A 72,089-nucleotide genomic window follows, 5' to 3' on the forward strand; every position below is an offset into this window, starting at 1 on the left:
TCTACCAGTAATTTGCTTTCTGTTGCCTGTTACCTGCCTGCACAGTGCTGGTCATTTCTTCTAATAAAGATGCTCCACTGCACCATCCCATTGCCTCCCATCCAAACTCTTAGCCACTTTATGACACTAGCATTGTAATCACTGACATATTTTAAAAAATTAATATAATGGCAGATATTTATTGTAATGGACTTCACTGGGCCAATGAAACATTTTTGCAAAGTTTGAACAGCTGAGTCAGCCATGAAGCACTGAGTCAGATTTTTTCCAGAAAAATGTAAACATATTCCTGTACAAATACTGAGAAGTTTGAGTCCCCAACAGCAGCTCAGCACCTCACAAATAATTGGTGCAGGACAAGGTTATGACATAATCGTGACATTTGTTGCTTTTTATAAGACATTTTACTGTTAGTTTTAACGATTTTATTCTACGAATCTCTGACTAGTATTTAACTTTTGATCGTTTTCTCTCTTTTCCTACTGATTCCGAGTACAACGGGTTGATTACCAACTTGTTTGTGCAGATTTCCACAAGCATCACCTCGTGTGTGGCTGAAGTTTATTTCAGTGTCACTGCTGTGCACATTTTTATTAAGGTTTCTACTTAAATTAGTTTTGTTCTTTTTCTCATGGTTTAATGTAATATTTAATTTAGTTTTAATTTTTTTTTAGCCTTATAGTGAATTAGTTTCTAACTTTAATTATATATTTTTTAATTTCCATGTCAGTTACTGGTATTAACCTATGCTGTGCAACATGCTGATGGTACATCCACTGTACATGCATAAGAAGTGCTACCATTTACAAGTTATTTGTTAAAGAATAGAATTGGAAGCAACACAGCTGACTGGACCAGGTTCTGAGGAGTCTTGGGCTAATACCATAAGGACCAGTTGCTTTTCTGTGCTTGTCCAGTTCTCTTTTCACCTGAAATGACTGGAATGTTATGGGTGAGCAGGTGGAGGGGTGGATAGAGGAGGGGTGCAATGAAGAGACTGAGCTGGTGGGGGTCAGTGTCAAGAGAAAGTGGTGAAAAGAAAGGACTCCGTTTTGCATTTTTGTTACGCACTACAGGCAGCTGACCGGAAGAGGAGGAGTTGTTGAATCTGATGAAAAAGGCACTCACGCCTTCTGCCTGGCTCTGGTCTCCAGCGGGCAGTGGGCCGCCTTTTCGATCCAGACCCATGATCTTTCTCATGCCGGACCAGACTTGCATCACTTCATCCTGCTGCAGCTGTTGTTCCAGTTTCTGCCGGTAGGCTTGCTTCCCCTCCTTAATCTTCACCTTCAGTTCTTTATGCAGTGCCCTTGCTCTGACCCTGTCTCCCTCCCTGTGAAACCTTTTTCTTTTGGTTTAACAAACCATTCAGACTGTAACTCATGGTTTGTTATTGGGGAAGCATAGAATAATCAGACATGCTGTCTGTGAATCCACATGAGATTCACAGAAAACATCCCAGTCTGTGAGCTCCACGCAGTCCTGCAGGGATTCTTCTGCTTCACGGTTACAACATTTTACAGTCCTGTTGGTGGCCGGGAATCTTTTATCAACAGAAGTGTAGCTGGAAAAAATGTGAACAAGAATGTGGTCAGATCCACCAAGCTGAGGTAGTGCTGTGGATTTGTATGCATCTCTCACATTACCACACAGAAGATCCAGGGTCTTATCTCCACTTGTAGGCCAGTCCACAAACTGTTTGAAGGTGGACAGTGTGCTGGAGAGGGAGACATGCCTCTTAAGGTATCAAACTGCAAAGCCAACCTGCCAAGTACAACAAACCTCTGTCTCCTCCTGCAGCTGAAGCAGTTGACAAACCAATCTTTGGTGACGGATTCGTATGCCGAGATTTTTGTGAGAAGTGCAAATTTCAGCAAGCCTTTGCTCAGTGTTCATCTGCTGCACACCCACCTGCTGGCTGAGGTCTTTGCCATCTCACTGTTTTGTAACATGTCCATGGTGCATTCACTGTCATGGTAACTGGGTAGACTGAACGTATTGTAATCTTTTATGACAACACATTAACAAATCAAACTGTAATTCAGTCATAACACAAAAAACATTAGATGACCTCATCTTCAGGTAATCTCAGGTAATCCACAGAGTTTTAACACTGTGCCTGAGTTGGTCAAGTTTGTTACCATGGTGATGCTTACTGGCTCATGCCGGCACTTGGCTGTGAACTCTGGACAAATGAATTTACAGTGATTTCAAATTATACTGTTTGTATTTTTCAGAAATGGGTTGATAAGGTGGTTCAGTTTTTACAGAACTGGTAAGAAATTATTTCAGGTCAATTAAGTGACATCTGACATTGAGGACAATTAGTGAGCATTTACCAGAAATCTTCTTTTTCTTAATATCATTTATATTTAAACCACCTGCCCCATAGTGACTAGGTCCCCCTTTTGCCACCAAAAACAGCCCTGAACCATCACGGCATGGACTCCACCAGATCTCTGAAGCAGAGCTTGACATTAACACCAGCCAAATGTGGGTAACACAGTCACTCCTGCTTTACACATTGGTTTGAATTTTCTACATAAACCCATCTGAAATAATGGCAATGCAACACTATGATGCTCCGTTTCCCATGAGCACTACCTGCACACATTGGTCCACTAATTGGTTTGCTAATTGGTCCACTGTCCATGGACCACAGGGTGAGTGGTTTCATTCCCGATCCCGACTGCATGTCAGTGTCCTTGGGCAAAACACTGTTGAACAAGTTGCTCCCAGTGGGTCAGGTGAGCAACTTGCATGGCGGCTCCTGCCATCGGTGTGAATGGGTGAATGAGAAGCAACATTGGAAAGCGCTTTAGGACATAACTACCAGTTTTTGCTGTCCTTCATGTTGCCATTGCGTCAAACTATGCTGAATGCTGTGACATTTCTGCTCTTCATGTTGTAACTGGACTGGATCATTTCCCCTTTGTGTGTGGGCTGTATTTAAAAACCACCAGCTTACCATCTTGAAGCTTAACACTCATGCACTGAACCATAACATGAGCTCATTGTGGTCTTGTTTGATCTTAAGAAACACTGAAAATGATTTATACCTGATATTTGCATTGTTTTATTATTTTAATTTCAATTGAATTTAAAATCTTACCTAACAGGTGTTTAATATTTATGAATGATATCAGCGACCAATGATGTCACAAACAAGGGAGAGCTATGGTAACTTCAGTAACTAAACACACACACACACTGTGCCTTTGCCATTTCTTTTCCGACCAGGACATTCAATTTAATTAAAACTGTGTTTTACATAAATTACTGACTTTTCAGTGCACAAAAATAACTTGCCTACTTTGGTGTAACAGAACAGAGAAATATACTGATCATTATAAAGTCTTCTTTTGTTCTTATTTGGAAATAATTTAACAAAACTTAAAATTAAAAACTCAGCAGGAATATTGCTTTAGGCAACATCCACATTTAGAAGATATTTTCCTTCCATATGTTGGAAGGTAAAAGTGAAAAAGCTACTCTGAAAAGACAAAAAAATAACCATCACAGAGTAAGTGACAAAGTCATCTGCAGGGAGCAGGGAGTGTTTGTGGTTCATGTGTGCCTCTGTCTCAGACTTGTTCATCATTGTCATGTTACTGTATGACAATTATTTTCTTTTCTTTATAGTGTGATGATAATCACACCAACTTGAAATTTTACATATTAGATTAATGATAAATGTCAGTAATTCTGACCTTTCAGTCATGTCAGTCACAAAATTAAAGGTCAGTTAAAAGGGCTCAATTGTCCTTAAATACCATTCACATCTCTGTGCATCGCACCAGTGACATTATCATTAGCTCTGAGGCAAAGCAAACCAAAACGCACAAAATGGGTTTTGTTGTTTTGAAATACTGACATTGATGAAATTATTGAAGATAAACATTGCTGCATTTAATTTTAGGGTTTTCACATATATTTTTACTTTACCCTTTTGTATGATTATCCATGTACAGAAATCCATTTAAATAATGCTTAAATGCTTATAATAATGCTTTCCCTAGCCACCTAACTGTCGTGGCAAAATATGACAATTACTGGTAACAAAAACCTCAAGTGTAATCACTAAAGAAGCTTCCACATCCAGGATGTCTTTTTTTTTTGTCCTTTCAGCTTATCCCGTGAGTTCAGGGTCGCCACAGCAGATCATTGTCCGCATGTTGATTTGGAACAGTTTTTACGGATGCCCTTCCTGACACAACCCTTCCCAATTTCTACTGGGCTTGGACCAGCACTGCACAGCTGGGGAGGGGAATGAGCTATTAGGGGTTCAGTGTCTTGCCCAGAGACCCTTTGACATATAGTCAGGATCGAGGACCGAACCACTGACCCTGTGGTCTGTGGACGACTGCCTTGCCAACTGAGCTACATCCAGGATGTCTGTAAGGGTTTTACTTTCTTTATCCCCCCCCACACATAAGAACTTGCTACATCCTGGAGATGTCTCCATTTGGTCAGACATCTCCATGTGTGGAGATGTGTCCACGTGCCCCACCCCCACCCACTCCAACCCAACCCCCCCAACCCAACCCCACCCCAGATAAAAGCCTTTATGCAACAGCTTGATGTGTAATAACGCATTGCACAATGTGCCATATACATCAATTTCAGCAGAAAACTAACTGAAACTTTGTGGGTGTAACTTTAAGTAAGTGAAGAACAAATCAGTAGCACCAGTAACTACAAACACATGTGTAACACAGTGCCAATGAAAATAAACTTTAGCCTGAGATGTTTTCTTGTTAGAAGAAAAGATAAGTGTTAAAGCAGACTTATTGACTTACATCTGGATTGATATTTTGGTGTGATCCCTCATTTGACCTGAATACTGTGATTTCTTCTGGTATAAAATAATGACAGCAAGTGTGGTTTGAGTGTGGTTTGTTTTACTTTATTTTTTTATTTCCTCATACTTGTAGATGAGAATGCAACCACAAGAGGACACAAGCCAGTCTCTTCTTGTGCCAGTCCCAGTACCTGTGGAAATCGGGGTACTGTTGGTCAAAAAAGGAGAGGAGGAAGGCGTGTTCATAGGCAGAGAGAGAAGAGGAAAGCCAAGAATTTAGGACTGACAGTAGGGATTTTGAATGTTGGGACTATGACAGGGAAGCCTAGATAGTTGGTTGACATGATGCAGAGAAGGAAGGTGGACATACTGTGTGTCCAGGGGTCCAGTTGGAAAGGTAGCAAGGCTAGAAGCTTAGGAACAGGGTTCGAGTTGTTTTACAATGGGTCGGACAGGAAGTTATCCTGAAAGAGGAGTTTCTGAGGAATGTTCTAGAGGTGAAAAGAGTTACTGATAGTCTAAAGCTGGAAAATGAAGGCGTGATGTTCAATGTTGTTAGATGTTATGCCCCAGAGGTAGGATGTGAGTTAGAAGAGAAGGAGACATTCACGTGTGAGTTAGTGGTAAGGGGTGAGACAGTGGTTATTGGTTCAGTGGACATGTTGGTGAAGGGAAGAGCGGTGATTAGAATGTAATGGGCATTATGGTCTTCAAGACAGGAACGCAGAAGGACAGATGGTGGTAGACTTTGCAAAGAGGATGGAAGTGGCTGTAGGGAACACTTTCTTTCAGAAGAGGCAAGAACATAGGACAACATAGAAGAGCTGAGGTAGATGTACTCAGGTGGACTACATCTTATGCCAGGAGTACAGGGAGTTGCAGCGTAAGGTGAAGGTAGAGGTGGCAAAGCCCAAACAAAGAACATATGAGGACCTGTATGCCAGGTTAGACAGTAAGGAGGGAGAGGTGGATTTGTACAGGTTGGCCAGACAAAGAGATAGCGATGGGAAGGATGTGCAGCAGTTTAGTGTGATTAAAGATAAGGATGGAAATATATTGACAGGTGCCAGGAGTGTGATGGGAAGATGGAAAAAGAACTTTGAAGAGATGATGAATGAAGAAAATAAAAGAGAACGAAGAGTAGAAGAGGACTTTGAGGACTTAAGATCAATGGTTCAGAGCAACGGAGAGTGTGGAAAAGAGGTGAATAGGCGAGTGCAGGCAGGTTGGAACGGGTGGAGAAAAGTGTCAGGTGTGTTGTGTGATAAAAGAGTATCAGCGAGAATGAAAGGAAAGGTGTTCAAGACGGTGGTGAGACCAGCGATGTTGTTCGGCTTAGAGACAGTGGCACTGAAGAAAATACAGGAGGCAGAGCTGAAAGTAGCAGAGCTTAAGATGTTGAGGTTCTCTTCCGAAGTGACGAGGCTGGACAAGGTCAGGAATGAGGACATAAAAGGGACAGCTCATGTTAGATGTTTTGGCCAGATTGAGGTGGTTTGTACATGTTCAGAGGACAGACTGTGAATATATCGGTAGAAGGATGCTGAGGTTGGAGCTGCCAGGCAAAAGGTCTAGAGGAAGATCAAAGAGAAGATTTATGGATTTAGTGAGAGAGGACATGAAGTTAGTTGGTGAGAGAAGAGGATGCAGAGGACAGGGTTAGATGGAGGCACATGATTCGCTGTGGCGACGCTTGAAAGGAAACAGCCTAAAGGAAAAGAAGAAAGAAGATACTTGTAGATGAGACTGTGTTGGTTTGACATGAGATTTGAATCATGTAGTATTTGTACTACTCCTACTATACATTTTGTTTTGTATTTTCTACATAAAGCCATCTGAAATAAATTCAATGCAACATTAAGACGCTACACTTCCCATGAGCATTACCTGCACACAGAGTTTGCTAATTGGTCCTGACAGACAGATAGCTTGTGTTCTTTATTACAATATGGCACAATGGAATCTTCACATTTAACCGTTTCAATAGTGTAACTATTGCAGTCGTATGTTGTCCTGACATGCAATACATTATTAATATTTTACAGATTGCTGAATACAATTTTTAATGATGTAATCCTACAATCCAATTCGGAGGTGTCACAATCATATTTTCCTTGAATCCACACTTGCTGTCATTATTTTAGAACACAGCAGAACTCAGAGTACTCAGGATAAATAAGGAATCAGTCCAAAGGTTCAATTTACACTTCTAACAATAGGACATCTAAACGCTGTAGTTTATTTTATTGGCACTGTGTCACAGACAAAGCAATGAGGCCACTGAGGGTCTGATCAGGTTTTACTGGAAACCTTGAACATTTGGGACCCATTCGTGATTCAGAAGTAAGCCCAATTCTTCATGCTCAGTTAGTCCGTATTCCTTTTACTAAATGAAATCAGATTTTTCTATCCTAACAAATGCAAAAAGTGGGTTTTGTTGTTTTGAAATACCCACATTGATGAAATTAATGAGAATGTCTGTGCAAACATTGTTGCGTTTAATTTCAGTTGACCTTGTGAAAGAACTCTAGACAAAGAAAGTCTATAAGCAACTAGGAAACCGCTTGATGCAATAACGCATTGCACCATGTGCCATAAACGTCCATTACAGCAGAAAGATCCCTCATTTGACTTTAATACCGTGAGCTATTCTGGTGTAAAGTAATGACAGCAAGTGTGATTTTAAGGAAAATATGATTGTGACACCTCTGAATCAGACTGTAGGATTGCATCAACAAAAATATATTTAGCAATCTGTAAAATAAATTGTTTTATTGCATGTCAGGATAAAATCTCACCACAATAATTCCACTCTGAAAACTATTAATTGTGACGATTCCTGTGTCCCATATTAATGGTAATAAAGAATTTGCATAAGTAAATATTTTAAATGTGATTCTGCATTTATTTTTAGCAATGTCTATAAGCTGACGGTGAAGTACACATGACACATTCACATGACATGACATGACATGTTTTCTTGTTATTTATAGGCTTTCAGTGTCTAAAGATGTTGTTTTCCAAGCAATGCAGCTGTAGGAGGAAAACCACATGGCCATGTGTAGTATGACGTTGCTTTTAGTGAGGTTCAGGTGCAGAGGATAACTACCTTTACCTCTTTTTGTTTGTTTTTCTATTCTTATAGATGAGACCTTGTTGGTTTAGCATCACATTTGAATTACAGTAGTATTTTTGAATGACTGGAGAAGAGGGTTTAACTTTATGTACTAAGATAGTACTGCCTCAAGGTCGTTTGTATTGCTACTGCTGATAGTACACACCCACATCAGCATGTGTGTATAAAAAGAGGAATCTGTGGTGACTGATTAAACTTGGAGAAAAATTCATCAAAGGAACCTTTTGAGCTTGAACAGAGGTGAGAAAGATTCTTTTTGAAATTATTTCAGTTGCAATTGAACTGTAACAAATTAATGATAGAAGACAAGTTTAAGGGCTTTGTGCATTCAGGTTCTTCTAGTGATTGTTAACTTAATTAATGCTGACAATAAATATTATTTCCCCACTAGGACTCTGAGTGAAAATGGTGAATTATGAAGTGACCGTATCAACTGGCAATCTCGTCAATGCGAACACTTTGAACAATGTCTACATTAAACTGGTGGGCACAGGTGGGGAGAGCGAACGCAAGTGGCTGATGCGCTTCAAAGGGCCTTCAGCTTTCATCAGAGGAGCAGTAAGTTTGCAATATCCCTCTCTCTGTTTGAATGCTTCTTAGAGCCAACCCAGCTAAAGAAATGTCTATCATGTGCACTGGATTTCGTTGTGCTTTGTGGTTGGTATGATGGTAGTGCTTTTTGTTTCAGCAATTTTAACTTTTAAATGAATGTTTTTGTTCTTTTAAATTTTTATGCTAAATATATATCCATTTCTCCACTATAATGGCAGCAATTCAAACATCCACAAGAATGTCACAGACATCATGACACAATGTCAAATACATGATGTTTGTTGAAGCCAATGCCACTTCCAGGGTAGATCGTACCATATCCTGGAATTCAGTGTAACAATTTGATATAAAGAGGTAAAAACTGAGGCCACACCATGAGATATGTTTCAAAAAGAGTTTTATTGACATAACGCAACAATGCCCCCTCTGTGACTCACCGTAACTTAAATAAATTTTTTATTTATTTATGATTGGTGCACACTAGAGGATGCTCAAATCTTATCCAACTTTAAAAACACAGGAGACCACATACATAAGAGATTTAACACGTTTTAAATTTAATTTAACCAGGAAAAACACCAGGGCATTTATTCAAAATTTCAAGGATTCAGGATCTCACCAAAAAAACCCCGTGATAAAACAGGACTTCGTAGCATAATGTTTCTGCCCTGTTTATTTCACACAACAAGATTTCAAGCATATGAGTTTGATATTGGATTCCTGGTCCCTGACTGGTGCAACTGGTGGTGTCACAACTCCCGTGTTACAACATACCCGGTTTCCTCTACACTTTGTTTCAATCACTTGTGTAAATGTCTTGCAAATCTTTCTGTCATTGTTTCAGGTGTCTACTTTTACTGTGTCCTGCCCCTTGTCTCTTGGAAGACTGGTTCTGATAGAGCTAGACAAACAGTCTCTCCTACTTTTCCCTGAGGACTCTTGGTTCCCTTCCAAGGTGGAAGTGAAATCCTCTGAGGGAGAGACCTACTACTTTCCTATCTATCGCTGGATTACTGACAGTTCGGTGCATTTTTTCAGAGAAGGAACAGGTTTGTTGAAACTTGCTTATCTGACTTATCTGTGCTGTTGATTTTTCACAAAAGGCATAAAAGACAGGCAGGTTTTGCAAGCTCGACTTTTATGATGCAAATTGATGCCAACATGTTTTTTTCAAACCTCACTGTGATTCTTTTGTCTTTTTAGCTCTGAAAGTCTTTGAGGACAACCATCATCTTGGAGCTTACAGCCGGGAGCAGGAGCTGAAGCAGCGAGCGAAAGAGTATTGGTAACAACTCAGAGCTTTTGTGCATTTTACCTTTGTGCACCTGTAAACACTTAAGTATTTATGCCGTTTCACATTCTTCATCACTATACTGTTCTGTCCTTCCCAGCTGGGATGTGTATGCAGAGGGAATACCTCACTGCATTAAGGCAGAAAACCCTCTTGCTCTGCCCTGTGAGGTTCGCTTCTCCTTCACCAAGTCTACAGAATTCCTTTACACTGCATCCACAGGGTGAAGTCCTCAAACTCTCTCAGACATTGCTGTACCTGCACATCTATATATGTACCTGCCTATTGAAACACACCAACTGCATAATGAAGTTAGTGTTTGCCTTTATTTTCTAGGTTGGCAGAGCTAAACCTGAAGCAACTGGCTAATTGCAAAGAGAAGTGGACTGATATAGATGCTATCAATCGGGTGTTTTGTTGCAAACAAACTGAAATATCAGGTACTTCAATGTAGCTCAATCATCTGTTGGTTTGTTTTTTGACCTTTTAAATTAAAAAACGTGAATGAAAGTATGAAAAAAGATGCAGAGGTGTCCAAACTCTAGGCTTTATGATAACTTGTAACTGTAGTAAGTTGCACATCGTCAAAAAAAAAACAAAAAAAAAAACTGTTTATCTCTCCTGTTTCACACACAGTGTACAATTAAGCTTTTAACTACGGCAGAGAAAATTTACTAGCTCAAAATGTGACATTCAATTTAAAATCCTCTCTGTCCTGTCTTCAGAATATGTCGAGCAACATTGGAAGGAGGATGCTTTTTTTGGCTACCAGTTTCTAAATGGAGTCAACCCCATGTTGGTCAAACGTTGTTCCGTCCTGCCTGGTAACTTTCCTGTCACTGACGACATGGTCTTCCCTGAAGGCCAGTGTAGCTTGGCAGATGAAATAAAGGTAACTGTCTCAGAAAATCTAATTTAGGAACTTGTTGGCAACAGTTAAGACATGTAAAAGAACTCATTCTTATAGCACTCAGTTAAAGCCATGTTTTGCCCCTTGATCAACATCTTGTATATGAAATATCCATACTCTATGCATTCGAGATTATTTCTCCTTGTCACTCATTGTCTGTCTGAAACAGAAAGGCAACATATTCCTGTGTGACTACAAGCGTTTGGATGGATTGAAACCAAACACCATCAATGGGAAGAAGCAGTACTTGATGGCTCCCCTTGTCCTGCTCCACAAAACACGTGATGATAACCTGATGCCTATTGCTATTCAGGTAGGATCAGCAGTCAGACATACTGTAGCTACACTAAAGCTGCAAGTTAGCCCACTGATAATGTTCAAAGTGTAAGACATAGGTTGCCCTGCAATAAAGCACTCGCCTTGCCTCAAGTGTTTAGCATTTCGTACCGTGCCCAAGCAGGTTTGACCCCCACAGACTATTTGGATGACTAGTGCAAGTGTTTCACACCACGGACCATCTGCGGAGAGAGAAAGTCCTGCTCAGATGTGATACAAGGCAACCATGTCTAGTGTGAATACTCTCTTAATTAATTTAATTTCTGGTTCTTTGCAAGTGCCAGCTACCATGTCTAGTATTTATGGCAGCTATGAATTCCCACTTTCAGGAAAAGCCGTTGATTTATTCCTGTCTGGGCCTAAGACACATAAAAGACTTCCACACCCCTATCCAGGTTTGGTAGACTAATAGATAAGTCTAAAGCACAAAAAAGGTTTATCCATGATGCCCAAAATCCCAAATTTGACATAAATGGCTTATGGCAAGGTAAGAAAAACAGAGAAGTCTTTTGCAACATATATCATACAGTATCTGTATAGAAAACATAACAATGTTTACATAAATTAGACCAATCAACCTCTGACAAACCTCTGTCTCCTCCTGCAGCTGAAGCAGACTCCAGCAGACGACAACCCGATCTTTTTGCCAACTGATTCTGAGTACGACTGGTTGATGGCCAAGATTTTTGTGAGAAGTGCAGATTTCAGCGAGCACCAACTCAATGTTCATCTTCTGCGCACCCACCTGCTGGCTGAGGTTTTTGCCGTCTCACTGCTGCGCAACATGCCTATGGTGCATCCACTGTACAAGGTAACCGGAGAGTTTGGCAATGTCAAGTGTCTGTAGTGAGTACAAGACGTGAAGCATTTATACCCAAAAAACTCTGTAAGGGCCGAGACGTACGTTGTAGATGTTAAGCAACCAACCTAAGATGTTTTTGTAATTAATCCCTGTGACTGTTTAGGGCAAAAAAATGTGTTTTAATAAACTGTCTGTGTGGTCACACAGTGACATATGACCTCTGTATATATAGGTTGGAGGTCTTGGGAACTGGGAACACACTGATTTTACTTTAGTTGTAATTCTTTTGTATGTTGATTAAGATATGTAAGTTAAAGAACAATAACATTTATATATCTGCCAATATTTCTCAGGGCTAAATTGTGTAGAGGCATCGATACAGACTTTTCTTACACAGCTCCTCTTTCCCCTTTAGCTCCTCATACCTCACACTCGCTACACTCTGCAAATCAACTACTTAGCTCGACTTCTTCTAATATCCAAGACGGGAGTTTTTACAACGGTAAGAAAAGAGCAACATTACATTGCTACACTGTTGCAAAAGAAATGTTTTTTTCCAATAGTGTGAATAATATTATTCTCTGGGTATATTCTGTACGTGTTTGTCTGTACCCTAGTTTGCAGCATCTGGTGGAGAGGCTATGTTCACAATTCTGAAGAGATCATTGTCATCGCTGACCTACAGCTCCCTCTGTATCCCAGAGGACATTGCTGAGCGTGGACTGGAAGATGTACCAAACTTCTTCTACAGGGATGATGGACTCAGACTTTGGGAAATCATTTACAGGTATTATAAGGCGTTTTTGAATGTCATATGTTATGTGGTTGGTATGATGGTAGTGCTGCTCCTCATATGTTATGTTATATGTCCTTTAATCAATATTATATTTGTAAGTCATACATGTTGTCACGATGTGTAGTACAGTACTGTAGATAATATAATATAATAGAATGGTTATTATATTACCTTTTACTACTACAGTTTGAATAGGTTTTACATATCTACATTTCTCATAGGTTTGTGGACGGAATACTCAGCTACTATTACAAGAAGGACACTGAGGTCCAACAAGACACTGAGCTGCAGAAATGGATTGGGGACATTTTTAAACATGGCTTTCTTTCCCAAGCAGGCACAGGTGAGCACTACAGAAAGACACACATTTTTATGATGTTTGAAATGGTATGTACATTTGTGTACTGTTGTAATACCACAGCAAATCCAACTTTAACTCAATCGTCTAAATTACATGACAGCATCGTTAAGTATTGCAGTTTATTCTCTCTGATTCTCAGGAATTCCACAGAGATTTGACACTGTGCCTGAGTTGGTCAAGTTTGTCACCATGGTGATCTTCACTGGCTCATGCCAGCACTCAGCTGTGAACTCTGGACAGGTGAATTTACAGGGATCATCATTCATAGTGATGTTATTTTTAGGAAATAGGTTGATGAGTTGATGCAATTTTCTATGTGCTTTTGTGTTGCTGTTGCGAGGCAACATTGTAAAGCAGTTTTGGACAAAAGCACTATATAAGTGTCCATTTACCATTTATCATTCTCAGAGCTCGAGAAAAGTAGAAAACTCCAGTCTGACATTCAGAAATGTTAGTGAGCCTTTAGCAAAAGTCCAAATGATGAATGTATGGAATAAATTTCATGGCAGTCCATTCAATAGGTTAAATATCAAACTGATACCGACTAAATCAAAGTAGGATTTTACTGTTTGGCCTTAACATCATTTTATCAGCAACTGAAAAGTATGAAATTCTTCATGTATCTATTTATTGTAGTACGACTATGGTGGCTGGATGCCCAACACTCCCATCACCCTACAGCAGCCTCCACCCACCACAAAGGGGACAACAAGTGAGGAAACGATGCTGCAGACGTTTCCTGACGTCAACTCAACAGTGCAGGGCATGGCTACCATGTGGCTACTCAGCAAGCAGTCCTCTGACTTTGTAAGTAATTTAGACTTGATGAAACTTTACTTAAGTCACATCTGATGATATTCGACTTGTAAAAAAGTAGATTCATACTATATATTATTAGAGCAAAGCCACATTGTTTAAGCTATTGAAAAAACCCGTCTGCATCTCTATCTGCACCTTTACACTATATTGCAAAAATTATTTCACTTATTTTAGAATTATTTTATTTTGAAATGTATCATTGATTTCATCAGGTTCCCCTTGGCTGCTACCCAGAAGAGCATTTTAGTGACAAGATTCCCTGCCAGCTGATAAAAGATTTTCAAGGAGAGCTTCAAATGATAAGTGCAGACATCAAAGCCAGAAACAGCACTATGAACGTGCCGTACACATACATGGATCCACCTTTGGTAGAAAATAGTGTGGCCATTTGAATATTGTATTAATATGTTTGACAGTTTGTTTTTTTTACTGATACTACAGTGGAAAGAAACTACTGTGAAGCCATTGTATTCTGATTTGTGTCTTTATACTGCTTCAGTGGTGGTGATGATGGAAATTTAAAGACACAAGATATACACAGGCCAGATTATCAAAAACCAAAAGAAAAGCCTAAAAAAACGTTGTGAAAAAGGGACAAAATACAATAACAAACTGTCACTGATAATAATAGTTCCAATAATGAGAATTTCCTCCAGATTGGTTCACTTTGTGCCTGTTGTCTTTGACACTGTTAGATGAGATAGGGAGCCTGCGGACATATATAAAACACCACACACATCAGATTCTTGTAACCCTCCTCACCCACATCTTATGATTTTTTTTCTTTCGTACCTCATCACCTGTAAGCATTCTTCTTCTTTCATTTTGGTACATATTTTACCCACTTGCTTGTGTATTTGTTACACGTGACTCTTTTCAATTGTTTGCTGTCAGTGGATGATTCTTTGAGGCAATAGCCTGATCTCTGTGTGAGTCCACCTGTTCTGAGGCGTTTTATATACAATATAAACAAGAAACCACTAAAATCATTTCTTACCTAAAATTTGTATTGTTTTATTATATATATATATGGTTTATATGGTTGCTTAAATAACTTTTCTAAAAATGGTTCTTTGAGGAACCAAACTTAAGAAACCTTTCAAAATAAAATATCATGAATTGATGTGTCAGGTAAAATAAGTATAAGAATGTTGATGTAAATAGTTTAATGACAATACTTAGCATACGCAGAAACAATAAAACCATTTCCACCCTCAGCACAGCTATTAACATATTGGTAGTCAAAGCTGTCTTATACAGGGAATTCATAAATTCACGGTAAAACATGACAGAACACATTTCCAACTTTGGCTTGCACTGTTTTTTTATATGCAAACCCTTTACATATATATTTTTAAAATTTACCACATACAAAAAATGTAAGACCTCATGAGTATAATATAAAACTTATTTAGTACTACAACAACCAAGAATGATATTTTAGGTTCATCTGTCTAGCACCTTTTAACAATAAATAAATTAGCAATGTAGTTAATAAAACATTCTGTTATTTAAAAATACATCCTGGAACCTAATGTGGCCTCCACAAATATCTTCTTTTTTTTTTTAAACAAAACAGTTTAAGAAACAGCAAAATATAAAATTTCATTTTACAAGCCAATTTAAACAACATCAACTTTAATATGAAGATTAAAACAGTTGCAGAATTATTATCCAACAATGGACTTACCAATCAATTAATTATTTATCACAGCTTTATCACGGCTTCAACCAGCTTCAAGTCTCCGCACATGGACTCTTTTATGTGGACAATTTCAATCTTTTCTGGGATCGTCCTCAGTACTTCAAACAAAATGGACTGCATCCGAATTTTTCTGAGATCACAGATGTTGACTGAGAACATTGTCCACAGCATCTCAGTCTCCGGAGAATTTTTCACCCAGGGAATTCTATTATTTTGTTGAATGTTAGGATCTTAACCACACTGCTATTTGCCCCATAGAGACTATGTCTGTTCCATCACCTAAACTTTTTAAACCAAAAATGAACACAAGTGGAGTTAATCATAAAAACCTAATACAAGTTAAGACTACTGCTCATACTGAACCAAAACCCAAAACTATTAAATGTGGATTATTAAATATCAGATCTCTCTCTTCTAAATCTCAGTTAGTAATTGACTTGATAAATGATCATCAATTTGATTTATTTTGTCTTATTGAAACTTGGTTGCAGCAGGAAGAATATCTCAGTCTAAATGAGTAAACCCCCCCAAGTCATATTAATTATCATGTTCCTATAAGCACAGGCCGAGGTGGAGGAGTAGAAGCAATCTTCCATTCTAGCTTATCAATTAACCCCAGACGTAACATAGTTATAACTCTTTTGAGAGCCTTACTCTTAGCCTTTCACACCCAAACTGGAAAACTCAAAAAACACTATTATTTGTTATCGTGTACCGTCCCCCAGCCCCTTATTCAGAGTTTTTGATTGAATGTTCTGATTTTCTATCTGATTTAGTGCTTAGTACAGATAAAGTCATTATAGTGGGTGACTTTAACATTCATGTAGATGCTGACAGTAACTACCTGAGCACTGCATTTAATTCATTATTAGATTCAATTGGTTTTTCCCAAAATGTAAATAAACCCACTCACTGTTTTAGTCACACGTTAGACCTTGTCCTTACATATGGCATTGAAACTGATAATTTAATAGTATTTTCTCATAATTCTCTTCTGTCTGACCATTTTCTAATAACATTTGAATTTCAAATAACGGACTATACAGCGGACAAAAAATTCCACTACAGCAGATGTTTATCTGAAAATGCTGTGAATAAATTTAAAGAAATTATTTCTTCATCTTTTTCACCACCATGTGTCAATACTATGGTGAGTAGCCATCTTACTCCTGTACAAATTGATTATTTAGTTGACGATTCTGCAGCCTCACTGCGTATGATACTAGATACAATTGCCCCTCTGAAAAAGAAGGCAGTGAATCAGAGGAGCCGACCTCCATGGTACAATTCACAAATGCACAGCTTAAAACAGGCGTCAAGAAAGTAAGAAAGGAAGTGGCGTTCCACTAATTTAGAAGAATCACGGTTAGCCTGGAAAAACAGTTTAAAAATGTACAAAAAAGCGCTCTACGATGCCAGAACAGCATATTATTCCGCACTAATAGAGGAAAACAAGAACAACCCCCAGTTTCTCTACAGTACTGTAGCCAGGCTGACAAAGAGCCATAGTTCTGTTGAACCTAGTATTCACTTAACTCTGAGCAGCAATGACTTCATGACTTTCTTTACTAATAAAATTGTAGCTATTAGGGAAAAAAAATCACCAGATCCTCCCTACAAATATTACAGATAGATCTTCATGTACAACAGCTCTAGAATCCTCAGTAAGGCCCCAATCCATCTTAGACTGCTTTTCACCTATAGATCTCACTGAGCTAAGTTCAACTATCGCTTCCTCAAAACTAACAACATGTCTTTTAGACCGTGTTCCAACCAAATTGCTTAAAGACGTTCTACCTTTAATAGACAAGTTCATATTAAATTTGATCAACCTATATTTAGAAGCTGGCTATGTACCAAAGCCCTATAAATTCGCTGTAATCAAACCATTACTTAAAAAACCTTGTCTTGATCCAGGTGATTTAGCCAACTATAGACCAATATCAAATCTCCCATTTATTTCTAAAATCCTTGAAAAAGTAGTTGCAAGACAATTATGTAACCACCTGTACAGGAATAATTTGTATGAACACTTTCAGTCACGATTTAGAGTTCATCATAGTTCAGAAACAGCACTGGTAAAAGTCTCCAATGATCTTCTCCTGGCTTCAGATAATGGACTTGTGTCAGTACTCGTCTTACTAGACCTTAGTGCCGCATTTGACACCATTGACCACAACATTTTACTACAGAGACTAGAACACGGATTTGGGATTAAAGAAACCTCACTGCATTGGTTCAAATCTTATCTGTCAGACAGATTCCAACTTGTTCATGTTAATGATGAATCCTCTTTCTGCACAAAGGTTAGTTATGGAGTTCCACAGGGCTCTATGTTAGGACCAATACTTTTCAATCTGTATATGTCACCTTTAGGCAAAATTATTATGAAACATTCCATAAACTTCCACTGCTATGCAGATGATACCCAGCTCTATTTAGCTGTGAAACCAGAAGATACTAACCAAAAATTAGAATCATCCTGTCTCAAAGTGATGCCGAAAAACTAGTCCATGCATTTGTTACTTCTAGGTTGGACTACTGTAATTCCCTACTTTTGCGGGTCCTAATAACTCTCTAAAAAGAGTGCTAACTGGATTAGGAAAGAGAGATCATATTTCACCTTCACTAGCTTCTCTCCATTGGCTTCCCATAAAATCTAGAATAGAAATCAAAACCCTCCTACTTACAAACAAAGCTCTTAATGGTCAAGCTCCATCATATTTAAAAGATCTCATAGTTCTGTATCGCCCGATTAGACCACTTCGATCCCAGAATACAGGCCTACTTGTGGTTCCCAGAGTTTGCAAAAGTAGAATGGGAGGCAGAGCCTTTAGGTATCAAGCTCGTTCTCCTGTGGAACCAGCTTCCAATCCAAATTCAGGGGGCAGAAACCCTCACTACTTTTAAGACTAGGCTTAAAACATTCGTTTTTGATAAAGCTTATAGTTAAAACTGCTCACTCAACCTGAACTAGCTCCTACTTAAGATGCTATAGGTTTAGAGTGTTGACTCCCGTAAGTGCAATGAGCTCCCCTCCTCTTTTTCTTTATACATTTGTCACCACTGTGTGCTATTAATTTTGTGTCCTACCAACCTGTATAATGTTTTGTTGTTGCTTTTTGTTGTTGTTTTGTTGTTGCTTTTTGTCGCTCTTTTCTTTTCTCCATTCACTTTCCACTCACCCCAACCGGTCAAGGCAGATGGCGCCCACCCTGAGCCTGGTTCTGTTGGAGGTTTCTTCCATTAAAGGGAGTTTTTCCTCTCCACTGTTGCCTAGGGCTTGCTCAAGGGGGATTTGTTGGGTTGCTTCTACATACTTGTGTAGTCTGGACTTTATTCTGTAAAGTGGCTTGAGATGACTTTGTTGTAAATTGACGCTATATTAATAAAGTTGAATTGAATTGAATTGAATTGAATTTTCAGTATCAATACTTTCATGTTTGAATTATTGTTCGAGGTTAGTCCATTTTAGGACAATGCAACACTCTTCTTACAATTTGCTGGCACTAGGAGACTAGGACACATTAAGGGCATTTGCCACTCTTTGCACAGCTATTGGTGCAGTTGTTTTAAGTTTCAGAACAAATACTTCCAAAAAGTATTTTTCAGCGGACCTGGATAGGCAACATTGTAGATATAGTAAAGGGACAACGCAATACTCAGAGCCAGAGAAATGTTTACTTCCCCAATGTCCAATATCATTTGGTGTCCATCCATCTGGACATTGACCTCAGTGCAGTCATTCTGGGGCTTGCCATCACTGGTGCTCAGGACAATTGTGGGCACTGGGCTGAGTGGATCCTGAAATAATAAATGACAAATCACAGTCTTAGCTCCATATAATTAAATTTTCTAAAAATCATATTATTTATTAGTAATTTTTGTAATTATTAAAAATCACCATCTGACATAAAAATTAACCAATGTAGAGATCATAGGGCAGGAGAAGTGCCTTTACACAATTTTGGATACTGTATACAGTTGTGAATTAAAGTTTACATACACTCATCATTGGCATGACTGTCATGACAACATTAGGATTTAAATTATTTCTTTGAAGAGTTATGCTATTAAGATGAGTTATACAACAAACATGTTTAATATGTAGCCATAACCAAGCTTGTGGTAGAACTCTGGTTAGATATTTGACAACTCTTCTTTTGGTAGAGCTAAATAAAATGTGTTGCTTTTGTGGCACAGACCTGATTTTTAAGCATGGTCAACATTATTTCAATAGGTTTAAAGTCACGAATTTGGGAAAGCCAATCCAAAAGCTTAATGTTACCCTGTCAACTTTCTGTTAGAGATCATGATTAAGAGGCCTTGGGCATGGCAAATTAAAAGACATTTCCTATCAGATGTTCATGTCAGAGCCGTAAAAAGTGGCATTTGGGATGAAGCTGAAAAATAATTCTAGGACGTTATTGACATATGTGCTTACCATTTCTTCCTGTGTCTGTTTGGCTGTTGTTAACTGACTGTAGGCAGAGACTTTTGAGTTCATTGTTTGGAGCTATGGACTCAAGCTTGTTTGCCAGCTTACTGAATCCACTGATGACTGCTTTGTCCGCAGCCATTTTAGGCAAAGTTGATGCCTCTTCAAGAACCTAAAATAAAAATAATATATTAGGATTCTAATATAATATCATGCAGTAGCAAAATTGTACCAAAAATACAAAAAATACATAATTTCAAACATCAATTATTATTTATACAAAAACTCAATCATGTAATGCCTTTGTGTTTGTTGACCCTAGTACTGTCTGACCACAGGGTCAGTGATTTGATCCCCGGCCCCAGCTATATGTCGAAGTGTCTCTGGCCAAGACACTAAACCCCTGACAGCCCCTTACCCTCCCCAGCTGTGGAGTGCCAGTCCAAGTACGGAAGAAATTGGGAGGGTTGCGTCAGGAAGTGCATTCGGCGTAAAAACTGTGCCAAATCAACATGCGGACAATGATCCGCTGTGGCGACCCTGAACTCACGGGATAAGGCGAAAGGACAAAAAATTAATAAATTAAATACCGTGGACACTTGTTTAACATTTCCATTAAAATGTTCACCTACAAAGTCTTGCTGATAACCTGCCAATTTATTTTCCACAAGCCAAACATATACTTCTCCAACACTCCACTGCTGAGCCATAGTCTGTTAAAGAAAAGCAAAACACAGATTATATTGTATGTTCTGTGACATGATTATATATTAATGCTGCATCAATTTTCTATATTTATAAATACATAAAGTATTTTCAGTAATTATTAAATAAAAAAATAGATCAAATGTCTATCAGTGCTTTCCATTTTGCCTATATGCTTTGTAGTTCATATATTAGAGAAATGGGCACGAATTCTTAAAACTAAAAGTCAAACCCGAAAAAGTTTTGTCTTTTTTATTTAACAAATGACTTCAATTCAAAATACTTCTAAAAAGCACACACAATCTGCTGTACTCAATGCATTGTTGTATTCCAGTATTCAAAACCTGCTCTACTGAATTTTCTTATTAATCACCTGAATAAAAACAACGCGGCCGCGTTCTCTGTAGTAACGTTACTAATTAACTAATTTCTTGCGTGCGCACCCTTGGTAGCTGTGGCAGCATTGGTATGACGTATATCCCTCTCTCTCTGGCAATACACTTAATAATGAATTAGTGGCTAGTGAGGCTCTTAGATCATTTATTTTAGTAAAAGTAGCAATACCACAGTATATAAATAATATAAGGAAAAGTCCTGCATTCAAAATACTACTAAAGTAAAAGTACAATATTATTAGCTCAAACCACTTTTGTGATATTAGACATCACATAAATGAATGTTATTTTATTGGAATAACATTATTGATTCATTAATGTGTCAGCTGGTAATGATGGAGATAAGATGAGGAATTACTTTAAATACTGCTGGATGGCCTATGAATTTCCAAGGATTTTTACGAGTTTTATTTTTTTGTGTGTGTGTGTGTGTGTGTTAAATTTTACTTTTAGGTAGCTGGCTAGAGTATTAAACGTTCAAGGAATGTTTATACCATTGTCCGCCATCAAATAACTCAAATAGCTAAGAATGAAGAGCGTTTACTTTACTCAAAGAACCTTGCCAATATTTAATGAAAGTCATTTCCATCATCTTTGCAAATAAATGGCTGACATGTACAGGGTTCTGGCTTGGTCTACGCCCACTCAATAGCAGGCTGTGCCCCTCAAATCAGAGCACTGACCCGAAACCCAAGACCAGACTGAAGAGGTGTGTCAAGAAGCAATACAGCTGACTGGAGCAGGTTCTGAGGAGTCTTGGGCTAATACCATGAGGACCAGTTGCTTGTCTGTGCTTGTCCAGTTCTCTATTCACCTGAAAAACACAACATATTGAAAGGGTCAGATTACAGTGGGCCTCTGGTCTATTACCAATTTAGTTTTCTCTGTTTTGTCTATGAAACCAATTCAGGTTTAAAGATTGATGTCATCCGACCTGTCTGTCTTGTCCATATGCGAGAGGATGGACATTCCTTAGTTCTCAGAACATTCCCTAATAATTACCTTCTTCATTTTTCTTCTCTTACTACATTTGTCTATAGGCCATCAGAATGTATAGATGTCTTGTTTCTATGGAACAGGTCTAACAGAGACCAGGAAGCTCTAATGAGGTCATTTAGCCAGAGGCTTTTTCTATATGATCTGAAAAAGCGTTTTAATATTTCCTTTTCTATTGTGTGCTCTATCACTTGTGTGTGTGCAGCTGATGGATGTACGAATTTCCTCTTTTTTCCCAGCTGCCATGATTCCTGCCCTGGTCCTTTTCATATTGCCTGTGCTGATACTCTGTCAGTTTCAAGCACATTGTCACATTCTCAGCCCTCTGCATCCTTAAGTAACTTTCTATCTGGTCCCCATACTGTACATTATCTCCAGTTCCCATCACCTGACATTCACACATGTATTTCCAGTTTTCCTATCAGTCTCTATACCAGTCAGTTTCGCGCTGCTCCTCGTCAGATTGTCAAGTTTCTGGGTGTCTCCCTTCATGCTGTTACCTTGCCTGTTACCAGTAATTTGCTTTCTGTTGCCTGTTACCTGCCTGCACAGTGCTGGTCATTTCTTCTAATAAAGCTGTTCCACTGCACCATCCCATTGCCCCCCATCCAAACCCTTAGCCACTTTATAATAATAGCATTGTAATCACTGACATATTTAAAAAATGAATATATATCTAACATGAGCTGGCCACATAATGGCAGATATTTATTGTAATGGACTTCAGTGGGCCAATGAAATGTTTTTGCAAAGTTTGAACAGCTGAGTCAGCCATGAAGCACCGAGTCAGTCAGACTGTGAACTACAGCCTTTTGAATTTTTTTAAGTCCTTCATGCCAAATTTTCCAGATAACTTTAAATATATTCCTGTACAAAGAGAAGTTTGAGTCCCCAACAGCAGCTCAGCACTTCACAAATAATTGGTCGTCTTTCTTGATTTTTAATTTTTGCTTTTGATTTTGCTTTTTAAAAAGGGAAAAACTGCATAACGAGGTTATGACATAATAGTGATATTTGTTGCTTTTTATAAGACATTTTATTCTTAGTTTTAACGATTTTATTCTATGAATCTCTGAGCAGTAATTAACTTTTTTTTAACCTCTCCTTTCCTACTGATTCCGAGTACAACTGGTTGATTACCAACCTGTTTGTGCAGATTCCAACAAGCATCAGCTCGCGTGTGGCTGAAGTTTATTTCCGTGTCACTGCGGTGCACATTTTTATTAAGGTTTCCACTTAAATTAGTGTTGTGCTTTTTTGAGATGTTTTTTTATTTGAAGAAAAGATAAGAGTTATAGCAGAATTGTTGTCTTACATGTGGATTAAACTTTTGGTGTGATCCCTCATTTGACCTAAATACCGTGAGCTCTTCTTGTATAAAATAATGACAGCAAGTGTGGTTTCAAGTGCAGCAGAGAAGTATGTTGGAGTGGTGCAGGATATGTATGAGAGCTCTAAGACTGTGGTGAGGTGTGCTGTAGTTGTGACAAAGGAGTTCAAGGATCGGCTCTGAGCCGGATGGACAGGATGGAATGGACAGGATGACAGATGATGTTAGATAGGAATCTCCATGGACTATGTTGTTTGCAGATGACATTGTGATTTATAGTGAGATCAGGGGGCAGGTGGAGGAAAATATAGAGAGATGGAGGTTTGCTCTGGAAAGTAAAGGAATGAAGCTTAGTTGCAGTAAGACAGAATACATGTGTGTCAATGAGAGGGACCCAGGGGGAACGGTGAGGTTACAGGGAGCAGAGGTGAAGAAGGTGCAGGACTTTAAGTACTTAGGGTAAACGATTCAGAGCAACAGAGAGTGTGGAAAAGAGGTGAAGAAGCGAGTGCAGGCAGGTTGGAACGGGTGAAGAAAAGTGTCAGGTGTGTTGTGTATAAAAGAGTATCAGCAAGAATGAAAGGAAAAATGTTCAAGACGGTGGTGAGACCAGAGATGTTGTTCGGCTTAGAGACAGTGGCACTGAAGAAAAGACAGGAGGCAGAGCTGGAGGTAGCGGAGCCTCAGATATTGAGGTTCTCTTTGGGAGTGGACAGTATAAGGAATGAGGACATCAGAGGGACAGCTCATGTTAGATGTTTGGAGATAAAGTCAGAGAGGATAGATTGAGGTGTTTTGGACATGTTCAGAGGAGAGACTGAGTATATCAGTAGAAGGATGCTGAGGTTGGAGCAGCCAGGCAGGAGGCCAATGCCACTTCCAGGGTAGATCGTACCATATCCTGGAATTAAGTGTAACAATTTGATAAAAGAGGTAAAAACTGAGGCCACACCATGAGATATGTTTCAAAACGTGTTTTATTGACATAACGTAACAATGCCCCCCTCTGTGACTCATCGTAACTTAAATAAATTTTGTGTTTATTTATGATTGGTGCACACTAGAGGATGCTCAAATCTTATCCAACTTTAAAACCACAGGAGACAACATACATAAGAGATTTAATAGGTTTTAAATTTTATTTAACCAGGAAAAACACAAGGGCATTTATTCAAAATTTCAAGGATTCAGGATCTCACCAAAAAAACCCCGTGATAAAACAGGACTTCGTAGCATAATCTCCCTGCCATGTTTCTTTCGCACAACAGGATTAGAAGCATATGAGTTTAATATTGGATCCCTGGTCCCTGACTGGTGCAACTGGCTAGAGGAAGATCAAAAAGGAGATTTCTGGATGTAGTAAGAGAGGACAGGGTTAGATGGAGGCACATGATTCGCTGTGGCGACGCCTTAAAGGAAACAGCTAAAAGGAAAAGAATAAAGAAGATACTTGTACATGAGACTGTGTTGATTTAACATGAGATTTGAATCATGTAGTATTTGTAATACTCCTACTATACACTTTCGTTTGAATTTTCTACATAAAGCCATCTGAAATAATTTCAATGCAACACTAAGACGCTACACTTCCCATGAGCATTACCTGCACACAGAGTTTGCTAATTGGTCCTGACAGACAGATAACTTGTGTTCTTTATTACAATATGGCACAATGGAATCTTCACATTTAACCGTTTCAATAGTGTAACTATTACAATCGTATGTTGTCCTGACATGCAATCCATTATTTATATTTTACAGATTGCTGAATACAATTTTTAATGATGTAATCCTACAATCCAATTTGGAGGTGTCACAATCATATTTTCCTTGAATCCACACTTGCTGTCATTATTTTAGAACACAGCAGAGCTCAGAGTACTCAGGACAAATGAAGAATCAGTCCAAACGTTTAATCTATATGTAAGATAATTATTCTGCTTTTTCCTACAAATGCAAAATGCCTGTTTATGGTGACCAAATGCTACATTCGTACCTTGGACTTTAGACCAGGTCTTCATCAGGAAGCTGTCCCAGCAGGGAACACATAGGAGATGAGTAGTCTCAGATACTTGTTAATTAGATTCCTGACCATTGCTTGAATCTTCTGTAAGGTTGATTTGCATTCAGTTTTTTGCCACGATACTCTTATCTTTTCTTCTAACAATAGAACATCTAAACGCTGTACTTTAGTTTTACTACTTTGTCTGTGTTACAGACAAAGCAATGAGGCCACTGAGGGTGTGATCAGGTTTTACTGGAAACCTTGAATATTTGAGACCCATTATGGTTCAGCATTGCACCATTGCACCATGTGCCATACACGTCAATTGCAGCAGAAAGATCCCTCAATTGACCTTCGTGAGCTCTCCTGGTATAAAATAATGACAGCAAGTGTGGTTTCAAGGAAAATACGATTGTGTTACCTCTGAATCAGACTGTAGGATTGCATCAACAAAAATGTATTTAAACCACGTGGCCATATGTGATATGACATTGCTTCAAGTGAGGTTCAGGTGCAGAGGATAACTAGTTTTTCCTCTTTTTGTTTTTTTTTCTTCTATTTCCTTATACATGAGACATTGTTGGTTTAGCATCACAGGTATAGTGACAGGTATAGGTATAGTGGGCTCAAGGTCGTTTGTATTGCTACTGCTGATAGTACACACCCACATCATTGTGTGTATAAAAAGAGGAATCTGTGGTGACTGATTAAACCTGGAGAAAAATTCATCAACGGAACCTTTTGAGCTTTAACAGAGGTGAGAAAGATTCTTTTTGAAATTATTTCAGTTGCAATTGAACTGTAACAAATTAATGATAGAAGACAAGTTTGAGGGCTTTGTGCATTCAGGTTCTTCTTGTGATTGTTAACTTAATTAATGCTGACAATAAATATTATTTCCCCACTAGGACTCTGAGTGAAAATGGAGAATTATGAAGTGACCGTATCAACTGGCAATCTCATCAATGCGGACACTTTGAACAATGTCTACATTAAACTGGTGGGCACAGATGGGGAGAGCGAACGCAAGTGGCTGATGGGCTTCAAAGGACCTTCAGCTTTCATCAGAGGAGCAGTAAGTTTGCAATATCCCTCTCTCTGTTTGAATGCTTCTTAGAGCCAACCCAGCTAAAGAAATGTCTATCATGTGCACTGGCTTTCGTTGTGCTTTGTGGTTGGTATAATGGTAGTGTTTTTGCTTCAGCAATTTTAACTCACTGAATGTTTTTGGTCTTTTAAAATTTTATGCTAAATATATATCCATTTCTCCACTATAATGGCAGCAATTCAAACATCCACAAGAATGTCACAGATATCATGGCACAATGTCTAATACATGATGTTTGTTGAAGCCAGTGCCACTTCCAGGGTAGATCGTACCATATCCTGGAATTCAGTGTAAAAATTTGAAAAAAGAGGTAAAAACTGAGGCTACACCATGAGATATGTTTCAAAAAGAGTTTTATTGACATAACGTAACAATGCCCCCCTCTGTGACTCACCGTAACTTAAATAAATTTTTTATTTATTTATGATTGGTGCACACTAGAGGATCCTCAAATCTTATCCAACTCTAAAAACACAGGAGACCACATACATAAGAGATTTAACACATTTTAAATTTAATTTAACCAGGAAAAACACCAGGGCATTTATTCAAAATTTCAAGGATTCAGGATCTCACCAAAAAAATCCAGTGATAAAACAGGACTTCGTAGCATAATATTCCTGCACTGTTTCTTTCACACAACAGGATTTCAAGCATATGAGTTTAATATTGGATCCCTGGTCTCTGACTGGTGGTGTAACAACAACAACTCCCGTGTTACAACATACCCGTGTTCCTCTACACTTTGTTTTAATCACTTGTCTTGCAAATTTTTCTGTCATTGTTCCAGGTATCTACTTTTACTGTGTCCTGCCCCTTGTCTCTTGGAAGACTGCTTCTGATAGAGCTAGACAAACAACATCTAATTTTCCCTAAGGACTCTTGGTTCCCTTCCAAGGTGGAAGTGAAATCCCCTGAGGGAAACATCTACTGCTTTCCTATCTACCGCTGGATTTCTGACAGTGAGGTGCATTTTTTCAGAGAAGGAACAGGTTTGTTGAAGCTTTCTTATCTGACTTATCTGTGCTGTTGATTTTTCACAAAAGGCATAAAAGACAGGCAGATTTTGCAAGCTTGACTTTTATGATGCAAATTGATGTCAACATGGTTTTTATTTTAAACCTGATTGTGGTTCTTTTGTCTTTTTAGCTGTGAGAGTCTTTGAGGAAAACCATCATCTTGGAGCTTACAGCCGGGAGCAGGAGCTGAACCAGCGAGCGAATGAGTATTGGTAACAACTCAGAGCTTTTGTGCATTTTACCTTTGTGCACCTGTATACACTTAAGTATTTATGCTGTTTCACATTCTTCACCACTATACTGTTCTGTCCTTCCCAGCTGGGATGTGTATGCAGAGGGAATACCTCACTGCATGAAGGTAGAAAACTCAAATGATCTTCCCTGGGAGGTTCAATTCTCCTTCACCAAGTCTACAGAATTCCTTTACACTGCATCCACAGGGTGAAGTCCTCAAACTCTCTCAGACATTGCTGTACCTGCACATCTATATATGTACCTGTCTATTGAAACACACCAACTGCATAATGAAGTTAGTTTTTGCCTTTTTTTTCTAGGTTGCTAGAGCTGGACCCTAAGCTACTGGCTAATTGCACAGAGAAGTGGACTGATATAGATGCTATCAATCGGGTGTTTTGTTGCAAACAAACTGAAATATCAGGTACTTTAATGTAGCTCAATCATCTGCTGGTTTGTTTTTTGAACCTTTAAATAAATAATTGTGACAGAAAATTTAAAAAAGATGCAGAGGTGTCCAAACTCTAAGCTTTATGATAACTCGTAACTGTAGTAAGTTGCACATCGTCAAAAAAAAAAACTGTTCATCTCTCTTGTTTCACACACAGTGCTTTTAACTACAGCAGAGAAGATTTTCTACCTCAAAATTTGACATTCAATTTAAAATCCTCTCTGTCCTGTCTCCAGAATATGTCGAGAAACATTGGAAGGAGGATGCTTTTTTCGGCTACCAGTTTCTAAATGGAGTCAACCCCATGTTGGTCAAACGTTGTTCCGTCCTGCCTGGTAACTTTCCTGTCACTGACGACATGGTCTTCCCTAAAGGCCAGTGTAGCTTGGCAAATGAAATAAAGGTAACTGTCTCAGAAAATCTAATTTAGCAACTTGTTGGCAACTGTTAAGACATGTAAAAGAACTCATTCTTATAGCACTCAGTTAAAGCCATGTTTTGCCCCTTGATCAACATCTTGTATATGAAATATCCATACTCTATGCATTTGAGATTATTTCTCCTTGTCATTCATTGTCTGTCTGAAACAGAAAGGCAAAATATTCCTGTGTGACTACAAGCGTTTGGATGGATTGAAACCAAACATCGTCAATGGGAAGAAGCAGTACTTGATGGCTCCCCTTGTCCTGCTCCACAAAACACGTGATGATAACCTGATGCCTATTGCTATTCAGGTAAGATCAGCAGTCAGACATACTGTAGCTACACTAAAGCTGCAAGTTAGCCCACTGATAATGTTCAAACTGTAAGACATAGGTTGCCCTGCAATAAAGCACTCGCCTTGCCTCAATTGTTTAGCATTTCCGTAACGTGCCCAAGCAGGTTTGACCCACAAAGACTATTTTGTTGACTAGTGCGAGTGCTTCACGCCACTGACCATCTGGGGAGAGAGAAAGTCCTGCTCAGATGTGATACAAGGCAACCATGTCTAGTGTGAATACTCTCTTAATTAATTTAATTTCTGGTTCTTTGCAAGTGCCAGCTACCATGTCTGGCATTTAGTATGAATTCCCACTGTCAGGAAAAGCCTTTGATTTATCCCTGTCTGGGCCCAAGACACATAAAAGACTTCCTTCAACACCCTTGTCCAGGTTTGGTAGACTAATAGATAAGTCTAAAGCACAAAACAGGTTTATTGATGATGCCCAAAATCCCAAATTTGTCATAAACGGCTTAGGACAAGGTAAGAAGAACAGAGAAGTCCTTTGCAACATATATCATACAGTATCTGTATAGAAAACATAACAATGTTTACATAAATTAGACCAATCAACCTCTGACAAACCTCTGTCTCCTCCTGCAGCTGAAGCAGACTCCAGCAGACGACAACCCGATCTTTTTGCCAACTGATTCTGAGTACGACTGGTTGATGGCCAAGATTTTTGTGAGAAGTGCAGATTTCAGCGAGCACCAACTCAATGTTCATCTTCTGCGCACCCACCTGCTGGCTGAGGTTTTTGCCGTCTCACTGCTGCGCAACATGCCTATGGTGCATCCACTGTACAAGGTAACCGGAGATTTTGGCAATGTCAAGTGTCTGTAGTGAGTACAAGACGTGAAGCATTTATACCCAAAAACTCTGTAAGGTCGGAGACGTACGTTGTAGATGTTAAGCAAAGCAGTGTTTTTTAAGGCCAACTCTAATTTTTAAACCTAAGATGGTTTTGTAATTAATCCCTGTGACTGTTTAGAGCAAAAAAATGTGTTTTAATAAACTGTCTGTGTGGTCACACAGTAAGTGGCTGTAGTGACATATGACCTCTGTACTGTAGGTGTAAAGGTTGTAGGTCTTGTTGTAACTGGGAACACACTGATTTTACTTTAGTAGTAATTTTTTTGTATGTTGATTAAATTATGTAAGTTAAAGAAAAATAACGTTTATATATCTGCCAATATTTCTCAGGGCTAAATTGTGTAGAGGCATCGATACAGACTTTTCTTACACAGCTCCTCTTTCCCCTTTAGCTCCTCATACCTCACACTCGCTACACTCTGCAAATCAACTACTTAGCTCGACAATATCTAATATCCAAGACGGGATTTTTTACAACGGTAAGAAAAGAGCAACATTACATTACTACACTGTTGCAAAAGAAATGTCTTTTTCCAATAGTGTGAATAACATTATTCTCTGGGTATATTCTGTACGTGTTTGTCTGTACCCTAGTTTGCAGCATCTGGTGGAGAGGCTATGTTCACAATTCTGAATAGATCATTGTCATCGCTGACCTACAGCTCCCTCTGTATCCCAGAGGACATTGCTGAGCGTGGACTGAAAGATGTACCAAACTTCTTCTACAGGGATGATGGACTCAAACTTTGGAAAATCATTAAAAAGTATTATAAGGAGTTTTTTTCTGTTATATGTCGTTTAATTAATATTATATTTGTAAATCATACATGTTGTGACGATGTGTAGTACAGTACTGTAGATAATATAATATAATAGAATGGTTATTATATTACCTTTTACTACTACAGTTTGAATAGGTTTTACATATCTACATTTCTCATAGGTTTGTGGACGGAATACTCCGCTACTATTACAAGAAGGACACCGAGGTCCAACAAGACACTGAGCTGCAGAAATGGATTGGGGACATTTTTGAACATGGCTTCCTTTCCCAAGCAGGCACAGGTGAGCACTACAGAAAGACACACATTTTTATGATGTTTGCAATGGTGTGCACATTTGTGTACTGTTGTAATACCACAGCAAATCCAACTTTAACTCAATCGTCTAAATTACATGACAGCATCTTTAAGTAATGCAGTTTATTCTCTCTGATTTTCAGGAATTCCACAGAGATTTGACACTGTGGCTCAGTTGGTCAAGTTTGTCACCATGGTGATCTTCACTGGCTCATGCCAGCACTCAGCTGTGAACTCTGGACAGGTGAATTTACAGGGATCATCATTCATAGTGATGTTATTTTTAGGAAATAGGTTGATTAGTTGTTGCAATTTTCTATGTGTTGTTGTGTCCTGGGGAAAGACACTGTTGCTCCCGGTGGGTCAGATGCATCCTGCCTGGCAGCCACCGCCATCAGTGTGTGTGTGAGTGTGGTTGTCAATGGGTGAATGAGAGGCAACATTGTAAAGCAGTTTTGGACAAAAGCACTATATAAGCGTCCATTTACCATTTATCATTCTCAGAGCTCGAGAAAAGTTGAAAAATCCAGTCTGACTTTCAGAACTGTTAGTGAGCCTTTAGCAAAGGTCCAAATGATGAATGTATGGAATAAATTTCATGGCAGTCCATTCAATAGGTTAAATATCAAACTGATACTGACTAAATCAAAGTAGGATTTTACTGTTTGGCCTGAACATCATTTTATCAGCAACTGAAAAGTATGAAATTCTTCATGTATCTATTTATTGTAGTACGACTATGGTGGCTGGATGCCCAACACTCCCATCACCCTACAGCGGCCTCCACCCACCACAAAGGGGACAACAAGTGAGGAAACGATGCTGCAGACGTTTCCTGACGTCAACTCAACGGTGCAGGGCATGGCTACCATGTGGCTACTCAGCAAGCAGTCCTCTGACTTTGTAAGTAATTTAGACTTGATGAAACTTTACTTAAGTCACATCTGATGATATTCGGCTTGTAAAAAAGTAGATTAATACTATATATTATTAGAGCAAAGCCACATTGCTTAAGCTATTGAAAAAAAAACCTGTATCTGCACTATTTACACTATATTGAAAAAAGAATATCTTTATTTTGAAATATATCATTGATCTCATCAGGTTCCCCTTGGCTGCTACCCAGAAGAGCATTTTAGTGACAAGATTCCCTGCCAGCTGATAAAAGATTTTCAAGGAGAGCTTCAAAGTTTAAGTGCAGCCATCAAAGCCAGAAACAGCACTATGAACGTGCCGTACACATACATGGATCCAGCTTTGCTAGAAAATAGTGTGGCCAATTGAATATTATTATTATATATTGCATAAATATGTTTGACAGTTTTTTTTTTTTACTGATACTACAGTGGAAAGAAACTACTGTGAAGCCATTGTGTTCTGATTTGTGTTTTTATACTGCTTCAGTGGTGGTGATGATGGAAATTTAAACACACAAGACATAAACAGGCGAGATTATCAAAAACCAAAAGAAAACCCCAAAAAACGTTGCAAAAAGTGACAAAATACAATAACAAACTGTCACTGATAATAATAGTTCCAATAATGAGAATTTCCTCCAGATTGGTTCACTTTGTGCCTGTTGTCTTTGACACTGTTAGATGAGATAGGGAGCCTGCGGACATATATAAAACACCACACACATCAGATTCTTGTAACCCTCCTCACCCACATCATCACTCACCCACATCTTATGATTTTTTTTCTTTCGTACCTCATCACCTGTAAGCATTCTTCTTCTTTCATTTTGGTACATATTTTACCCACTTGCTTGTGTATTTGTTACACGTGACTCTTTTCAATTTTTTGCTGTAAGTGGATGATTCTTTGAGGCAATAGCCTGATCTAAGTGTGAGCCCACCTATAATGAGGTGTTTTATATATAAATATATATATATATTAAATATAAACAAGAAACCATTAAAATCATTTCTTACCTAAAATTTGTATTGTTTTATTATTGTTTTAATTTCTTTAAAATGTTACTGAAAACTTTAAACAAGGGGTAGAGAACATTTCCTCATGTACAGGTCTGCAGCATCATCGTTTTAATCGTGTGCCATTTCAAAAATATTAATTTTCCGTGAAACTCGGGACTCTGTGGGGCTATTTATAATAATAAACAATAAACAAATAAATAATAATACTAATAAATAATGAAAGCAAGATAAAAATTAATTTTACATTCAACTGAGAATTCTAAATAATATAATTATAAATAAATGATACTCCCATAATTTGGTGGGTAATTTTTGTCGAATGAAATTTTGTGCTTTGTTTTATTGCGGCGTTTCAACCACTCCCACTGTTTCAGAGCAGATGAGACACAGAAGTTTTGAGCGCTCTGCCTATTAGTGACCCCTTAAAACAAGCATTATGCTCTACAGAACTAAAAACAAACACGGTGGCAAACCATATGGCTGATTTGTTTCCACGGCAATTAAAAATTTGTTAAGTTTAAACTTGTTAAGTTGTTGTCTACAGGATTTTCATACTAAATGTTTCCTTATCTTTTTGTAGGGTGTAGATTAATGTAGTCATTTAATGGAAGAGGGATCTTTAGTCTTGCTGAAGACAAATGTAAGACACTAAGATGGATTTTTAAAGGGGAGCTTTTAAGTGGAAATTTGAGACAGTGCTTCTTTTAAATTAATACCAAAAGACAAAAATTCAGGCAAACATAAGAATATATAAGATCATATAAAACTATTATACAGATGTAGGCATGGACAGTAGGGGCATTTGCCTACCAATAATTTGAGAGACGAGAGATGTCTTTGCCAATATTTGATGAAAGTCATTTGCATCATCTTTCCAAATAAATGGCTGGCATGTACAGGGTTGCTGGCTCGGTCTACGTCCACTCAATAGCAGGCTGTGCCCCTCAAATCAGAGCACTGACCTAAAAACTATCTGCACTGTGGAGAAAACAAAAACAACCCTCTGCATATTGTTCTTCTGTGCTGGGAAATATGAAGAAAAAAGATAACAGTTATCAAAATCTTAGTAATCAAAGTAAAATTGATAAATATCACAATACAATTCATGTCATTATTCTTTACTTAAAGATGCTGACAAACCTTTCTGAATCTAAAGAGTTGTTACTGTTGTTGCTCCAACATCTGCCATTACCTCTTCTGGTGCCTGGTGTTTCTGTTTGAGCGGGTGAAAATACTTTCGTTCGGTTTACACCCTCTGCTGGTTCGGCTGTCTGATACAATTTACAAATAATGCATGTTTGATTTACACGGTTATATTTTACCCTGGGATATCAAACTAGAAAGTAAATATTCCTGTGGGACTACAGACATTTTGATGGAGTGAAACCAAACACCACGACTGAGACCAAGCAGTCCTTGAGGCCTTCCCCTGGCCTGTTTCACAAAATGCTTGGTGATAAGCTGTTGCCAATTGTAATTCAGGTGGGACTTTGTTAACTTTGAGGGAAGGTCAGTTTTGAGCTACATAAAAGACAGTTGAAGTGTTATATTTAATAAGTGTGGATTTATGGCAATATATGAAATGTTTGAACTTTTCTTTATAGCACCCTCATGTGGACTCCTGCATTAAAATTCCGTTTGGGACTTAACCATATTTTGATTTACATCAAGAAGACTACTACACATTTGCAGCTTTAGTGAGTTTTGTGGAAATGCTTTGTTTCCCTGTAGTATTTTACAAAACTTCTATTGGTAGTGGATGAAAGCTAAATGAGTCACTAACATTTCAATGAAAGGCCATGTGGAGTCTGACTCATGCCCTGATTGCATAGTAATCATGCAGCTTAACAGGTTTGTTGTTATAAAGCTGATGATATTTGTGCAGCTGATGGATGTATGAATTTCCTCTTTTTTCCCAGCTGCCCTAGTCCTTTTCATATTGCCTGTTCTGATACTCTGTCAATTTCAGGGACATTCTCACATCCTCAGCCCTCTGCATCCTTAAGTAACTTTCTATCTGGTCCCCATACTGTACATTATCTCCAGTTCCCATTACCTGACATTCACACATGTATTTCCAGTTTTCCTATCAGTCTCTATACCAGTCAGTTTCTCCCTGCTCCTCCTCAGATTGTCAAGTTTCTGGGAGTCTCCCTTCATGCTGTTAACTTGCCTGCTACCAGTAATTGGCTTTCTGTTGCCTGTTACCTGCCTGCACAGTGCTGGTCATTTCTTCTAATAAAGATGCTCCACTGCACCATCCCATTGCCTCCCATCCAAACCCTTAGCCACTTTATGACACTAGCATTGTAATCACTGACATATTTTAAAAAATGAATATAATGGCAGATTATTGTAAGGGACTTCACTGGGCCAATGAAACGGTTTTGCAAAGTTTGAACAGCTGTGTCAGCCATGAAGCACTAAGCCAGTCAGACTGTGAACTACAGCCTTTTGAATTTTTTTAAAGTCCTTCATGCCAAATTTTCTAGACAAATTTAAATATATTCCTGTACAAATACTGAGAACCCAACAGCAGCTCAGCACCTCACAAATAATTGGTCGACTTTCTTGTTTTTTAATTTCTGCTTTTGATTTTTCAAAAGAAAAAAAGGGAAACAAAAAAGGGAAAAACTGCAAGATGAGCTTATGACATAATAGTGACATTGTTGCTTTTTATAAGACATTTTACTGTTAGTTTTAACGATTTTATTCTACGAATCTCTGAGTAGTAATTAACTTTTGATTGTTTTCTCTCTTTTCCTACTGATTCTGAGTACAACTGTATGATTACCAGCTTGTTTGTGCAGATTTCAAACAGCATCACCTCGTGTGTGGCTGAAGTTTATTTCAGTGTCACTGTTATGCACATTTTTATTAAGGTTTCCACTTAAATTAATTTTGTGCCTTTTCACACTGTTTAATGTATTATTCAATTTAGTTTTAATCTGTTTTTAGCCTTTATAGTGAATTAGTTTCTAAGTTTAATTATATATTTATAAATAATTAAAATATAATTATATAATTATATATTTCCATGGTAGTTACTGATATTAACCTATGCTGTGCAACATACTGATGGTACATCCACTGTACATGGATAAGTAGTGCCACCATTTACAAGTTATTTGTTAAAGAGTAGAATAGGAAGCAATACAGCTGACTGGAGCAGGTTCTGAGGAGTCTCGGGGGGGTCAGTGTCAAGAGAGGGTGCTGAAAAGAAAGGACTCCCTTTTGCATGTTTGTTCAGAACTACAGGCAGCTGACCGGAAGAGGAGGAGTTGTCGAATCTGTTGAAAAAGGCACTCACGTCTTCTGCCTGGCTCTGGTCCTCAATCTTCACCTTCAGTTCCTTATGCAGTGCCTTTGCTCTGACAAGACCCTGTCTCTCTCTCTGTGAAACCTTTTTCTTTTGCTTCAACAAACCATTCAGACTGTAACTCATGGTTTGTTATTGGGGAAGCATAGAATAATCAGACATGCTGTCTGTGAATCCACATGAGATTCACAGAAAACATCCCAGTCTGTGAGCTCCACGCAGTCCTGCAGGGATTCTTCTGCTTCACGGTTACAACATTTTACAGTCCTGGTGGTGGCCGGGAATCTTTTATCAACAGAAGTGTAGCTGGAAAAAATGTGAACAAGACTGTGGTCAGATCCACCAAGCCGAGGTAGTGCCGTGGATTTGTAGGCATTACCACACAGAAGATCCAGGGTCTTATCTCCTCTTGTAGGCCGGTCCACAAACTGTTTGAAGGTGGACAGTGTGCTGGAGAGGGAGACATGGTCGAAATATCCTCCGGATAGGAGGATAAATGAGTACAGGTACCTTGTTTGTAGTCTTGCGATACAGTAGCTGCGTGAACTACATCACAGACAGTTTCATGGTTTGCAGGTGAAATGTAAACAACAATAGCGACGACCACAGAGAAATCCCACTGCAAGATGCTTTGGCATCCGTTCATTCCATCAGCTGCTCATATCTGAAGGAACTGCCTTCACCTTTCTGGAAACAAACAATTGTTCTAAAGTCTCTATAGAGAAATGGAGAGTGATAAGCAGCACAATAAACAAGCTTCCTTAATTAAATATAAATAAATGATGTGAAAGAAACAATATTTTTATAATATTTATAGTCTAGACTTCTTACATTGTATCCCTCATGTTTCTATGTATTTCATGCTGATGAGGTTGTATTGCAGCAGCAGCGAGCACCTCTGAAAGTGGATTCCAACTCAAACTGTATTACTTTTTTCAATTGCTATGTGACGAGAGCCTTCCTGACAGACGTCAGAGTAATTATATAACTCGGTAAAAAAAGAAAGAGCCCTTCATAAACCCTTTAAGGTTTGTGAAGTGTGTGCTTGGCTGCAAAGACACTGAGGTTTGTCACGACCCTGAACTATAGAAGTGGATTCAGGACATTTTTTGTCTCATGAACCCTCTTCCCAGTCAGATATAGAAATTATATGAATTATATATTAACATTGGTCTGTAAAACACATTTTTTCACTAGTGTTCTTGTTGTTAACATTCACCATATTTCTGCACTGTGTCTGAGTTGGTCAGATTTGTCACCAAAGGCCACGTGGCCTTTGTCAGGGTGGTTTGTAGCTTCTATTTCAACACCATAATCATGTGACCACTACGACACATTCAAATAATTTCTTGTTACTATTATAAAGAATATTACAAATTCAAAATCACTTTCAATTAATACAAATTATTAGATACCGAAAATAGTATAATTGCATCATACATTAATGCAGAACATTAACATGATAAATATATTATTCTTGTTTAGAATAAAGTTTTCTATAAATACAATCACATAAAGACATCAGTATTACCATCTAATTGATATATTCTTCAAGAGAGTAAACACAAATACAGTTCCAGTTGCAGTCTGAATACATGTTTGAGAAAAGATGAAAAATCAAATCAAAATCATTTAAACTGGGACTTAAAGTGCTCGGTTTATATATCTAAATTTCCCTCTTTCGAAGAACAGATTTCCAAATCTCCTTCTGTTTCTCTCTCATATACTTGGATGATTCATTTCCACAGAATGTGCTGGTACAGGATGGGTCACTTTTTTACATCTTATCGTAGTCTTATACTCTGCTATTGTTTGTTTTAATTCCCTGTGGACGTCATGTATCAGTTTTAACATTAGCGTCACATTGTGTATTTATTTCAAACACTTTTAGTAAAATATGTTCCATAAGTTACCTTAATGTGGAGAGGGGCTGTTGATGCCTCCCATGACACAGATTCACAGAACAGCACTGGCATTAGAGATTTTCTCTTCCAATGGTTGAGTGAGGCTCACCCTTCTAACTGCAATGTGAAAATGAAAATGAATTATAATTACTAGTTATGACTTTACTAAAATTTTATTCTTGTATTTATTCTCATGTCGATGTTATATTTGTTGTGTGTTGTTAATGTAAATAATTTAATAATTCACCTATGAAAGTCTGATTATTTATGGTCAACAATTAACAAAATATTTGTTTCCTTTTGGTTTGAAACATAACACTTATTGTAGTGCACTTAACTTTTAAATTACAAATACTGTTTATAACAATATCGTCTTATCTCATGGTTTGTACATGATGGGGTTTTTTTTATGTTAATCTTTCTCAATGACTTTTTCAACTGAAGCCCAGCACTCTGATCCTTAATGCATTTCGGTTCCCTGCTAGTTGATAAGAAATACTTGAAATACAATGATCATAATCTGAAACAAGAGTCTGGAAGTCCTTCACAAACACACACAAACACACACACACATGCGCGCACACGCACACACACACACACACACATGCGCACACACACACACACACACACACACACACACATACACACAGAAAGACCCTTTGCTGGTGGAAAACAGTGACTGAAGACATAACCCTCTTCTTTACTTGGACTAATGATACGTAGTTTGCTGATTGAGCATCTCTTTCCCCCACAGGGTTGGTGTCCTCTTGAGAGAATCTCTAATTAACCTAATTAGTCTTTAAACTTCCCAGTGATGACTTTAGAAACTGTCCTTATACTGTGATTGTCTTAAGTTCATTTTAAATCTTATCATGGAAACATGATAAGCCACTGGGCAAACTCAATACTTTCCTATGCAATACACATCTGCCCAAAGCAACTGTGTTAGCATTGAGCAAAAGCTGCAAGCTCAGCCAAGTTGGATATTTGTGTCCCAGAATGTATAAATAGATCAGCCACTGAAGTTAAAAATCGTACAATGGTTCAGTGTTGACATGATTCTTGACATTAGTCTTAATTAATCTACTCACATCTGCACTAATAATGTACCTTTATCACTCATAGGGTTATAATCGGTTACCTATTACCTAGAGTCTTTACGCCACATCATCTAGCAGGTTTGTCTAACAACTTCCCCAAAGTGGTCTTACCTTTCAACTTTCTCCCCCGTTGATTTCTGCAGGCCTCTTCTTTGACAACATCCAGCGGTCACGTGCTTTGACCTGCCACTGTGTTTTCGCTAAGTCCGCCAAGCACGACATTGAATGAAGCTGTGAAAATACAGTACAACAAAATGGAAGGCTATTCATGGAACATTATAAGAGGGTGGAGAGTGAGGATGGGCACATTAAAATAATCAAAATGGGGTATCACAAAACTTCCGGCAGAAATCAGTCTAAAGTTCTACATGTTGTACTGTGAGTTCACAGTACATATTTCATTGTATCTGATAAAGATATGTTGGATTCATGTGTTAAATGAGGAGCTATTTGTAAAGTGAAATGATCTTTTGCCTTATTATTTTTGATCACAGATTCTCATGACTTTCCTTTCTTTCTACTTTCATGTCGAGAGCAGCTGTAACAAGGCAACACAATATCCCCTTGGAATTAATAAAGTTGTTGAATCTTGAATCTTGAACTTTACCAATAAACACAACATATTGAAAGGGTCAGAATCAAGTAGTAATACAGTGGGCCTCTGGTCTATTTCCAATTCAGTCTCCTCTCTTTGTCTCCTCTCATTCTTCTTCTCTTACTACATTTGTCTATAGGCCGTCAGCATGTATAGATTTCTTGTTTCTATGGAACAGGTCTAACAGAAACCAGGAAGCTCTAATGAGGTCATTTAGCCAGAGGCTTTTTCTATATGATCTGAAAAAGCGTTTTAATATTTCCTTCTCCTATTGTGTGCTCTATCACTTTGTGTGTGTGTGTGTTTGTGTGAGAAAAGAGAGGAAATGCCTGACTTTGCTGTTCTTCTAGAAATGATTGGGAAACCACAGAGAGTAAAACCTACACAAACACACAGACACAGGGAAATACACACACTTATGTTATCTAGTGCTTTTGGCCTCTGGATTTCTTTCAGCTGTGGTGGTTTATCTTAATAAACAGGCAGTTTGCTTGCCCTTTTTGTCCCAAATAAGCTGCCCCAAGGCAAAATGAAGATTTTTTAGGTATTTCATCACAGGTCAGTGACAGGACTTTGGAGAATCATCTGTCTGGAGACTGATCTAATATCAAAAGTGCAGCCCTTATTTGAGCAAACAAAAACTTGATTTATTTTCAGTTTTTGCTGTGTGTGAGCTAGAGAGTGTGAGAGAGAGGACAGCTACAGTATGATAGCTGACTCTTTAGAGGTCAGCAAACTCTATCTAACTCTAATGGCCAACAGCATGAATTCACACTTCAGATTTCACCAAAGCTGAAATTGTGAAAACTTTGACGGTTTAATTCACTGCTCTGAGCACATCCACCAATTTAAAAGCTGCTGCTTTTGTGATACATAATGAGGTATCCTGAATCAAGAAAATTGACAAGGTGAATGTGAACAACTCCTACACTCACTGCGTTATTGCACGTATAAAGAACTGTACAAGTGCCACCTATCACAGAAAATGCAGCAAGGATTTAATATCAAAGTAGTTGAACCCACTTAGATTAGATGTCAGAGCTAACTGGGGATGTACTCTAGTGTGCAGGCTATATTATGTTTGCTTCTCATTTGAAATTAATGACTGGAATTAAATGTTTGATGCTTCCTGCATGTCAAAAACAAAAAGCATGCTTCTAAATCAATGGGGGAAAAAAAAGAAATCATTTTAAATGTCTTTGAGGAAAATGAAACGTGAAATGAAAGCATGTGTCCTTCTGCCTTTTAACAGTCGAAGCAGTTTGCCCTCCATCGGGTTCTCTGCCATCTAAAATGTACATCTTCTTTCTTTCTTTGAACAGATAAAAAAAAAAAAACCATCATGTACTGTACCAACTACCCATGGCAAATTTTCCTTTAATAATGATCCAACAGCTTCAAATAAATTCAGAAGCCCTCATCCTTTAATATTTCAGTTGGTATCAAATCCACCTGGTGCATACACCATCTTGAATAAAGATTTGTTGGCTATATGTCTATCTCAGAATCTGAATGAATTAAGTATTCACGTTTCATAAAAGGAATCTTGAATCTCGAACTTTTATTTTATTTCTATACTTTATTTTCTAATATTAAATTGTGCCAAATAAACCACCCTAGCCTGTAAAGAGTAAACAAACTGATTAGAGAAGAATGTTTGTGAACTGCAGCAGTAATTGGATTTTGTTATGAAACTGGTTCTGTATAACTTCTACCACAATAACACAGACATAAATAAGGGAAACGTTATGGTTTGATGCTTTGATCATTTTACTCAGCCCCAGCAATTTGAGGTTTTGGGGCACCATTATATAGTAGTATATCTATACTGTTTTGTTTGTTCCTTACCAAAATACACTGAGTGTAACTCTGGGATTTACGTAACATAACAAATCCACTTCCAACCTTTAGTAGGGAAAACCTCGACAGAATACCTTTAAAATAAGTTTTTCCAATAGCAATAGCAACAACTGTGTTGCCGCCAGCTACTAGGAAAAGAAATCATGCTGTGTTGCATTACGTATAAGCTAAATGTATTTTATTTACACACTGATCGTGATAAATCTGAATTTGGTGAATGCACCCATGCATACAGAAAACCTTTAAATTCCAGCAGATGCCCTTCATTAATCACACCATACAATGTGCAACTATGTGCTTTGCAAATATTATAGCATACTACATGAACATACACAATCTTGTGCACTTGCACAGACTAGCCACACACTATGCTAGGTTTCCATCTGTATACACACTCTCCTGAATTAAAGAGTTGAAACACCAATTCTTTCAAAGGCCATTCATGAATGAATTTACATAACGTATAAACCACACAACAAATGGGATTGTAGATTTTGAGTATGTACACAGAAATACATTTACAATAATACAATCAGTGAAAGTCTAAAAAGTTGTTATTGTCTTTATAACAAACTGCACTGAAAATAACAAATCACATACTGTATATTAGAAGGTAACTGTTGATTTACTGTTGAAGTGTCCGAAATCTTTCTGTTCAACACGTTTCAAGTATCTAAAACAAAAAGATGGTGGCGTATTTAAACTTTAGGTGACTTCAAGGACAGATCAGAATTGAAAAAATGAAAAACTCGTATGCTAAACAGATCTTTGAAATACTGAGACAAAATCTATGCTGTTTCATTCAAAACTGTAGAGCAGTTCACAGTACCAAATACTCCGATTAGACAACAAAAGCAGGGATAGACTGACTCTCTAGCTGGACTCTGAGTCCTACTTTACATTTACAGTTACATTTGGATTACTCTGGATTTGAACGAAATCATGACAAATACAATTTGTCTTTTACACAATCTATTTTTTTCTCTGCTCCCAAATGTATTTTGCTGCTCCAAACGGTCACAAAGCACAACGTTGGCCATACGTTTTAACATCAACCAAATAAGAAAAGCAATGGGCTCGTACTTTAAAAGGATCAAAGCAAAGAACAAGCAGACTCCTAAGTGAGGGAACGATCCTCTCTCCAGGAAAAAATAAAGTCAATTTGGATCTTTCAGTGGCATAGCTGTAAGGCTGCCACAGACGTGTTAAGTGAAGGACATTTCCATGGTAAGTTAAGTACATGCAGGCTTCAGAGTTACAAGGTGATGGAGTGAGGGTGTGCTGCTGAGATCGGTCCATGAGGTTTGGTTCAGCCTTTTTATTCATGGACAGTTGGGAAAGAGAAACCCACTGTTCTGCAGATGCATAATTTTTCAGCTATTGTTCACAGGATGGCTGGGGGAGTCGGGGAGGGATCGGCAAGAGCCCAGGCAGAGCGAGGGGGGCGTCAAAACAGAGTCAGTTCTCTATGAGAGGATTTTCCCTCTCTTTCTGCCTTTCTCTTTCTCTGTTCTGTCAGTCAGAGTCTTCTCAGATTGTACTCCTCTGTGCAGGAGCCTTTCCTTAGGGTGATGTCGTCCACAGCCATCTCTCCGCTCCTGCCTCGCCCCCTCTCCCCCTTCAGGATCACCTGGTGAAAGACAGCACATTGCACACTAAGGTACTACCACAGAGGAACAATCATCACATCCTAGCTAATAATAAAAAGGTATTTGCTGCTTCAATCTTAAATTTACTTACACTCTCCAGCCCTGTGCCCCATAATGTGATTTGGGTGTGTCTCCAGCCGTTTCCACCTGTTCGGCCCCAGACTGCTGGACTGTACTGCTTTCCCTTCTTCACAAACACTTGCAGCATGCCGACGTGGTGGCCTGCCAGCTTGTGCCGAAATGACAGACACAGATTGCCGTCATTCCAGGGAGGCGTGAGTGGGAGGACCAGCCGTGCCCCTCGCCCAGTTCGCTTGTTTCCCACATCAGGAATGGTGAGGTACCGTCCACCTGGAGAAAATGACAGAGTGACAGAACATTACGGTCATTTTATGAACATAAACAACATTAAGCTGTATTTCTGAAAAAGCAGGAGTAATGTGTCCTTTCATGTCGTGCTGCAATTGCTAGTACACCCTACTATGTGTGACATTATAAATACCTTAATAATATAGCTGCATCAACAACTCAGCTTTCCAAAAACAATGTCCTGCTTTACCTCAAGTCGAACAGTTGTTCAACTTTAGAAACAGTTGCCAGAGTTTTCTTAAATGCATTTTTAATGCTTTGAAAAGTGCAAATGTAGTTTCATTCCATTCACTGTATTTGGGTTGTTTTTTGATACTTTTAAAAGTAGGTACGTATTTAAGCAGGTCTTTCAGTCTGCCACAATACAGGGTATATTTTAGCCTTGGCATCCACCTGTTAAAGTGATGCAATAAGAAAGAAGGAGAAATAGACTTGACCCACTTATGATACTTCACCTCAAAATACAGCCAGTTTGCCAGTGGCAAATTGATTTGGATTTTCTTTTTTTAATTAATTAATGCAGTAGTTAGCATTATAAGAGTTATATCGTTTTAAAAATTTAAAGATGAAAGTGCTTCTGGGTAAAAGCTGATTAATGTTGATGCATTTTGCTTATAAAGCAGATCTGTGTGTGACTGCTGTTAACCACAGGGGAGCAATAAGTATCTGCAGGCCATAAAGGCTTTCGGCATAAGATATATGCAGCTCTCTCCAAATCAGTGCCAACACTTTAAGAGCGTTTGTCAGTGAGGAGCAATGAGTGCTTGTTAGTGACAGTCAAATGAAAAGCATAAATCGATAAACAACAGGTTACATGCTACAAAACACACAGATGTATAAAGACGCATATATATTGAAAAATTCTATTAAATGTTCTGAGCACCTACTGCTGCAAACTAAATTACTTATTGCTGTAAATGATTCTGCAGGTCTGGGTTGAAAATCTTTATTTGCACTTATGTTTGAGCGCAGACTTGGCTGAAGGCCTCGGTCTGAATGTCTGGAAACGCACAGAGAACAAAGCCAGCTGGCGGTGCAAGCCAGATGTAGTTGGTGTCCCTTAAACAGTGCCATTAGACTACGCTGTTAATTCTTCACACAGCCTCTGCTGAGTACACTCAGTGTAATTCCTCCTCATTTAAACCCCATGGAAAACCGTGTTGTGTTCCCATTTAATGTGAGACACACGTTTCACTGATGGGTCGCGTAATCCACTTCTCGTTTGCATCACTTTGTAGAGCAAAGCACTAATCTGCAGAAAAGACAAGCTACTTCCCACAAGTAATTTTCATCTTGACCTGTAATTGAGCAGGAAAAAAAAACAAAAACCAAGACGCTGAGATTGCCTGACTGTGTGTGCGTGCGAGCGTGTGCGTGTCTGTAAAAGCAAACAGCTATACTCATTTTTATTTACCGACTATAAAGTAAACAGTTTTCCTTATTTGAGCCTGTGCAAAATAATTTGACCCCTCGTTATTCAATTACCTGAAGGATCAGGTGTCGTCTCCCAGTGCAGGTCTCCGTCTTTGTCCCTGATCCAACCACAAAGACCGTCATCAAAGGAGCAGCTCAGATACCCAGACTCTGAAGAGAACACATTTTTAGAGAAGTGGAGGACACACACACTCACACATACAAAGGCCTATCTGCTCTCTGTAATGCTTCACAAGAGCCCTGCTGTGTGCCTCTAATTACAAAGGGAGCAAAAAGCCTGTTGAAGCTCTTTCTGATTAACATGATGATACTATAAAAGTGTAAATAGTTCTAATACTGTAAAGCGAGCTGATGCATTGAGGAAAATTCAAGTGGAAACCGAATAAACTGCATAGATTACAAGAGAAAAGGCATGAATCTACGAAATCACAAATATCTGTATGGTTGCATGAGCTGCATGAACTACTGAAATCGGTGTGTGTGTGTGTGTGTGTGTGTGTGTGTGTGTGTGTGTGTGTGTGTGTGTGTGTGTGTGTGTGTGTGTGTGTGTGTGTGTGTGTGTGTGTTTGTGTGCCTCTATATGTAAAGCTTATTGTTTGCATGCTTTGAGGCCCAAATAAAATACATTATAGTTATAATACAAAGTCATAAAACTCAATGACTGATGACTTCTTGTGTAGCAATGATGACTAAAAATAACAGTGAAGGAACAAAGACAAAACAGTTGCGGTATTATCTATCCACTGCCCTACAAAGTGGTTCGAAGACAATAACATTCATCATTTTCCTCTGAAACAGGGTTTATGAAAAACACTTCTCACTTCATTTTCTGAGCCAATGAAAATGCTGTCTCTCTTAACGTGATGCGCTGTGAACTAAAATAAACACTTAACTAAATCATTAGGCAATTTAATCTGCATACCCCTCACATCAATAAATCACGCTGAGGAAATATGACAGATAAAAAAAAGTCTGTCTCTTCATAAAATCTATTTTGTTTTTCATTGTAGGTTTTTTGTTATCGAGTAACATGGAGCTTATGAGGAGAGCACTGATGCACTTCCAAATGATCAATTAATCATTGAAGCAGTCGAGCAATCAAGCAGGCATAATGTGAAAAGTGGAAAAGTCTGGCAGTACGTTCGGGATTGTGAGCCATTATTTAAATGGATGTGGCCAGATGTCATGTGTCACCTCCTGGTGAAAGGCCTATCAAAACACATCTGGTCACCATAATATGTGTGCCTGGGCAACAGTGCTGCTGGAGTTGACTGTCACTTTCATTTTGCCCATAGCAAAATGGGCTCGTCCATCATTGTTTGAGCTCTGCAGTCTGCTATGAGCACAGATGTTGTCGATTGTCAAATGTCCTGTGTTTACCTGGGTCGTCCTTGGCTTCATCTGCCGTGTTGCCGAGCTCAATGTCAAAGTCGATGCCGATGACGGTGTTGTGGCCATGGTTCCGTGGGACTGAGGAGAAAGGTAAAAGACAGGTTTAGATAAAGGATTAACAAAAAGGTATTATATTTGCTCCCTGGCATTTGTCTGCTTGCGGCTACTGTGCAGCTTTGTTTCGATACTCTACAAGGATGAATCAATGTCACAGTTTAGTGCCTGGATATCCAGAGTTAAGCACATTTGCCAACATTGCAGAAATGACTGCAGAGATTACCTGAGGAAACCTGCATCAACACCAGAAGACAAATGTGACTCTAAACAAGGAAAAAGGGGAATAGTTCATCTGATGCAATGTCAGGGCAAATGTTGCTACTACACAGCCTAGAGCTACATAAACTCACATACAGTACACAGGCAGTCTTGAAATAGCCTCTTTCCTTCTCCGATGTGGTCACGCTGCCCAAAATAATATAGGCCAATCTGTCTCATTAAAGGTCAACAGACAACCAAAGGAGCCTGTGTAACAGAAAGGAGGTACATTTATAGTGACACATCTTTTATAGAAGAAGATATTTTTAATTTCTTTAAAATAACAAGTGTCTTCAACAGAGTCTTCTTCATCAAAAAAGGTGTCATGTATGCATCTTAATTTTAAAACATATGTACCATGCCTATTCTTTCTCATATGCTACATATGTGCATTGTCCTAAATTTGAACTTTCCATCCTCCAGGGAGCCTGAGCATTAAAGGGCAACATCATGAAGCTCAGTCACACTAACCCGGAGAATGCAACATAGTCTGTCAGTCGTAGGAATCTGATCTAGGGGGACCACACTCACACCAGGATCTCCAGCAATCCCAGGCATCCAGGTCTCTCCTGGTTTGTGTGTGTGTGTGTGTGTGCTTGTGTGTGTGTTTAAGGAACGTGCCCCCGCCCCAGCAAATGTTTGCATCTGGTCATAGAGCAAATATTTAAAGAGTAAATATGGCAATATGCCATTTAAAAGAGAAGTATTTTTAATAAGGACAGCTGTGGCAATGTGTACCTTTCAATTTTTTATATTAAAAGTCCACTTTAAGAAAATCTCAAAATATTTTATCATAACACGAAAAGAAAAGATAAAGTAAAGTAGAGTTAGTTTAATAAATATCTGCGGGTGTGTCATAGTCATTGTACTGTATATGATGATATGACATTTATTATCCCAGCACAATGGAAATTAATAGAATATGTGCTGCTCAAACATTTAAAAAATATGGACTATGTCTATCACTGTCATTTGATCAATAACTTTTTTCACTAGAAGGTAGTTTTTCACAGCAAGGTCAGAGGATTATACACAGCAACTATGATGCTGTTTGTGTACAGACAAATTGCTTGACTGTTTTCATAGTATTCTTTTAGGGCTTTGAACATCACATAATAAATTCCATTCACATTCACGTTTTTTTAGGTGCAGACATAAATCTCAAATATGTCAAAACCTCAGCCCAAAGGAACTTTAGAAAAAGACTCTGTGCATGGCTATTACCACCGGGGGTAGGTTGGAAGTGACCCTGTAAAAATGTATTTGTTCGACAACTTCTGATTTATTTCATTCTATACAGCATGTTGCTACATTAGTTGACCTTGTCGTTTCCTCTTTTGTGTGGTTTACTGCTCAAGAGGGATTTCCCAAGTTCTGCCAAAAAATGTTGAGCAAACACAATCTTAACCAATCAATAAACAACTTACCTCCCATCGTCTCTTTAGGTTTAGAAACAACAGCAATATTTTACCATTTTCATTTTTTTTTCATTTGCTGTGTGACTACCGTACCTTTATCTTTGTTCATACCATGTTAATCCATCATATATCACTGGCACAGGGTGAAAGTTTTGTATCTCCAAAATTTCAGCTTTTATGGAACTTAAAATAACATAATTGTAATATAAATGAATTTTTGACAAAGAGGAAAAGTTTGCATTCTGGGAAATGTGCTTATTTGGTAGCTGAGAGTTTGATGAGAATACCAATAATACTTTCATAGCTATATTTTAAAGTTGGCGGGAGGCAATTAGTTTTAGCTTAGGATACAGACTATGCAGCTGGAAACAGCGAATGTCATTACACAAGGTAAAAAAATAAAGCTTGCTAGTAAACAGCATGTCTTTAACCTGCACACAAACAGAAATGTAAAAATGGCATTTGTTTTAGCTTTTACACTAATTTACATTCTCTATACAGTGACTTCCTATAGTTTTGTCATCACTAGGTTGCCAGGAAACTGGTGGAGACACTGCACAGAAAAACTAAGGGGCTGAAAACCCCTCCTGCTGTTTAAAAAACAAACAAACAGAAAAAAAAAATCACTTTTTTTCTGTTTGTGTAAAGTTTAAAGTTTATGAGCTTACGATGCTAATTAGTGAGCTTTAGATGTGGTGGTGGGTGTATTTTTGAACTTTGGTGGGACGCAGAATATTGTTTCCCTGCAGCTTTATGCAAAAGTTTATGCTAAGTTACTCACCTCTTAGCTCTAGATTCATATTAGACATGAAGGTGGCATCAACCCCATCTAATCCTTGGTGAAAAAGTGAGTACTTTGGATATATCCATATTTTTTTGGATATTTTGCAAAGTATTAAAATATTCCTATTACTATTCCTGAACTGAAAACAGGTTGGAGGTACAAGGTTTTCCTTTGACAGTGATCACAGTGATGACGGTACAGGACAGAGGCCCAGCAGAGGTATTCTGCATGCCGTGAGGCTTTTATTTAAATTATTCCTGTTTCTGTTGAATTATTTCAGTAATCGCTCAGCAGCCGTTCTCCTCCCCGCCTCTCTCAGCTTACTCAAACAATCTCCAAGCTCTGATTTCTAGAAGTACTTTGTCGTGGTGTGAACTATTAGATTGCTGTCTCCCTCAAGCAGTGCAGGCAGGTGTTAATGTAATTTCTCAACCCCTTCCTTTTTCTAATTATGTGATGCCATCTGGAAAGGTGAGTGGGAACTGCAGTATCTCACCTATTATCCTGCGCTTTGCTGTTGCATCTCACTATACACCTATTTGTCAAAGGACATTACTGTTATTGTTCTAGTGAAGTGCTGTGTCTACAAGTGAGCACGATGCCAAAAATCAGCAGGCAGAGACATCTACCTACACTATTTTCAAATACGAGTTGATGCAATTTAAATTACTGGTGCATTGGTAATAAATATTTTAATATATTGTACAGCTAACACACACATGACTGCAGAAAGGGTGCTCATCTGTACATATGGCTGTGTATCACAGTGTGAAACATATTGAACCTAAACCTACTGCGTGTCTGAATAATTCCTGTTTGATCTGTTAGAGAGAAAATGGCAAAAACCTACATTTGAGTAACAAAATAGAAAATTGAGGTGGCATTATTTTATATATATGTTTTTATCAATAAATATAATGGAAAAAGAAAAAGCCAAAAAAAAAATCAGTTAGCCCATCTCTTAATATGTTCCAACTTATCTATTGCTAAATGTGTTTCAAACTTATCAGTTCACCGTTTTCAAAAAGGTACATGCACTTTAACAAGGTGAGAAGAATGCAGCAGATGATTGCAGTGATTACTTTCTTTGTTACAGCAAAAAGAAACAAATATCTCTCGCCGCTACAGTATTTTGAATTTGTTTCTGTAATGTCAAACTAAAAAAAGGCTAATGATGCCTTTTGAATGTAATTGGTGGTGAAGATGCCTGCTTGGCAGAGAGGACGATCTGACATGGATAAGCAGTCTGGTTGAACAACACGATGTGCTTTTTTAGTGGAGCCAAAAAGATAATTACAGTACCTTAAGAGACTTTAACACTAAGGTACGGTTTAAAAAGTGGATACAGTTTGCTTCATATATGTATCGACCTTAATTGTCACGTTGTGTGTTAGGGTGTAAAAACTACTTGTAAGCATTAATATACAATGCTCCCATTGCTTTATATTTAGTTAGATAAAGTGTGTGCATAAGGGAGCAAACCATGAACTGCTCAGAGAAGTCAGATCCATATTTTCATACGTTGGATTAAATGCGTAGAATAATATGTATGATCTGTCAGGTAAACATCACTCCTGAATCCTCAGAGTGTGACATGTCTCATAATACACACAGTCTTTGAGCGTTCAGATGAAGAAATATGCAAATTCACTGCAGTTTGGACTGCGGAGGTTTGGCAGGGAGTTGAGGAAAATTAATGAAGAGACAAATAAGGCCCTTTTAAAGTCAAAGTCTGTAAACATGGAAATAAAACAAAAGGCTCACCGCATTAACAACATCAACACAGAGATTATAACCTACTAATGCAAAATGTTTTTATGTATTCTGAGCAGTTAGAGCTGCGGTTATCCATATTTTTAGACTGTATGTGTAATTTAAAACGTGCCACTGCTACGGATGCTACGGAGGTGATAATGTTGCTCTGTGACTCTTGGATGGTAAAAGACAGTTGGTCACTAGAAAATTTATCGTGATATGGTTTGTGTATACAGCTTTGCTCAAATCCTTGTTTTAGTCCTTGTAACAAGGTCTTGCATTGCTAAATGCTAATTTACCAAATAAAACTTGTTAATGTGTGAATAAACCTTTGATTTAGAATGTAAAACTGTGTGTGCCTAAAATGGTGTAAAGGTGTAAATGGGTATATTTTCTACAAAAATGAAAAAAGCTGTTAAATAAGAGTGAGACTAAGAAAGATAATAATCTAGCTCTTACTATGGACATCCCCTCTCTGTTTGGTGACCTCCTTCTGGATGCTGTTGTCTACAGGGGTGATTGGTGGTGGTGTGGGTGGGAGTCTGGTGGGAGGTACAGGCCTTGTTGGGATGTGGGGCTTCTGTGTGGGTACAGGTGGCTTCCTGGTGGGGACCAAGGGCTTCCGGGTGGGAGCGGACGGCTTGCTGGGTGGTGGGGTGACCCTCTTTGGAGGCAGAAGCTCTTTAGTTGTGGTTGTAGTAGTCGTGGTGGCAGCCGTTGATCTGGGGATAATTGGGAAGATTCTCTTTGGAGTCACTGGCGGGCGAATGGTGGTAGTGGTCCTCTTCTGATCCAAGTCTGGTATGTGGTTGTGATGATTTGGAGGCAGTTTGCCTGGTCTCGGGGGGTCAATAACCACCTTAGGAATGGCTGAAATAATAAAAGAATGCAGATGGAGCAAGGAAATATGAGCAATTAAGAGTTAATGACGCACAGAATTGCAGACTAACTGCAATGATTAGCCCAACTTTTGCAGAGGAGGGCTTTATTTCATCTACTGAGACTTCTACTGATATCTATTAACTAAATGTTATCATCCTAAAACAAATTGGGTGTCTCAAATCTCAGTGAAGCAAATCCTCATTCTTGCAAAAGAACCCCATAAAATCAAAATGCTGCAAGTTCTACTGGGGCTTTTTAAAAGACAATTCTGGACATATTTTCCTCAATGGGACATTTAAAGGGGAGAAAAAGGGATGGGTTTATGGGTGTGGTTTATTGGGTTTAAAGTGTGCCACAAACTGAGCCACACAGGCATGTGGCATTCAAATGAATGTTTGCTTTTGATAAATTGATGGTGCTTTCTGACAGTGTACTGTTTTCCAGTCACATGCCTGTAATGATTAGAAATTCTTCGTGTGTTTATAGCCGGAGGCCCCACGGCATCTGGCTAAAGCTGCTCTGTGCATGTGGACTGATCGCTGAATTCAAACAGGCCGCAGTGCCCTGCAGATCACCCTCGCTCTGCTGATGTCATCAAAGTTGCATCTCCTTCTCCTTGCTCCCCCACCCAACACATTGTGCACATCAGGAGCAGAGACAGACACCAGGGGGTTGGTGTGTTCTGGTGGTGGGGGGCTTCATGAGGGGCTTTGTGAGTGAGGAATTAGAGTGGACAAAGGCAAGGGGTTTGAACTCGGTTATTGCATTCTCAGGTTGCACGCCACTTTGATAGGTGATACACAAATAGGATATTTTGACTTGACTCCCAGAACACTCGTGGCTCTCACGCTTTGGGCAGATACAGGGAGAAGTATTACCAGCGCACAATGCCAGGGGGCATCCGCTCTGCTCTGTGGACTTTTACACCAGTTGTGTCAGTTAAATGATTAAATAACTGTGGAAAATACATGACGAGACAAATGATCTGTGTTTACACAAATGTTTTACATTTGATGGTGACTCTTTTTGTGCTAAATAAAAAAGGCCAAATATCAAACATCGGTTCACTCTGGGTACATGCGCTAAAGAAACAGGGTGATTCAAGAAATGACAGACAGTCATTACAATGAATGGAATTTCATGTCCACCTCTGTGCTTGCAAGGCTATTCCTCCCTCTTTTTTGGCTTTTCTACCTTTTTGAAAAACACAGGCAAAGAAAATAAAAACGTGAGGCCCCTTTTCCTCTTAGCAAGAGTGAACATCGGGGCTGAGGTTTTGTTCTCAGTTCTTACGTTTGCAGTCGTGGCCCATCCCCCTGTAGCCTTCCTTGCATTTGCACTTGTATGAGCCCGGCGTGTTGTAGCAGGTGGCAAAGCTGCTGCAGTGGCTTTGACCTAAAGAGCACTCATCCACATCTGAAAGATAATGGAAACTTAACATTTAGCTTCTGGGTGCAAGTGTACAAACCTACAGACAAAGATTCATTTTTTCACATTCACTTAGAGGAGAGCTCAAAATGTCTAAAGCTAAATCATTATGAGAGACAGCTGCAAAGATCCAGGGTAATGTAGATTTGTCTAGAATCATAATTGCATATTGTAAATATTAGTCACATGCATGTCAGCTAAATGCTTCCTATTGTTCAGCTCCAATAGTCACATGAGCACAGGGTGCTGCTGCTGCTGGTGGTGGTGATGGAGAGTGCATGCCTTCTTTAGTGTGCAATAACCTTTCAGTTTTATGGTTCGGTTCTTTTAACTTTCCGCCAACGAGTTTCAATCAACAACATGACCAACAGGCATATCAAGTGTTTTCTGTGATCAGAGGACCCCAGATTTGCGTCATCTAATCCAAAAGCTCCTCGCATCTAATCCCACAGGTTTAACCACCAAAAACAGAACTGTAAACAAATAACACAAGCTAAATGACAGATTATACAAGTGAACATTTATTGATGTGGATCAACTATCTTTTCCTAAAAACATGATGTGCATAGACTATAACAGTGAAGGAGACACAGCTGAAATATCTGTGTTTTCTCCCTGTCCTGATGTAACACTTGGAGTTAAATAAGAGGAAACATCTGACTGATGTGGGCGTGCAAAACCTCTTTTGGAGTTTTTTACTTTGGTTATAAGCACTCCATTCCCTGTAGTGTACGTCGTTCTTTGTTGGTTGCAACGTTCCTGACCTTGACCTAGAGAAAACTAATTCAAATTTTAGACGGCAGGCATTCATAAGTATTTAATAACATTAAACTGAACAAGCAGTTTAATTTAGTTTTGTAGTGGTTTGGTGAAATTATTTGAATCATAAGTAGTTTGAAGAGTTTCTGGTTCCTCATTTTTTGCACAGAATAAAACTGAATCATACATGAAATAAAACACAAAGATAGGGCACTGGGATGTTTATAAAACCTCAATGTAAATGAACTACAATGCAGGTAAAAGTTCTGTATTTAAAATGAAGTGGTTGGAGTGGTGAAGATGTTACCAGAAAAAACATTAAATGATATTTGTTTAATAGTTTCATAATTAAAAATACTTTAGTTTAACATTGCTATTATGATTCATTATTTTTAGAATAACAAGTAAGCAGCAAATTAATGTTGCTGCTAATTTAAACAGTTTAAACTTGCATACTGCTGCTAGATAAGTGTAAAAAAATGCATGATATTTTGTAATCTAATAATAATGTTTAATAATATGTTTTTATGTAAACCATTAAATGCCAGTTACAAAATTAACGTAGCTGCATAAGATAAATAAACATAGGAGCTGCCCTGCCCTTTGTTAGACACATCTCTTCATCTCACTCAGTGCACTCTTCAAGTGCAAATCAAATGCTGGGATTCTCTCAGCTTTTTTACTTGGAGTCACTGTTGAGCTCTGTACAGGTGAGACAACAGGTCATTGTAACAGAACCCATGTTAACGTCCAAAATATTGTGTCTTTAAAAGCATTTGCATTAACGTGCTATTGCTTTAACATTGGCAGCCCTAAGGTTTACCCATATTACCATAATCCAGTTTTAATGTACCTGTTTTTGTTTAAAACAAAAAGCCCATTTGCATTTGGCCTTTATGTGTGTAGTTTGCGTGTTCTCATTGTACTTGTGTGGGTTTATGCGGGTACTAATGTTTTCCCCTCTCAGACCAAGGATGTGCACATAGGATAACTTCCCATCATTGCGTGTAAGAATGGTCTGCCTCTATGTGCGGCCCTGTGGTGACCTGTCCAAGGTGTAACCTGTATTTTGCCCAGTGACAACAAGTTCTAGCACCAGATAACGAATGGATGGAGAAACACAAATTTTAGAAGACAGGTTTAAGTGGATGGAGGAGAGTATGTGAAAAAAATTCCTGCTTGGCACGATTGACAAAGTGCATCCCAGCTTGCAGAGTGCCCACGCTGATGCACTCACCATGAGAATAATACCACCAGGTGGATTAATGGTGATCTGTGTAAATTTAATTCAAATGCAACAAATGCAAGGAACAAATGCAATTCTTGCATTTGTTCCTTTTTTTAACTTGCTCCCTGATTTTGCAATACCAGCATCACTAAACAACAGTCAAAACTACTCCTCAGCACATCTGTGACTACTGTACATTTTAAGCTTTATAACCCTGCAGACACCTTGTGACAGTACCTATGCATTGGTATTTTCCATTGATGTATTGCAGGTCAAACCCTTCGTGGCACTTGCAGATGTAGCTACCAAAGGTGTTGACGCATTTCCTAAACCTGGGACACACTGCCAGCCCTGCTGCGCACTCATCTACATCTGAAAAAATAAAAAATACAGGTTATTACACACAAGGAGATATTCAAATATTACATATAATGTATTCATCATATTTCAGCTAAAGTTGCCATTTTGAATTGTCACTACACAACCTTCATTATTCATTAAAAAATAAAAAACAAAAAAATTTAAAACAATGGAATTTAATTAAAACAAAACTAAACAAATGTTTATATTCATACCACAGGACTTTCTCACCTTCCCAAGTTAGTATTCATTTATGAACAAAGCTGTTCAGTGAGTGGAATACAATGCATATCACTTGTTTCATTATTTAGGAGACCTATTCTAAGTGTCTTTGTTGATCACCTTAACAGGCATATGGGCATTAATATTTAGACACCATGAGGCTCAAAGCAAATGCTTTAAAATCATTAATTTATGTGCTACATTAATGCAGCTGAGGCTCTGTTGTGCTGCAGGGACTCTTGCTTAAAAGGACCTTAAAAACACAGACACCTGGACCAGTTGGGAAAACAAGCAAGTGAAGTTGGTGGGCAGAGCTCCCTTATCCCCTTAACACTGGCTGTGGAGGTTCTCATCAACAAGACACTTAATCCCAAACTGCTCCAGTGGAGCTGCTTAATGGACAGCAGTTGGAGCCTGCAGTTACATTATTCAGCTTCTGGCAGGACATGGGTGAATTATTATGTTTTACACAGCACACACAAGCATGCATAAATACTGCTGTCTTTCTACAGAATATGACGTTGCTTACAAATCCTTCTTTTTTATTAATGTTTGCATCTGCTTTGAAGACATATCTGACATTTCTTTCAAAGTAGCAGGTCTTTAAACATCAGATCTCAACTAATATTCACAGTTACAAATATATTTCAGCCCATAATAAGCTCGGAAATTGAGTTTTACTTGACAACTTGTCTGATACATTAAGCAATTTCCATGAGGGGCAGCACTGACATATGAAGCTGTCACATTCCAAACTTCTACTACAATGCAAGAACATCAATATCCCTGGTCATTAATCAGAGGGTCTTGTTGCAGTTCTGTCACAGTGCAAAAACACGTCAATACTTCTTTCTAGTGGATCATAGGACATGCCTCTTAAGGGATTTTGGGCCTAATCCATTTTTAGTAAACAAACACAATAGCAGGTATACTGTTTTTTTCTAAAATAGCTATTAGGAGTTTAAAAGGCACACATTTCACTCAATAATTGTTTAACTTTAGTTTAATGTCACTTGCCAAAATGGTAAAAGTGAATTTTTTTTCTTGAAAGATATTCAACTTCAATGTAGATGGATTAAGAGTAGGCAGCTGTAGTACAGAATCAGAGGTATCGTGATTCAAAAAAGGGTAGTTTTAGTGGTAGTAGGCTGCAGATGCAATCTGCCATAGTTGTCATAGTAAACTGCTTAAGCAAGTATCAAACGCCTTAGTCTGACATGAAGACATCTTTTGCTCCAACTACAAGTTGGATTATTAGACTCTTCAGTGTAATTCTTTTGTTTGATGAACAAGGGAAATTATATTCGAACCGCTGTAAATCTATGCAAACCCACCTCCCATGTACATTTTGCTTAATACACTTCCATATGATAAGAAGTTCGCCATAAAACTCCCTATAAAACATTACCTTGTGGAGGAAGCATTCCATCACACTGTCATAACACCTTTGGCAGGAAACCTTTTCTTCCCCTCCTCCATCATTTTTCCTGATTGATGTCCACCCTCTTTTAGAAACCTGCCCCCATTAACCATCCTGCAGGAAAGTGGGACTTTATTGCTGTCTAGCACAAATAGCCCTCTCTGAAACAGCCTGTATTTAAACATGGCACAGGTTAACTACCTCAGCTGCACCCCCCCCCTCCCCCTCCCCCCATCCCCCTCATCTGTGAGTTACCCATCTGAAGGCCTGAAAAAAACTGCTGAAGACCTAAAAAAAACTGCTGAAGACCTGAAAAAAACTGCTAATGACAAAAAGAAGAGATGATAGGAGGGTACAGGACTTCCTGCTTTAAGTGAAATACAGTTGACAAGGACTTCCAGACAAACAAACAATATACTATAGTAAATAATTTGCATGAATTGCACTTCTGTTTGCTAAGAGTTTTCATTTCCCAAATTGCATTTTCACTGCCAGATTTTCTTGTTCAGTCAAATATTATTACTCTACAAAATTTAAAGCTGACATGAATATATAAAACAACTTTCTCGCTTGTGATGCGTTACATGCGTCACGTTTGGAAGGGGCGTGGCTAATGGAAAGGCTCCGTTTTTAGGCTTGTGGGGATATTCAAAGACTGCGACGTACCCACACAGGTTCTTCCATCTGGAGCCAGCTGGAGCCCCGGTGATGGACATTGACATCGGACCTCTCCTTTCAGCACCTCGCAGCCGTACTGGCAGTTGGCCATGCCACAAGTGCGTGCGTCTGATGGACACAAGGGAAACACAACACGTATTACCACATGCTGGTGCCACAAGGGGGAACAGGTTCTATTGCTTTCACCCTCACCCACACTTTGTCTCTCTCTCACAGAGACGCTCACAATTTATCATCCAGCCAACGTGTAAGAGTCAGGCAACTCACCTGCCTTTTTTGATATTAGCCAGGTTGACCCTGGGGTTCAGACAACAGAACAGCACACAATCTGGCATTATGAGATTTCTGTGCTGTGCAGTCACTCTGTGCACACACGACCCCACCTCACCAACTTTTATCCTTTCCTACACAACTCATAATCCATCTGCACCCTATCAAAGCGCTGGTGTGCAGTGCCTCTGTTGTTGAGCCATGCCAGGCAAATCTAGACCCTCCAAAATAATAATATAACGGAACAGATTTTGTTCGGCCCCTACGATAACTTCGGTGCCTCAAAAGGAAATTAAAAGCGAGGCTCACGCTGCTGCTGCTAGTTGAGCTGCAGCAGACACCCTGGAGTAGAGTTCGATGACTGAGCCAGGCCGGGCTGATTTAATGCTACAGTGATCTATTGATCAAAGCAGTAGAAGGGGAGAGGAGGAGAGCAGCATGATGTTTAACACTATCATGCTACCATCACACAACAACACCTACAACAGATTGAAGAGCCTCAAGTGGTGAGCAATTCAGACTTTAAAGGAGGGGAAAATTAATTTGCTTCTGATAAAAAAAAGAACTAATTAAAATGAGGTGCTGGGAGTCACGCCATCTTTGAGAAAATAGTTATCAGCATTTACAGGGAGGCATGCACAGACATCAACTCCCATTCTGCTAAACTCCCCAGGGCAACCAATAGGAGCTGAAGTTTGTGTTTCTTTCATAGTTTTTTTTTATTTTTTCTTAACATTTTAGCCTTTAAGATTCTTCACAGTTGTTCTGCCAACTGTAGAGCTGCTGTAATGAAGTGAAACAACATGTGGCTTTAATCGAAAAAGTCAATCTATGGATGGATTTTGAGACTACTGTCAAAGGTGGATGTATTGTATACTAGAGAGCATATGCCATTGGAATTTTGTTGTGCAGACATTCAGATGAATACTTTTGTAGTAAAGAGGAAAAGCTTCACAGGACCACATCCAGGTTTACAGAGCAGAGAGGAGTTTACCATGAAGAAACTGATGGAGAAAATGTGTCTGTAATGAAAATATTCACATTTCTGGCAACAATGGAAAATGTGTATAGTCAATAAGATATACGCGTGTTTGTGTGTGTATGTGTTTTTGTGAATGACAGACTCACTTCCGCAGGTCCCATCAGGCAGCAGCATGTAGCCATTTAAGCAGTAGCACTTGTAACTCCCATATGTGTTCATGCACCTGTGTTTACAGGGCCTCGGCTTCAGGCCGCACTCATTCAGGTCTGCAGGCAGAGAGAGAGAGAAGCCGTGAGAGCAATGAAGGACAGACAGAGAAGCCCTCCTACACAGATGCGAATTAGTTGGAGGGCAAAGGTGAAAAGGTCAATCACGTCGGACCTCACCCATCCATTTTGAGTGTGTGTGTGTTTGAGATGTCTGTCTGTGTGTTTTATGGAAGCAGTAAAAGAGTCTTGAAAGAAGTGAAGGGTTGCCATGTCCTGACAGGCCTGTGACTTCCCGCTTTGATGATTTACCAGGAAGCCATTGTCAACTGTCAACCTGCTCATTACCTGCACGTGATAAAAAAAAAAATGCAATTATTACCCTCTGACTCACCATGACTTTGTGAGCTTCCAGTGCAGCATCTGCTACTCTTCCACAGATGCACATAAATCCAGTGTTTGTATGCATGCATAAAAGCAGACGAATCTCACCCACAACTGCCCATGAAAACCTCATTAGAAAATGATGCTGACTGACTTTGGAGCACCGAGGGCTCATGGGAGAAAGGAATATGTCTTGAGCTCACCACCTGTCAAATGCGTATGCAAAGTCAAATCATTATAGCTTTCTCACAGCAGACATTTTGGCTAGTCAAACACTGGTGAAACTAATGACATTATTAGTGTCTGCACCATGTACTTCAGTCCTAAAGCCATGTTGTTGTGTATGTCGTTTCACCACAGCGGCTGAAACCCAAATAAAAATGAGGCACCATTAATGGTTTTAGTTACACCTGTATATTTCTAGCATAACACATCAACCTGATCCCTGTGTGAAGGTTTTTTTTTTTTAGGACTTAAGCTAAATACGGTTATATTAAGCTTGCTTGATGTTTGCGGATTGAACCAAAATCTTATTTTAAGGAATGTGACTAAAGTAACACAGTCACATTTAAAACTGCACCAGATCCAGCAACCAATAATAATTTGTGGCAGTGGACATTTTCACACATCATGGTGAGAAGCGCACAGGCGTTAAAATCACATTAAAAATGTCCGATGTACTTCAGTGCCAGGCGGATAGTATGTAGTTAGTTCATCTTTGACAAGTCAATGTCTGTTGTGAAAAAAATTTTTAAATGAAAAAGTTCTATTTGTTTCATAGAAGGAAAAGCACAGGCACAACTAATCAGTGAATAGGTACAGCCCAACTAAACGCGTCAATACCTGGACTGTGTTATTGTGCATGATGGCTGACTGGCACAGCATTGGAAAACAGACCTTATTAAAGTTTTACCCTTCTCTATTCTGTTCTACTCTCTACCTAATGTGAGCAGTTAAAGTCAAAGTGGCCGCTGTAACAAAAGACCTACATTCATTCTAGATGCACATCATCCTTAATAGAGTATTGATAATGCTGCCATTAGTTGCTGTAGAAAGAAAATAATCACTCTCATTACTGTAATTGATTATCGTTGTTGTGCTTTTGTACACCCCGAGTACATTAAAGTCAAATGGGAAGATCCTTTGCACTCTGGGTCCACCCGGATGAGCTTGATCGTGGCCGTTCCTTTTCACATTTTAAAAAGGGGGTAGCGCATTTTTTTCTATCTTCTTTTTAATATTCAACAGTGCTTTTACTTCAATAGGATATTCTTGCACTTTGGCCAACTCTTGTTTGGATAATAGTTATGAAACAAAAGTAAGTAGCTACAGGGGAAACACTTTAACGAATATTAGGACATGGACAAGACACATTTTGCTGTACATTACAATACATGGTACAAGATTCATGGAACATCAGGCAAACTGACCTGAATAGTATATACTAAATAACTGAGAGCAGATTTACTGGATATTTGAAGTTTTCTCCTGCATTCAAACGAGGGATCCACTGGGAGTACTAGGCCCAAGTGGGACTATCCCACCTTGAAATTACACACAAACCTATCATACTGAAATGATGACACAGGTTCCAAGAAATATAAATAACTGTAACTATGAATATCACTCCATGTTACTGGGATACAGTAGAACTATCACAAATAGACTGCATTTCACTCTACAGCACATGAGGGGTCATTTTCATCTTGGCCGACCACATTGTAAATGGTGCCATGTTTAGCTCTGTGGACATATGCTGGGTGAATTCTTTGCATGCTACATACTTCCAACATTTAAGAGATACCATAGATTAATATGGATGAATGATGGAGCATATGCCCAGTTTGTACATCTAAAGACCCCATCTTCTATTAATGGTAACTTCTGGTCTAGTAAAGCCATAAGTGATGGATGGATGTGACAGGAGTTCGGGTTTGAACCCTACCGAACTCTGATGCCATTAGGCTTGAAGCCATGTTCCATAACCATCATTTTTCTAGATATACAGGGGTCAGTTTGTCTATGCAGTTGTTACATTAGGGCCACTGCTCAATTATAATTGATTTATAGTGGTACTTTGAATTTGAGAATTAGACAAAACACAACATGTTTACTCTACAAAACCGTTTGTATCCTTCAAGCTAAACCTTATATAATTAAAGGACATGTTTAATTTTACAGTTTGGATTTTAATAGTATTATCAACAGTATTAATACTTTATAAAATGACTGCATTTTCCTAAAACTTGACTTAAGTGCAAACACAGACTGTGTATGTGTGTTTTTCTCTTCAAGGTAAAGGCACACAATTTTTTTTTTTTTTTGCATTTGCACTTGCTCAAAGAGGTTCTGTTTGGAGGCAGAAGCAGGTGCAAAGTCATGCTAAAATGAATAGTGAAATTGCACTGCACACACACACACTTGCACTGACTGTACTTTGTGTGCAAATGAACATAGAGGCAGCTGTGTTTTTTTACTCTTTGTAAAGGTTTTCTGCAAAATAAAATTTTCATACTCTAAAATTTAGGCTTCTTAATTCGTAAACAAAATAACAATTATTTCACCAGTCTTTATCTGACAAATTCAGCTCTATTTATTGTCATAGCTTAAATCCACTTTAATACTGTCGTCTTCTTCCCAGAATAATGTCTGTAACACTCACACCTGCACACACGCAAACAAACACACACACACACACACACCCTACCTCTTCACCTTTTTAATTAATGGTGTCAACCCTGTTTTCGTCTCTGGTTTTCACAGTAAACGACTGGCATTCTCATTATTGCGATTACAGAAAACCATAGCAACACTGCCCATTGTCAGTGTGGAGGAGAAACAGGTCTCAACTTGCCCCTTGTGCTGAAAAACAGCTTAAAAATGTAAATGAGGGATTATTGAAATGGTCACATTCTCAGACAGAGGCAGCTCTTTGAGCATCAGCACATGCCAGACACAAGACACAGCCAGGGCCTCCTCTATGTAAAAAAAAAAAAGAGAAAAAAACAGAGCATAGAGAGAGGACGCAAAAGACAAGACAAAGAGAGGACACACATAGACAGTGAAAAACTGAGAGGTATAGCACATATGACCACCAACCGACAGCTCGACATGGCCCCAGGACTGCAGAAACCTGTGTGATAGCAGAGGTGGAGAGCCCCTCTGGGAGGATCACTGTACAGTAAATGAACTGCTAAAACACATCTGAAGTGATGCAAAGAGGAGTGATTTATTGGGTCAGCACCACTGAGGTATGCTATGCCACATTCCCAACAAACCTCTCTATCACTGACAGAGAGATTAGCAGGGGGCTCTTTCTAGGAGATATGCTTGCCTCTAAAGAAAATAACACTGGTTAAAACTCAAGACCTTGTTGTAGCGGACCTGGAGGAGCCGAAAGTGGTGTCTCCATGTCGATGATGGTTTTAAAGAGAAGGTGGAGTGCTTTGTTGGAGGTGCTAAAAAAATGGAGACGAAAATGATAGCAGAATAGAGCAGAGCAATAAGGAGAGAATCATGATGGTTCTTTGGTGCTGAGAAATAGTTTTTAGGACAGAGATTGAAAGAAAGAAGCAGATGTAGAGTAGTAAAAACTGTCACATGCTTGGCATTCATGCTGGCATTTCTGCTGAAAAGCTGCTCTTGGGTGGTGTCTCCTCTGCCAGGGGGGACAGAAAGCAGTGAAAAAAATAGTTGAGAGTGGCATTCACTCCACCCCGGTCTGCACATTGCAGCATAATGCAAGATGCTGAGATGGGGAAGAAGGGAAGCTGCTGGGGGGAGGTCGGTCGACAAATCTCACCCTCCATCCCTACTCTCGCTGGCGGATGGTCCACGGGAAGAAAGATAGGAAGGTGACTGTGCCACACTGGTGGGGTTAAATAGTCCAGCTCTTCTTCTTCAGACAATAGAAAATGGGTTAGAAGGGATGGGAGGGGAAGGAAGGGGGGAGGGGGGAGGGGGGAAGGGAAGGGTATTGACATAAAGTAGTAAAGGGTAGAAAAAAGTAAGAAGGACAGAGGGACAGAGAGATGTAGTGAGAATGAAAAGCACCAACCAACCGATTTGAACACCTCTGACCGCACCACATTCCTGGAAAGGAAAGAGGAACATTATGCATCAAAGAGGATTACACTTGTGGGAATTGGACATGAGCTGTGTACCAGAAAGAAATTCCAAGGGCACGTGGGAGAAACAGTGAATGTGTTTTTGCGTCACTTCTCCTCCCACCCTTTCTTCTCTTCTGCATTCCTTTTTTGTCACATGGGCGAAATGGGATCTCACCGTATTACAGTAGCCTGCGGATTTAGAGGATCCCATCTCAATTTGTATCTGCAGGTTCAAAGGTAGACAGGCGTTTCCATTTAAAGAGGCAAATCATTGCTTGACAACAAACACTTTAGCCTCAGGAATTTCTATCTTTCCCGTCTCTGTCTATCCATCTATCCATCCTGCAACCTCTCCTCTGGCAGCAAGCTAACAACCCTATTGTTAGGTGACAGGAAGATGATACTGTTACCCGACTGCTTTGCACACTTCACATCATTCAAGTGTCTCCCTATCGAGGGGTAGCAGGTAATTTAATCTGAGAAGTTACGCAAACCTATTTCGTTGTTGCCACCTCTGCACAGGACCAAAACCCTTGTTGTAGGCAACTGATTAATATTAGTGTAAGAGGTTTTTGTAGCTAAAAACAAAAACCTTTTGCCGTGACAGATATGTGTAGGATGCATGCAACAATATAAAAGTATGAAAATATTTAGAATGGTTTCCATTTGAACTATAATGAATTGACCAGATAAGCCACAAAATTAAAATCCACCTTCCATTTTCCCCATTCTGACCCCTGTTCACCACAACATTAAAAGCACTTAATGTCAGGAAATACTGTACATGGCAATAGCAACACAATAGTTGTTTGCATAATGTAACATACTTGATTTACCTCTGAATCTATTTTTGTGGCCATAGCTGATAGTCAAATGGTACATAATGGCATTCTGTTGAAAGCTATTTTGAATATTTCCAGTTTACATTTACACGCATATGATGGGAAATGCAAATGCTAGTATGTGCTGCTGGGTCAAAATGTAGAACTTTATCAGACGAAGGTGAGAGACAGAGCAGCTTTACTGGACAACTCACTGAAACTTGAATAGCTAATGGATTATGTGAAACCTACCCATGGGATTTAATAAATGCTGGACAAAATGAGACAAAGAACATGTCTTGAATAACAAAACTTTCCAAATAGACTGTTCCGTGCAGCTATTGTTTGCTGAACTCTACTTTAATATTAGGTAAGTTAACAGTCAAGTATTTTTTTTGTGTGTTGTTAATTCAACAGACCATACATACACACACACACTGAAATTTCCAAGCTTATTCTGTTTGGTCTGGATCCATGCGACAACTTCCTGCCTGACTGTAATATATTCCCTATTTACAGACATTTGTTCAGCTTAGGTAGTAACTTACAGTGCCAGTGTGACTTAATAGGAATAATGCATGACTATACAGTAATGGCCAGTCAGAAGAAGGTACAGAGGAGATCAGTTCTGTTGTTTTGATTTCAGTTTCTCCTTTTAGCACATACTGTAGAGGTCCAGGTCAAATGTTACGTCATGCCCCTGTACAAATCCTTAATATGAAACAGAACATAGATAAAACAAATAAGATTTGGACTAATGAAATAATAACTGAAGAAAAATACACCGTACTATGGCTTGCATGCAATACTTTAAATACTTGCAGCTGTTTCATTGTCAACAGCAGACGGCCAGGGAAATAATCCAAGAACTTCACTGTCTGCACCTAGACTATTGTGAGAAGTCACACAATTTTAAGTAATTGTGATGTCTAGATATTAGCTCATATTCTAAAGATAGATATATAAATAAACAGGCTTGACTATCATGTCATAAAAGGTTAATTAATTGAAGAGTTCGCTGTGAGACATGGGGGTAAAAGAAAAAAATGATGGTTTAGAGACACTGCAGCCTTTTGCTTCTAATGTCTGAGACGCCATTTCCCTAACAAAAACTTTTAATACTGTCTTAACAGCAGGTCAACGATGCCTAATTAAATTCAACTGCACGGAATAATCATCTTATTAAAAAGGTTGGATCATCAGGTGGAATATACTGTGAAATTGTTAAACAGGCTATCCCTGTGATGAGTTTATTTGTGCAGCGAGAATGTATTCATCCATCCTCATCATGCTGTATGACAATTTTCATTAGCACCAAAAGGTGTAACACTGGTTTACAGGGATAGGGATTCTCTTTGTAAGGCTTATCATTCTTGACAGGCTTTTAATGTAATGGTGAAAATAATCAGATTCATTAAAATCATATCCCACTCAGGTTGAGACATTCTGTGGAGAATAAGCAAAGAGAGAAACAAAAGGTGTGAGCTTATCTGCTACTAAAAATGAACATGTAGTCATTGAAGTATAAATGTCTCGTAATAGCGGCAGCTCATAAATGTTTGACTGGGAAGAATATGGCTTTGATTCTGAGGGTGATGAAATCAATACAGTAGCTGCTGAGCCTGTGTTTAGTCTAAACACTCGTGTTTCCTGTGGTTTGTTTTTGCACCATGCAAACAGTGTTCCTAAAGTGTTAAACACTCCTGTTAATCAAAGTGCCTCGGGGGTCATGCATCTGTCCACACCTCCTACTTAGAGCAGAGGAATGTATGGCCATTAGTGTGAACAAATCTCTTTGCAGGTTCAGGGTTTTAATGTGGACTCAGAGTCTCATTCATTAAGCATCTGCCTTAGGAACGTTGTCATGCACAGTATACATTTACAGATCATAACATTAAAAAAAAAGTGATCATGAATAACTGTTTCAAACTGAGTTAGGGGTCAAAAACAATCCCACCTTCATCATGGGTTGATTTGTTTGCATTATCGTGAGAAAAAATAACCAATGCTTCATAACTTAAAGGCATGCAGCAAGTTTCCACCAAGTCTGTTTTCTCTAAAGTACTGAACTCTTCAGAAACCTTTCGTTTAACAATGCCTACTAAATATGCTGATGGTGTTTCTTTAGCAACTTCATTTAATGAGTTTAGTAAACACACAGCAGTTCATTCATTAAACTGATCATTTAAAGTCAAAAGACATCAAGTCAGAATGACTCCTGTCTGTAAGTTGTAAGGTAGTGCAAAGCTAAGAATTGAAAGTTTTGTGCGATGTTTTAAAGTGTATTATGGTGATCGCATGACCTTTAGCAGCATCGAGGTTAAGGGAAGCAGCTCTGTCCAACTTATTTCACCCCTCCATTTGACTCCTAAAGATAAATGTAGTGCTCCAGAGGGACAGGACATTAGAATGCATCGAAACATTGGCCACCTGGCACATCAATAGCAAACCTCAGATCAATGTTTTACGGAGGCGGCATTTAAATGAGAAAATCTAATCTATGGCTTCTGAATAATTAAACTGGTTTCCATAGCATGAGCCAGCTCAAAAACAGTACCCAAGGTTATCTGCACCTAAACAGGCTGAAAGGGCAGGTCTGCCACTCAAAGCTCAGTCAAATACAAAGCTCTCTAAAATGTCTAGTGCTTATTGGACAAATAGGGGATCGATGGACACTTGAAAGTACAGTTTCAACTTGAAAGGTCTTGGAATCACATTTGTCAGATAAGTCTGTCTAAATGGTTGGCAGCAAAGTCTATTGTAGTTGGATATGTGACATGGATCCTTTTTCCTCCCTCCTTTGTTGAAGATTAAGACAAAGTAGAGCCGTCTGGTGGGGCAGACAGGAGCCACCTATCGCCTCGAAATGCAGGATGAGTCATTTGGAACATTCCGGAAAGGATTTCAACCCCCCCCCCCTCCTATTTTTAATTACACACTATCCTATTCCTGTCTTAGGGCGTGAATTCCACGAGCGTTTTCAAGCTACTTGGATGCACATCAACTTATGACTAACTGGGAAGCTTTAACGCTTCTCAACATGTCCAATCTGTCAGTGGTGAAAATGCAGACACACACACACACACACACACACAATAGCACTGCTTGCACTCAGCTGGGCAAAGGTATCTCAGGTCAGTAATTGAGATGTTATCTTCACAGGAGAGGATGCACTCTCTGGATCATTCAACATCGCCTCAACACTCATTTCCATTTGAGCTGAATCCGCTCTCTCGCTCTACCTTTCCACCTCCTCCTCTTGTGAGTTTACCATTTCACTACTGTTAGCTTGTGGCAAAAACCAACTTCTGTTCAATGAGTAAGTGGCAATTTAAACATAATGCTTGTGTGCGACCAAAATAGAAAGTGATCACACTGCGATGGCTGGGGGCAGGGGTCGTCCTCCACTAACTTTTCACATAAAAATGTGCTTGTCAGCAGGCTTGTGAGTTTTCCTTAGGTGAGGGGGGCATATGAATCATGATATGGAGGACATATTGTGCATTCTGACTCTCCCACCTCCTTTGTAGTGAAGGTTTCAATTACAGTGCTTCATGGCAAACACAGCAATCATATAACAGGGGGGGTTCATGCTGTCTACAAGTTCCAGGTGCAAGCTCACCTTGATTGCAGGTCTTGCCAGTGAAGCCAGGATGGCACTTGCACTTATTGGGTCCCACGCAGTCTCCGTGCTTACAGCCAGGTTGGCACACAGCTGTTCATGGAGGATTCAAAGAGGAAGAGACAGATCAGTGCAGTGCATTGCCTTGGCAGACTTCTTCTACCAGATCAGGGTGACAAAGCACTTAATCCCACTGCTTCTTGACTTGTACAACCTCTTGGCTGTAAATGGTCTGTTTACTCCACATTACAGAAATAACACAGTATGATACCCCACGCAGGAATGAGTTTGTTTCTCCTTGTGTTATTACACCTGACTAATAATAAAAGAGTAATTTCAGCAACTCATATATTGTAAATATATATAACTTTTTTACCATGCTAAACCTTTGGAAAGTTTTATTGTCTTTACTGGTGTCAAAATGATTGACATTTGACCTTTTAACACCAAGTCCAAAATGTTCTGGTTTTTGAAAACCAGTTTAATTACTGATATTTACGCTGGCATATAGCCAACAAGGCTTATTAGAACGAATAATTTCCCCCCTTAAATTGAAGCTGAAGCAATTAGGGCACCAAAATAGTAGATATTAATTATTGCCTCTGTATAGAACTGCTCTGCAGACTGTACATAGTGCATCAGTGGTGATATTTTGAGTGTGTACAGAGACATGGTAGTTGCGAGAGCTGCACAGATTTACTGACTCTCGGTGTTCTGTCTCAGTAAGCTGGAGGCTTGCCCTGCTTATCTGACTGTGCCTACTGCAGCTTGCTGCTAAGCATGTTTGATACATGGGGCCTCAGCCAAGTGTTACTAATTTCCATTAAAAGCTTCATTAATTCTGTCATAATACAGTGCAATCAAAGGACTTAATTATCACTGTGGTGCAAGAGGGAATACATACGTGCATGTGCTTGAAAGAGAAGGATGAAGGGAGGGTGTTTTTCTTCCCCCGTGGACAGTGTGTGTCACACTGGTCAGTGTGTTGTGTATCTGGAAAGGTGTTATGGTGTAATTCTTTTTATTTATGATGATAAAGCTCTAGAGTTTCTTATATTGTTATGTCAATGATGCTGTACATTTTAACACCCTTGGTAACTGTATGTTCCGGGAAAGAATGTTTTTCATCATGATTTTTTAGTATTAGTAGTTTTAGTACCTATTAAAAAGCAAACAAAAGAAAAACAAATGAACAGATATCAGTTAAATCTGTTTAACTGATATTTGGTTCAAAGGTAAAATAACACATACATGGAAATTGAGATAAAACAAAAGAATGCATTAAAAACGGGCTGTGAGCTGTGCTAGTGCTGTTTGAGATAATAATAAAACACACAATTATAATATAAAGAAAGATTTAGGATGATCCTAATACATGTGGGGAAAAATGATAGAATAGAACACACTAAAAAGTCCTTAACCAGCATTTTCATACATAGTATCTGACTGACCAACATGTTAGATTAAAGTGAACTGAATTCATAGTTAAACTGGTTCCAGCTGGAGGGAGACATGTTTTACACATCAGTTTACACATCAGAGCGCCACCATAAAGCACTTTACTATTCTGCTTGTGCAACTAACTTGTGAAGTTAAACCAAATTTTCTGGGCTCCTGGTTTCTTCTACCAGTAAAAGTAATATTTATTTTGGTTGAAATGTATTTTCCACCATTTTTAATTTTTGCAAAACACTTTTATATCTTTCCTCCATTTCAATCTTAGCCATATTTGCATACAATTTGGATGAGCCCACATTGCACACTGTGGGGTCTCTTTTACACAAAATGCCATAAACTCTTCACCACACTGTGCATTTACAGCTACATTTATAAGATACACAGTTTGCACATATCAACGCAGAGCAATCATGCAGAATTTAATGATATTTTCGTAGCCTTGTGTATATTTTCATTGAACTGTGCAGCCAGAAGGAGATATTCACTCTCACTTTCTGTCTTTTTAATACTTTTTATACATGCTATCAATATGGTGAACACTACTTTGACATGTACTGAGGGAGGCTTTATAGGATGAAGAAGAAAGAATTTAATAATACCCTTTAAATGTGAAATTCATGCATTTAAAATTGAGTTACAATCTCAGAAATTTATACATGTTCAAGCAGCCCGACTAACCAGGCAGAACAACTTTAGCTTCTCGGGTTTCAGTCCATAACATAGTTCACAGTGAATTAAAAGGCACAAAGTAATGAGATGAATCCTTTCACCGGAGCCGATAACATCTTCAGACTCATTCCACTTTATTAGGCTGTGTAATCAAGAAAGTATTGTCAGCCCACCTGGAGAGGCCTGTCATATGAGCCTGGCTATTAGTGCACTGAGCAGTGCAAGTTCACAACTATGAATTAAATATGCCTCAGTTTGTTGGAGGAAAGAAAAGGTGTTGACTTTTCTGGAAGAAGAAGTTCATTAGACCCTGTCTGGTCAGCAGATAAAATAAAAGAAGCTGTTGATGTTATTTAGAAGGATGTCAAAGGGAGTGCTTTTTGTTATTCTACATGGTAAAGAATTTGATTAGTGAGATCAGAGGCAGCTATCAACAGGCTTTGCCTCTGAGGATATTTTCAACCTCTGGCCTGGCAGAGAGATCCTGGAAATGGCCAGCTTTCATTAAGCGCTGCAAAGGAGACGTAGGACTAAAAATGGCCAGACCAACTGGAGGGCCAAACATAGCGCGTGTGACCCTGGTTCCGTGGACGCCATCAAAACATGCCGAGTGATGACACACTTTCATTCTGGTTTACATCAGCCATTTCTCTGGACAGCAGAAGGCTGGTAGGGATTTAAATGCTTGGGTTTATTGTCTATTTGTTGATGTCTAATGGTGAAAACAAAAGAAAGTATCCTCGCTCTGTTTGATATTGATACTGTGTATGAATTTTGATGCTGTTGTAATTAATTTCTTAATGAAAGTCTGATTGGAAAAGCATTACACATTAAATTACTTAATTGCATCATCTTGAGAATGACTAGACAATCACCTAAGGCTGCTTCTAATAATTATTTAGTGATTAGTTAATTTGCAAATTGTTTTTATTATTGAAATAATCAAAACGGTCTGGCCTAAAAAAAAAAAAAAGGCAGAAAAGTGAAGAGAGAGAGAAAGTTAACATCTTTAAATTTGTTTTTGTTTTGTTTTTAGATCAACGGACCCAAATTCAAAAATATCCACTTTACAACTAAAGTGAGTAAACCAAGGAGGAATTCTTACCCATGAAAACCATTTGCAACAAGAGGAAATTCTTTACTTACCACCACATATGAATATATTAATTAAAAAACATTATGGATTTCAGCTTTATGTTTCATTAGCTCCCCAAGACTTGACCAGAGGGCCAATGAATATTAATAAGAACTTTAGCATAATTGATATCAGACATAGCTTTAGGTAAAATCAGGCCTGCAGAATGCAAAGCACTTTGCATGAATCTGAGGCCAGAGGGAAAAAAATGGCTGCTGCCAAGTGGTGTGAGGTGTTAGTACTGTTTGGGTAAGGGTGGGGCTGGAAGGATGAAGTGGGTTTGGCTCTATAAATAAGTGAGTGGGCCCAGAATTCCGAGGATGTGGCCCCAGCAATATATGTCTAACAAGATTATTTCAAGAAACATGTGGAGCTAACCTTGGGGCTGGCACCTTATCCCGACTACTCTGTGAGTTAAGGCGAAGAGAGCTGCAAAACAAACAGCCAAACAAACAAAGGTTGCAGGCATTGTTTAGTCTTTGACAGAGAAATAAATAAACATGATGTTAGAGGGCAGAGTCTGGTCACTTTGACAAGCAAACATTCCTTGACAAAAAAAAATAAAAAAATAAGCTTCTGGAGTCACACATATCCTTAGTAGCCTCTAGGTGAAAGAAATGCAGCTACAGTTGAGTTTTAATAATTACATTTATGTCAGATTAAATGCTCCAGGGTTGTTCACTTATTTCTGAAAATGTTAACTACAAGTTCCTTCTTACGTAA

At 38.8% G+C, this 72,089-nt stretch overlaps 3 protein-coding genes and 1 long non-coding RNA gene across 11 annotated transcripts in view; 3 read left to right on the plus strand and 1 right to left on the minus strand.

The window, feature by feature from the left end:
- Positions 1-1,119: 1,119 nt before the first annotated feature.
- LOC137124081 (uncharacterized) lies at positions 1,120-6,751 on the plus strand. The gene is made up of 3 exons (XR_010913911.1): positions 1,120-1,257; positions 4,129-4,397; positions 4,935-6,751. It is a non-coding gene; the product is annotated as an uncharacterized lncRNA (long non-coding RNA).
- Positions 6,752-8,020: 1,269 nt separating this feature from the next.
- LOC137123287 (polyunsaturated fatty acid lipoxygenase ALOX15B-like) lies at positions 8,021-17,865 on the plus strand. The gene is made up of 15 exons (XM_067496789.1): positions 8,021-8,177; positions 8,329-8,495; positions 9,334-9,538; positions 9,693-9,774; positions 9,881-10,003; positions 10,117-10,220; positions 10,506-10,672; positions 10,860-11,003; positions 11,634-11,837; positions 12,244-12,330; positions 12,446-12,615; positions 12,846-12,967; positions 13,125-13,225; positions 13,622-13,792; positions 14,017-17,865. Exons 2-15 carry the CDS (start codon positions 8,343-8,345, stop codon positions 14,194-14,196), a joined length of 2,013 nt encoding a protein of 670 aa, XP_067352890.1. The 5' UTR covers positions 8,021-8,177; positions 8,329-8,342; the 3' UTR covers positions 14,197-17,865.
- Positions 17,866-25,976: 8,111 nt separating this feature from the next.
- Positions 25,977-32,706, plus strand: LOC137123288 (polyunsaturated fatty acid lipoxygenase ALOX15B-like). The gene is made up of 15 exons (XM_067496791.1): positions 25,977-26,135; positions 26,287-26,453; positions 27,277-27,478; positions 27,636-27,717; positions 27,824-27,946; positions 28,060-28,163; positions 28,427-28,593; positions 28,781-28,924; positions 29,554-29,757; positions 30,216-30,302; positions 30,418-30,587; positions 30,767-30,888; positions 31,046-31,146; positions 31,635-31,805; positions 32,007-32,706. Exons 2-15 carry the CDS (start codon positions 26,301-26,303, stop codon positions 32,184-32,186), a joined length of 2,010 nt encoding a protein of 669 aa, XP_067352892.1. The 5' UTR covers positions 25,977-26,135; positions 26,287-26,300; the 3' UTR covers positions 32,187-32,706.
- Positions 32,707-41,778: 9,072 nt separating this feature from the next.
- npnta (nephronectin a) overlaps positions 41,779-72,089 on the minus strand; it is a 45,072-nt gene continuing 14,761 nt past the window's right edge. Inside the window, exons 3-14 of one of the 8 annotated variants that reach the window (XM_067496795.1) lie at positions 71,745-71,795; positions 68,105-68,197; positions 63,355-63,447; positions 59,109-59,228; positions 57,699-57,818; positions 55,268-55,402; positions 52,909-53,031; positions 51,193-51,603; positions 46,450-46,539; positions 45,121-45,219; positions 43,358-43,617; positions 41,779-43,247 (exon numbers count right to left, since the gene is read on the minus strand). In XM_067496795.1, coding sequence (XP_067352896.1) covers positions 43,137-43,247; positions 43,358-43,617; positions 45,121-45,219; positions 46,450-46,539; positions 51,193-51,603; positions 52,909-53,031; positions 55,268-55,402; positions 57,699-57,818; positions 59,109-59,228; positions 63,355-63,447; positions 68,105-68,197; positions 71,745-71,795 — 1,706 coding nt within the window. In that variant the 3' untranslated portion in view covers positions 41,779-43,136. Of the gene's footprint in view, positions 43,248-43,357; positions 43,618-45,120; positions 45,220-46,449; positions 46,540-51,192; positions 51,604-52,908; positions 53,032-55,267; positions 55,403-57,698; positions 57,819-59,108; positions 59,229-63,354; positions 63,451-68,104; positions 68,198-71,744; positions 71,796-72,089 lie in introns of all 8 variants that reach the window. The other 7 variants (XM_067496794.1, XM_067496799.1, XM_067496797.1 and 4 more) reach the window with 7 other exon arrangements.

The sequence above is a fragment of the Channa argus genome, chromosome 3, assembly GCF_033026475.1.
Source record: "Channa argus isolate prfri chromosome 3, Channa argus male v1.0, whole genome shotgun sequence".
NCBI classification, from domain to species: domain Eukaryota; kingdom Metazoa; phylum Chordata; class Actinopteri; order Anabantiformes; family Channidae; genus Channa; species Channa argus.

What these genes read in the sequence shown, in the direction of transcription:
- LOC137123287 (XM_067496789.1), top strand. Translation starts at nt 8,343, where the DNA reads ATGGTGAATTATGAAGTGACCGTATCAACTGGCAATCTCGTCAATGCG. An exon ending in CAGCGAGCGAAAGAGTATTG is followed by an intron (nt 9,775 to 9,880) that starts GTAACAACTCAG and finishes TGTCCTTCCCAG; the next exon opens with CTGGGATGTGTATGCAGAGG. An exon ending in TGGTGCATCCACTGTACAAG is followed by an intron (nt 11,838 to 12,243) that starts GTAACCGGAGAG and finishes TTTCCCCTTTAG; the next exon opens with CTCCTCATACCTCACACTCG.
- LOC137123288 (XM_067496791.1), top strand. Translation starts at nt 26,301, where the DNA reads ATGGAGAATTATGAAGTGACCGTATCAACTGGCAATCTCATCAATGCG. An exon ending in CAGCTTTCATCAGAGGAGCA is followed by an intron (nt 26,454 to 27,276) that starts GTAAGTTTGCAA and finishes TCATTGTTCCAG; the next exon opens with GTATCTACTTTTACTGTGTC. An exon ending in TGATGCCTATTGCTATTCAG is followed by an intron (nt 28,925 to 29,553) that starts GTAAGATCAGCA and finishes CTCCTCCTGCAG; the next exon opens with CTGAAGCAGACTCCAGCAGA.